We start from the raw sequence: 72,089 nt of genomic DNA on the forward strand, positions 1-72,089 counted from the left end.
CCTCCAGCACCGACCTCCACCCGCAGAGCCGCACTCCATATAGAGAATAATGGAGCCTCCAGCACCGACCTCCACCCGCAGAGCCGCACTCCATATAGAGAATAATGGAGCCTCCAGCACCGACCTCCACCCGCAGAGCCGCACTCCATATAGAGAATAATGGAGCCTCCAGCACCGACCTCCACCCGCAGAGCCGCACTCCACAGAGAGAATAATGGAGCCTCCAGCACTGACCTCCACCTGCAGAGCCACACTCCACATAGATAATAATGGGGCCTCCAGCACCGACCTCCACCCGCACTCCACATAGAGAATAATGGAGCCTCCAGCACCGACCTCCACCCGCAGAGCCGCACTCCACATAGAGAATAATGGAGCCTCCAGCACCGACCTCCACCCGCAGAGCCGCACTCCACATAGAGAATAATGGAGCCTCCAGCACCGACCTCCACCCGCAGAGCCCCACTCCACATAGAGAATAATGGAGCCTCCAGCACCGACCTCCACCCGCAGAGCCGCACTCCACATAGAGAATAATGGAGCCTCCGGCACCGACCTCCACCCGCAGAGCCGCACTCCACATAGAGAATAATGGAGCCTCCAGCACCGACCTCCACCCGCAGAGCCGCACTCCACAGAGAATAATGCGGCCTCCAGCACCGACCTCCACCCGCAGAGCCGCACTCCACATAGAGAATAATGGGGCCTCCAGCACCGACCTCCACCCGCAGAGCCGCACTCCACATAGAGAATAATGGAGCCTCCAGCACCGACCTCCACCTGCAGAGCCGCACTCCACATAGAGAATAATGGAGCCTCCGGCACCGACCTCCACCCGCAGAGCCCCACTCCACATAGAGAATAATGGAGCCTCCAGCACCGACCTCCACCTGCAGAGCCCCACTCCACATAGAGAATAATGGAGCCTCCAGCACCGACCTCCACCCGCAGAGCCGCACTCCATATAGAGAATAATGGAGCCTCCAGCACCGACCTCCACCCGCAGAGCCGCACTCCATATAGAGAATAATGGAGCCTCCAGCACCGACCTCCACCCGCAGAGCCGCACTCCACAGAGAGAATAATGGAGCCTCCAGCACCGACCTCCACCTGCAGAGCCACACTCCACATAGAGAATAATGGGGCCTCCAGCACCGACCTCCACCCGCAGAGCCGCACTCCACATAGAGAATAATGGAGCCTCCAGCACCGACCTCCACCCGCACTCCACATAGAGAATAATGGAGCCTCCGGCACCGACCTCCACCCGCAGAGCCCCACTCCACATAGAGAATAATGGAGCCTCCAGCACCGACCTCCACCCGCAGAGCCGCACTCAACAGAGAATAATGCGGCCTCCAGCACCGACCTCCACCCGCAGAGCCGCACTCCACATAGAGAATAATGGGGCCTCCAGCACCGACCTCCACCCGCAGAGCCACACTCCACATAGAGAATAATGGAGCCTCCAGCACCGACCTCCACCCGCACTCCACATAGAGAATAATGGAGCCTCCAGCACCGACCTCCACCCGCAGAGCCGCACTCCACATAGAGAATAATGGAGCCTCCAGCACCGACCTCCACCCGCAGAGCCGCACTCCACATAGAGAATAATGGAGCCTCCAGCACCGACCTCCACCCGCAGAGCCCCACTCCACATAGAGAATAATGGAGCCTCCAGCACCGACCTCCACCCGCAGAGCCGCACTCCACATAGAGAATAATGGAGCCTCCAGCACCGACCTCCACCCACAGAGCCGCACTCCACATAGAGAATAATGGAGCCTCCAGCACTGACCTCCACCCGCAGAGCCGCACTCCACATAGAGAATAATGGAGCCTCCAGCACCGACCTCCACCGGCAGAGCCGCACTCCACATAGAGAATAATGGAGCCTCCAGCACCGACCTCCACCCGCAGAGCCGCACTCCATATAGAGAATAATGGAGCCTCCAGCACCGACCTCCACCCGCAGAGCCGCACTCCATATAGAGAATAATGGAGCCTCCAGCACCGACCTCCACCCGCAGAGCCGCACTCCATATAGAGAATAATGGAGCCTCCAGCACCGACCTCCACCCGCAGAGCCGCACTCCACATAGAGAATAATGGGGCCTCCAGCACCGACCTCCACCCGCAGAGCCACACTCCACATAGAGAATAATGGAGCCACCAGCACCGACCTCCACCTGCAGAGCCCCACTCCACATAGAGAATAATGGAGCCTCCAGCACCGACCTCCACCCGCACTCCACATAGAGAATAATGGAGCCTCCAGCACCGACCTCCACCCGCAGAGCCGCACTCCATATAGAGAATAATGGAGCCTCCAGCACCGACCTCCACCCGCAGAGCCGCACTCCATATAGAGAATAATGGAGCCTCCAGCACCGACCTCCACCCGCAGAGCCGCAATCCACAGAGAGAATAATGGAGCCTCCAGCACTGACCTCCACCTGCAGAGCCACACTCCACATAGAGAATAATGGGGCCTCCAGCACCGACCTCCACCCGCACTCCACATAGAGAATAATGGAGCCTCCAGCACCGACCTCCACCCGCAGAGCCGCACTCCACATAGAGAATAATGGAGCCTCCAGCACCGACCTCCACCCGCAGAGCCGCACTCCATATAGAGAATAAAGGAGCCTCCAGCACCGACCTCCACCCGCAGAGCCGCACTCCATATAGAGAATAATGGAGCCTCCAGCACCGACCTCCACCCGCAGAGCCGCACTCCATATAGAGAATAATGGAGCCTCCAGCACCGACCTCCACCCGCAGAGCCGCACTCCACAGAGAGAATAATGGAGCCTCCAGCACCGACCTCCACCTGCAGAGCCACACTCCACATAGAGAATAATGGGGCCTCCAGCACCGACCTCCACCCGCACTCCACATAGAGAATAATGGAGCCTCCAGCACCGACCTCCACCCGCAGAGCCGCACTCCACATAGAGAATAATGGAGCCTCCAGCACCGACCTCCACCCGCAGAGCCGCACTCCACATAGAGAATAATGGAGCCTCCAGCACCGACCTCCACCCGCAGAGCCCCACTCCACATAGAGAATAATGGAGCCTCCAGCACCGACCTCCACCCGCAGAGCCGCACTCCACATAGAGAATAATGGAGCCTCCGGCACCGACCTCCACCCGCAGAGCCGCACTCCACATAGAGAATAATGGAGCCTCCAGCACCGACCTCCACCCGCAGAGCCGCACTCCACAGAGAATAATGCGGCCTCCAGCACCGACCTCCACCCGCAGAGCCGCACTCCACATAGAGAAAAATGGGGCCTCCAGCACCGACCTCCACCCGCAGAGCCACACTCCACATAGAGAATAATGGAGCCTCCAGCACCGACCTCCACCTGCAGAGCCCCACTCCACATAGAGAATAATGGAGCCTCCAGCACCGACCTCCACCCGCACTCCACATAGAGAATAATGGAGCCTCCAGCACCGACCTCCACCCGCAGAGCCGCACTCCATATAGAGAATAATGGAGCCTCCAGCACCGACCTCCACCCGCAGAGCCGCACTCCATATAGAGAATAATGGAGCCTCCAGCACCGACCTCCACCCGCAGAGCCGCACTCCACAGAGAGAATAATGGAGCCTCCAGCACCGACCTCCACCTGCAGAGCCACACTCCACATAGAGAATAATGGGGCCTCCAGCACCGACCTCCACCCGCAGAGCCGCACTCCACATAGAGAATAATGGAGCCTCCAGCACCGACCTCCACCCGCACTCCACATAGAGAATAATGGAGCCTCCGGCACCGACCTCCACCCGCAGAGCCCCACTCTACATAGAGAATAATGGAGCCTCCAGCACCGACCTCCACCCGCAGAGCCCCACTCCACATAGAGAATAATGGAGCCTCCAGCACCGACCTCCACCCGCAGAGCCGCACTCCACATAGAGAATAATGGAGCCTCTGGCACCGACCTCCACCCGCAGAGCCGCACTCCACATAGAGAATAATGGAGCCTCCAGCACCGACCTCCACCTGCAGAGCCGCACTCCACATAGAGAATAATGGGGCCTCCAGCACCGACCTCCACCCGCAGAGCCGCACTCCACATAGAGAATAATGGAGCCTCCAGCACCGACCTCCACCCGCAGAGCCGCACTCCACATAGAGAATAATGGAGCCTCCAGCACCGACCTCCACCCGCAGAGCCGCACTCCACATAGAGAATAATGGGGCCTCCAGCACCGACCTCCACCTGCAGAGCCGCACTCCACATAGAGAATAATGGAGCCTCCAGCACCGACCTCCACCCACAGAGCCGCACTCCACATAGAGAATAATGGAGCCTCCAGCACCGACCTCCACCTGCAGAGCCGCACTCCACATAGAGAATAATGGAGCCTCCAGCACCGACCTCCACCCACAGAGCCGCACTCCACATAGAGAATAATGGAGCCTCCAGCACCGACCTCCACCTGCAGAGCCGCACTCCACATAGAGAATAATGGAGCCTCCAGCACCGACCTCCACCCGCAGAGCCGCACTCCACATAGAGAATAATGGAGCCTCCAGCACCGACCTCCACCCGCAGAGCCCCACTCCACATAGAGAATAATGGAGCCTCCAGCACCGACCTCCACCCGCAGAGCCGCACTCCACATAGAGAATAATGGAGCCTCCAGCACCGACCTCCACCCGCAGAGCCCCACTCCACATAGAGAATAATGGAGCCTCCAGCACCGACCTCCACCCACAGAGCCGCACTCCACATAGAGAATAATGGGGCCTCCAGCACCGACCTCCACCCGCAGAGCCGCACTCCACATAGAGAATAATGGGGCCTCCAGCACCGACCTCCACCCGCAGAGCCGCACTCCACATACATGGCTGCTCTCAGTGCTCTGTGCTGTGCGCACAGGACCTGTGATGAGGTCACAGGAGGGGAGGAGACAGGGGTCACATGATCGGGGGCCCTGACACCTTACCTCCTGTGATCTCATCACAAGCCTTTGCACGCTACCAGCAGCATCAGCGTTCACGCTACTTGTAGATGCTGCTGGTAGCAGAGCACATAATGCCGCCCCCACGGTCACTCACTTTTAGGTGGGGAGAAGATGGAGTGCCATTGCAGCAGCCAGCAGGAATGTGGTGGGGACCCCCTTAGAAGCTCTTGTGGTGGGGGCCCCGGGGCTGAAGCCCCGCCTGCCCTGCCTATAATCCGGCCCTGCGCGGTGGCGGATTATAATGGGGCAATTTACTGGCCTGGGCTGTGGGCCCCTTAACCCCACTGGGCCCGGGGCAACTGCCCAAATTGACCTCATTATAATCCGCCACTGTGTATAGTGCGTATAAAATCCATGTCTTTGTCATTAACACACATTACCTTACTGTAGGAGCTGGAAATGACGCGTGCGAATCACCTGTGTATTCCATGCACAGCCCGTCGCGCCTCCCGCCAAGCATGATGATGTCAACTTCTCACTCATGCTCTCCAATGGGGGGGGGGGGGCGCCGGAAGTTACTCATGCGCTCCAACTTAGAGCCGGAAGTGATATGTGCTCTTCAATCATGTGCTCCATCATACCAGGCACCAGAAATAATGTCTTTCAAAGTGTGGGATGGTTATTTAAACTGACGCCGACCGCCATACCAGGTACTACGTACTTTTCCCATCACTTTGGTGTGGGAACTGTATATTTCAGGTATCACGGCTGACTTTGAACCCCCATTTGGTCTCTACCTCCCCTGAAGAATAACATACCACAAAGAACAGAGTACAAGAGCCTGTTTAAAATATCATAAATTATTCAAATTTTATTTAAACATATGTAAATAAAAACTAATTATAATTGTGGACCAAAAAATGTTCAAGTTATAAAAGACACAAACAGTGACAAAGTGGGTGGTATAAATACTTAATATAAAGACTGGGTATATCAAAATTCAATAAGAGGGTAAATAAATATTGCACAAAATATTGCCAACCACAGCTATTAAACGACTGCTGATTGGCTACATGCAAGCCGATCGCTGGTGGTTTAATAGCCTTTAACACAAAAGATCCCAGAGGTCAACTGGATAAGGACAAAAACTCATACATATAGGGAATAGAGATGAGAGAATTTGTTCGTATTTTGACTCCGAATCTGATTTTGACATATTCGAGCCATATTCCTGGTATGCATGGTCCCCTTCACCCCCCTTTCCTGGTATGCATGGTCCCCTCACCCCTCCTTTGCTGGTATGTATGGTCACCCTCACCCCCCTTCCCTGGTATGCATGGTCCCCCTCACCCCCCTTTTCTGGTATGCATGGTCCCGTCACCTCCCTTTCCTGGTATGCATGGTCTCTGTTAAAATGAAAAATAGTTATATACTCCCCTTCCGACGGCCCACGATCTCCACTCCATTCTCCACGCGACCAGCCTCGCGGTTCCAGTAATGCTTTGCGCGAAACACCGCTGATGACGTCGCGCTCTCGCGAGAGTGACGTCATCTCCGGTCTAAGGTGCAAAGCATTACTGGGTCCGCGAGGCCGGGCGCGTGGAAAGGAGATTGGAGTCCGTCGGAAGGTGAGTATAACCATTTTTTATTTTAGTTCTCTTTTTTACAGATTGAGCGCTGCTCCCGACTGCACCTGGCGGCCGCGACCAATCAGCAGCAGGTGCAGCTTACCGTTACAAACAGGCGGGATTTTGGCTACAGACACGATAAGATGATTATTTGTACATATATATATATATATATATATATATATATATATACAGCTCAAAAAATAAAGGGAACACTTAACTAACACAATTTACTAGGATGCGTTCCCTTTATTTTTTTGAGCAGTATATATATATATATGTCATTGGGACATACAGCTGTGGCCAAAAGTATTGACACCCCTGCAATTCTGTCATAATACTCAATTTCTTCCTGAAAATGATTGCAAACACAAATTCTTTGGTATTATTATCTTCATTTAATTTGTCTTAAATGAAAAAACACAAAAGAGAATGAAGCAAAAAGCAAAACATTGATCATTTCACACAAAACTCCAAAAATGGGCCAGACAAAAGTATTGGCACCCTCAGCCTAATACTTGGTTGCACAACCTTTAGCCAAAATAACTGCGACCAACCGCTTCCGGTAACCATCAATGAGTTTCTTACAATGCTCTGCTGGAATTTTAGACCATTCTTCATTGGCAAACTGCTCCAGGTCCCAGATATTTGAAGGGTGCCTTCTCCAAACTGCCATTTTTAGATCTTGCCACAGGTGTTCTATGGGATTCAGGTCTGGACTCATTGCTGGCCACCTTAGAAGTCTCCAGTGCTTTCTAATCAAACCATTTTCTAGTGCTTTTTGAAGTGTGTTTTGGGTCATTGTCCTGCTGGAAGACCCATGACCTCTGAGGGAGACCCAGCTTTCTCACACTGGGCCCTACATTATGCTGCAAAATTTGTTGGTAGTCTTCTGACTTCATAATGCCATGCACACGGTCAAGCAGTCCAGTGCCAGAGGCAGCAAAGCAACCAGAAAACATCAGGGAACCTTCGCCATGTTTGACTGTAGGGACCGTGTTCTTTTCTTTGAATGCCTCTTTTTTTCTCCTGTAAACTCTATGTTGATGCCTTTGCCCAAAAAGCTCTACTTTTGTCTCATTTGACCAGAGAACATTCTTCCAAAACGTTTTAGGCTTTTTCAGGTAAGTTTTGGCAAACTCCAGCCTGGCTTTTTTATGTCTCGGGGTAAGAAGTGGGGTCTTCCTGGGTCTCCTACCATACAGTCCCTTTTCATTCAGACACCGACGGATAGTACGGGTTGACATTGTTGTACCCTCGGACTGCAGGGCAGCTTGAACTTGTTTGGATGTTAGTCGAGGTTCCAACATCCGCACAATCTTGCGTTGAAATCTCTTGTCAATTTTTCTTTTCCGTCCACATCTAGGGAGGTTAGCCACAGTGCAATGGGCTTTAAACGTCTTGATTAGTGTTGAGCATTCCGATACCGCAAGTATCGGGTATCGGCCGATACTTGCTGTATCGGAATTCCGATACCGACTTCCGATATTTTTTCAATATCGGAATTCGGCATCGGAATCGGAAGTTCAGTTGATTGACGGCCTGACGTCATCATGATGCGCGGTGTGTGCGCATCATGATGCGCCGTCATTTCGGGCCTTCCGGGGGTCTCTGCCGGCCTGCCGGGGGGCTGTGCCGGCCTGCCGGGGGGCTGTGTGGACTGCCCGGGGTCTCTGCCGGCCTGCCGGGGGGCTGTGCCGGCCTGCCGGGGGGCTGTGCACCCTGTGGGGGTCTGTACCGGCCTGCCGGGGGGCTGTGCCGGCCTGCCGGGGGGCTGTGCTGATGTCCGGGGGTCTGTGCAAGCATCGTCCGATGGGACTACAAGTCCCATCGGGCGATGCCTGCTACCATGACAGTGATTGACACATTAGCCAATGATGGGACAGTAGTAGTCCCATCATCCGGCTAATGTGTTAAATGTTAAAAAAAAAAAAAAAAAAAAAAAAAAAAAAATACTACATACATACTACATGCTACATACATACTACATATATACTACATACATACTACATACATACTACATACATACTACATGCATGCTACATACATACTACATACATACTACATACATACTGCATGCTACATACATACTACATACATACTACATACATACTACATGCATGCTACATATATACTACATGCTACATACATACCACATACATACTACATGCATGCTACATATATACTACATGCATGCTACATACATACCACATACATACTACATGCATGCTACATATATACTACATGCATGCTACATACATACTACATATATACTACATGCATGCTACATACATACTACATGCTACATACATACTACATACATACTACATATATACTACATGCATGCTACATATATACTACATACATACTACATATATACTACATGCATGCTACATATATACTACATACATGCTACATATATACTACATACATACTACATATATACTACATACATGCTACATACATACTACATACATACTACATATATACTACATGCATGCTACATATATACTACATGCTACATACATACCACATACATACTACATACATGCTACATATATACTACATGCATGCTACATACATACTACATATATACTACATGCATGCTACATACATACTACATGCTACATGCATGCTACATACATACTACACACATACTACATGCTACATACATACCACATATATACTACATACATACAATACATTCATACAATACATACATAGACATACAGTACATATAACATAGAGTAACATACTTACCAATACTTGTCACATTGTTCCCCGAAGCCATTGTCTTTCCGGAATAAATATTAACATAACAAACCACAAAAATACTCACCCACGATCCGAAGCAGTCCACGAGTGTGTCCCACGACGATCTTGGGTAGAGAACGGCAGCATCAGATGATGCTGCCGTTCTCTACGGGCTGCAGGAATCCAATGACGGAAGGTAGGTATCCTTCCGCACTGTATTCCTCCGCCACTTAAAAAAAAAAAAGTCCCTAGTCTCACTTTATGCCATTGCTGTGTGGGAAATTCCCACACAGCAATGGCATAAAGTGAGACTAGGGACTTTTTTTTTTTTTAAGTGGCGGAGGAATACAGTGCGGAAGGATACCTACCTTCCGTCATTGGATTCCTGCAGCCCGTAGAGAACGGCAGCATCAGCTGATGCTGCCGTTCTCTACCCAAGATCGTCGTGGGACACACTCGTGGACTGCTTCGGATCGTGGGTGAGTATTTTTGTGGTTTGTTATGTTAATATTTATTCCGTAGACGACAATGGCTTCGGGGAACAATGTGACAAGTATTGGTAAGTATGTTACTCTATGTTATATGTACTGTATGTCTATGTATGTATTGTATGAATGTATTGTATGTATGTAGTATATATGTGGTATGTATGTAGCATGTAGTATGTATGTAGCATGCATGTAGCATGTAGTATGTATGTAGCATGCATGTAGTATATATGTAGTATGTATGTAGCATGCATGTAGTATATATGTAGCATGCATGTAGTATATATGTGGTATGTATGTAGTATATATGTAGTATGTATGTAGTATATATGTAGCATGTATGTAGTATATATGTAGCATGCATGTAGCATGTAGTATGTATGTAGCATGCATGTAGTATATATGTAGTATGTATGTAGCATGCATGTAGTATATATGTAGCATGCATGTAGTATATATGTAGTATGTATGTAGTATATATGTAGCATGCATGTAGCATGTAGTATGTATGTAGCATGCATGTAGCATGTATGTAGCATGCATGTAGTATATATGTAGTATGTATGTAGCATGCATGTAGTATATATGTAGTATGTATCATGTAGTATGTATGTAGCATGCATGTAGTATATATGTAGCATGCATGTAGTATATATGTAGTATGTATGTTGCATGTAGTATGAATGTAGCATGTATGTAGTATGTAGTATGAATGTAGCATGTATGTAGTATGTAGTATGTATGTAGCATGTAATTTTTTTTTTTTTTTTTTACATTTAACACATTAGCCGGATGATGGGACTACTACTGTCCCATCATTGGCTAATGTGTCAATCACTGTCATGGTAGCAGGCATCGCCAGATGGGACTTGTAGTCCCATCGGACGATGCCTGCACAGACCCCCGGAGCCTGCACAGACCACCGGCAGGCCGGCACAGCCCCCCGGCAGGCCGGCACAGCCCCCCGGCAGGCCGGCACAGCCCCCCGGCAGGCCGGCACAGACCACCGGCAGGCCGGCACAGACCACCGGAGCCTACACAGACCCCCTGGCAGGCCGGCACAGCCCCCCGGCAGGCCGGCACAGCCCCCCGGCAGGCCGGCACAGCCCCCCGGAGCCTGCACAGACCACCGGCAGGCCGGCACAGACCACCGGAGCCTGCACAGACCCCCTGGCAGGCCGGCACAGCCCCCCGAAAGGCCCGTACAGACCCCAGAGAGGCTGTACAAGGGCAGGAAAGGGTTTTTCTTATTCCGATACCGGAAGTCCCATAGACTTGAATGGGACTTCCGGTATCGGAATCGGCGATACCGATACTTTTTTTAAAGATCGGCCGATACCATCCGATACGATACTTTGAAGTATCGGATGGTATCGCTCAACTCTAGTCTTGATGTCACTGCGCACGGTAGACACAGGAACATTCAGGTATTTGGAGATGGACTTGTAGCCTTGAGATTGCTCATGCTTCCACACAATTTGGTTTCTCAAGTCCTCAGACAGCTCTTTGGTCTTCTTTCTTTTCTCCATGCTCAATGTGGTACACACAAGGACACAGGACAGAGGTTGAGTCAACTTTAATCCATGTCAACTGGCTGCAAGTGTGATTTAGTTATTGCCAACACCTATTAGGTGCCACAGGTAAGTTACAGGTGCTGTTAATTACACAAATTAGAGAAGCATCACATGATTTTTCGTACAGTGCTAATACTTTTGTCCACCCTCTTTTTTATGTTTGGTGTGGAATTATATCCAATTTGGCTTTTGGACAATTCTTTGTGTTTTTTCATTTAAGACAAATTAAATGAAGATAATAATACCAAAGAATTTGTGTTTGCAATCATTTTCAGGAAGAAACTGAGTATTATCTGACAGAATTGCCAGGATGTCAATACTTTTGGCCACAACTGTATATATATATATATATATATTTCAGAGAGATATATATACAGTAGAATCGGTTAAAATTCAATTGCCGGCTTCTGTAAAATCTTTGGGACATGTAGGTGTAAAATTAACGGATGCATTCATTGAAAAAAATTGATTATTGGCCCCCCTGGCTACAAACATCGGCCCCAGCCACCCCAGAAAAGGCGGGGACTCCATGCAGCCTCAGTGACGTCAGCAGTAGGAGGCTGAGGTGAACTCTGGAGCGTGGGAAAATGTTCTGAAACTTTCCCACGCTAATCAGTTCATCTCCGGTCAGCTGGGGCGCCTGCGCAGAAAGGTTTCCATTCATTTCTCATAGGTTTACAGCCGGGCCGGTAGCATTAGCACCGCTAATGTTAACCCCGTGCAGGACACGTGGCATTTGCCACAGAACACCAGGATTGGCAAATTCGCCACTGGTGTCCTGTGCTCTTCACAGATGAAAGCAGGTTCACACTGAGCACATATGACAGTCTGGAGATGCCGTGCAGAGCAATATGCTGCCTGCACCATCTTTCAGCATGACCAATTTGGCAGTGGGTCAGTAATGGTGTGGGGTGGCATTTCTTTGGAGGGCCGCACAGTGTTGGGCTGTGAGCACAACCCCCATCTGTGGATGTCGGGCACTCAGGCCATCATGGAGTCGGTTTCTAACTGTTTGTGCAGACACATGCACATTTGTGGCCTGCTGGAGGTCATTTTGCAGGGCTCTGGCAGTGCTCCTCCTGTTCCTCCTTGCACAAAGGCTGAGGTAGCGGTCCTGCTGCTGAGTTGTTGCCCTCCTACGGCCCCCTCCACGTCTCCTGGTGTACTGACCTGTCTCCTGGTAGCGCCGCCAGCCTCTGGACACTACGCTGACAGACACAGCAAACCTTCTTGCCACAGCTCGCATTGATGTGCACTACCTGAGCCACTTGTGTGGGTTGTAGAGTTCGTCTCATGCTACCACGAGTGTGAAAGCACAACCAACATTCAAAAGTGACCAAAACATCAGCCAGAAAACATTGGTACTGAGATGTAGTCTGTGGTCCCCACCTACAGAACCACTCCTTCATTGAGGGTGTCTTGATAATTGCAATAATCTGTTGTCTATTCCATTTGCACAACAGAATGTGATATTGATTGTCAGTGTTGCTTCCTAAGTGGACAGTTTGATTTCACAGAAGCTTGATTTACTTGGAGTTATATTCTGTTGTTTAAGTGTTCCCTTTATTTTTTTGACCAGTATATATATATATATATATATATATTTATATATTCTATGTGTATATATCTATTCTTTCTTTTCTATTTTAACCTGTCATTGGGATCCATTAAAATCTCGCCATACGGATGCCACACGGATGTCACACGGATGCTTAGATGCGAGAAAATCGCATCCTTGCATTGCACACAGATGACATACGGATCACTGCACATGAAATTTTTGTGCGATTCTCGACCGTGAAAAATGGACTGATTTTTTATGCGTTGTGTGTGACTCCAGCCATAAAATGCATAGTGTGAAAAAATATTCAACCCCACAGGTAAGTAAAGCAGTGAAAACATTCATATACAGTATGGACTTGTCAAGCAAGTTGATCAGAGAAAGATAAAATGACATACAGTATAGTAATCAAAAAGAATGAATAGCAAAGACCAGAGTGGCAGTACACTAAGTAAAGTTATATGGACTGCTGGTAAATAGTGCAATGTGCATGCAGGTTGTCCCAAAGGGACAGTGCAGTCAAAGAGGTCAGCAGCAGCTATCAGGATGCCTGGCCACAATACGGGCACAGAGCAGGAGGAATAGACTTACTGTGGTGATTGAAGGTAACAGGAGTGTCCCAGTCGCCCCAACGCACGTTTCGTTTGGACTTCTTCAGGAGGCATGTGTTAGGGGAGGGATTTGATGACTATTTAAAGAAGGCTCATCTAATGAATGAACCAGAATAGAGGAGTTTTTTGCAATAGATGTTATGACTCACCGTGGCTTGCCCGCATATGAACGGATGTGCAAGGAATGTCCCAGCATGACGGCGCATGCATCACCGGCCCTATGTCCAACAAGATCATCTTACATACACACCACAGCCGTCATGGAGACGTAACCCACATCAGATGTTATGTACAAGACATGAAGACAAGCAGTATTATCTGTTTAAGGTAGACGTGTCAGTTAAATAAGAGCAGGTAATTACCCATAGTAACATCCAAAACCGCATAGCACCACTTCCCTAATGCACGTTTTTTATCACTCGCTTCCTAATAGCTTTAAAGTTAATTGAGGAGAGTCACAGAGACTGAATAATTTATATTTATTGGGTGTCAGAGATTATAGTTAATGGGGGCACAGTGCTGCTTATCATTTTATATTTTGATTGGTGTGTGGTTAATAGTATATTAATGGTGAGGTACATATCTGTAGTCAAGGGCGCAGTGCAAATTAGATAAATGTACAGGTGTTTCTCACAAAGTTAGAATATCATCAAAAAGTTAAATTATTTCAGTTTATCAATACAACAGCTAGCCCTGTTATCTAGCCAGCCCTGGACTGACCCTGGGTGCCTCCCGACGCGTTTCTTTAAATAGTTGATTCATCAGGGGATTGGCACCTGTCAGGAAAACTGGGCAGCATGTCCTTCCATTTTTGACAAAACTAACAGGGAAAAGACTGGACCGCAGACTCCATTTTTGTTATAGGAGAAAGAAAGTGAAAGTGAACAGCAACAATGGTGAGATTGTTCCTTTTTCTCCATAACTTTGAATACCTGTCTTTTCCATAAAAAATCTCCCTCTTTTGCAAGAGACTTTGAGCTAATATTTGTTTGTTAAAAAGGCTCAATTTCTTGTTTGTTATTGAAATATGGAATGATTTTCCTGAATAGGGAGTCTATGAAACTGCTTAAAAGCTAGGCTTCCAAAACAGGGAGCTTTTTTCATTGGCTATTTCTTATAAGGTGTTTTGGAATATGCACACATGTCTTTAGAGAGGTGATAGCCTCTTTTTATAGAACAAAACAGTAAAGGTTAAGTTTTAAAACCACTTTTTTGGCTATAAATAATTTTGATTTTGTGGTATTTATGGTGAATGAGGAGTTGAAATAATTTCTTTGGCTAATTTTCTGATAAAGGTATTTGTAAAATCCCTTGGACTGCATTCTCACATTCATGTGATATGTCAATGTGCAGCCAGATTTTTTTTATCTGACGACATATGTACTCTTAGGCCTCTTTCACACATCAGGTTTTCGGCGTCAGGCGCGATCCGGCGTCGTGCCGGAATGCCGGATCCGGCAAATGTTTTGTAAAACCTGATGTGCCGGATCCGGTTTTCTGCCGGATCCGTCTTGTTCTTGACAGACAAAACCGGATCCGTCTCATCCGGTTCATCCGTTTTTCTATCCGTTTTTCGACGGATTACGCCGGATCTGGTTTTTAAAATTGACCCTTGTGGCCTTCCGAACGGGATTGGCTACTGGAAAACTATATATAGCATGTTCCTACAGCCCTTCTTTGACAGGTTGTAGAGGAGAAAGTGCAGGTTGGAGAGAAGAGCAAGTTACTGGCGAAGATGGATGTTGTCATTGGAAATATTACCACTAGAAGTTCTGTGACGGTTTCAGTAATGAGGGACAATTTTGCACTATACTTTATGTCACCTCAAGGCAGAGTACACTGGCAGGATGACAGAGTGTGAAAGATTTGTGCCCTAACCAAACTTGTGTACCTTCTGGACCAACAGTATATACCTTTGCCAACCAAAGTTGGCTATCTTGTCATGGTCTTACTATTTTTAGCTTTAGGCCACAGGTGTGTACCTGGTTGTGTTTTATGCAAAGTATTTCACCTTTTAACAAAAGTTGTGTACATTGTTAGGAAATCACCAACAATAAACACAACTTTTCAGGTGAAATACTTTGCTTCAAACACAACCAGGAACACAACTGTGGCAAAAAGCTAAAATTTACCCACAGTTATATACCTGGTTTTGAATACCTTTTTACCTTTTAAATACCCTGTATTTAACCTTTTTTTTAAACATATTTCGCCGCAGAAAGAAATGACAGACAACCAGTGTAAACAATAATTTAACTTTTATTTAAAATATTTTTTTTTTGTAAACTGTTTTTAAAGTTAAAAAAACTTTTATAATAAAGGTTTGAAACCAACAGGGCATTTTTATTACAAAACACATCATAAATCTGTGTAGTGTGGGGTGGAAATACTGCTGGAGGGGCTGCGGGACACTTCGACAATGGGAGTGTGGAGAGAGGACTGGGATCGTGGTGGGGAAGGAACAGTTAGAGGTGATGGTGTGGAAAAAGCTACAAAATGGGTGGACATGTGGGAGGCAGAAGAGGTGGTGGGCGGTGGAGTGGAGGGTTGGGCAGGGACTGTAGGAGCAGATGATGTTGATGGAAAGTTGTATGGGGAAGGAGTTTGGTACGGGGAAGGAGTTTGGTACGGGGAAGGAGTTTGGTACGGGGCAGGTTGCTGGAAGTGGGGAGATGTCTGGTACTGGGGAGGTTGCTGGTACTGGGAAGGTTGCTGGTACTGGTGAGGTTGCTGGTATGTAATAGGAGGGGGAGTATGGAAAGTGGCTGGAGGGGGTGCAGATGTAATAGGAGGGGGAGGATGGAAAGTGGCTGGAGGGGGTGCAGATGTAATAGGAGGGGGAGGATGGAAAGTGGCTGGAGGGGGTGCAGGTGGAGGAACTACAGTGGTCGGAGGTGGAGGTTGGGAGGTAACCTGCTGTAGAGCACCGTGGCACGAATGCATTACATGCATCTGCTGGGTAGGAGATAGTGTTGCCATGCGCTCCACAACAGACCTGAAAAAGGTGTGGTTTGGCGAAGATCTTGCTTCTGAATGCATGGTTTGCAGAAGTGTCTTCACCTCCAGAATGCTGGAGTTGATCTGCTGAAAGCCTGCGGAGATTTGCTCTGACAAGACTTTTAGACAGTTCTGGAAAGATGCATTCAGATGCAAGAACTCTGGCGCATAACTCTTTTCCTGACCCCTCTGCCGCTGCCGCCCAGTACCCGCAGGTGTACTAGAGGTGGCAGGGGCAGAAGGGTGGGGTAAAGGGAAAGCGATCTCCTCACCAGCAGCTTCATGTAATGTAGGCGGCCACGATGCTCCTGTGCTGGTGGATGGGACAGATGGGTCGAATGTGTGGGAAGGCTGGGAAGGTGCAGATGTACCGGGGCGGTCGAAGTGTCCCTCGGTGCCGGTCTCCTCAGGGATCGCCTCAGAAGGGTCCAATCGTGCAGGCTCCCGAGTGCTGCTCACCGTGCTGTGGAATAAAGAGAAAAAAAAACAATTAAAATACTGACATGGTATGGCCCTGGCTGAAAAAAAAAAGTTACATCTAACATTTTTTTTCACATGTGGTGTGTAATATTTACCTTCTAGTGACCATGATCCGTGGGGACCACGAGGACTGGAGTTCGGGAAACACTGGTTTACATCAAGCAACCGGTACTGTATATACTTACGCTCTTTAATCTGGGCCCGAACATCGAGGTCCTCCCAGCGGCCCACAAGGAGCGAACAGATTTCCTCCCAGAGTCGTCGGGTAACGATAAGGTCAGCGTGGCGGCGGTCAGCCATATTCCAGAGCGGCTCCCTTTCTCTGACGAGATCGATGAGGTGGTCCACATCGTGTCCTCCATCCTCACCGTCAGAGTCGGGAGCACGCTGTGAAGGCTGTTAAAGAAAAAGACAAAAATAACATAATTAGCCTCCACAAAAGAAATGAAATAACAAGTGCAAAAAAACAAAGCAAAAATATTTATACTTACACGCTGGTGACCACCGCGTTGCTGTCGCCGACGACCCTGGGAGGCACTGCGAGGACCTCTTGGCCGAGCACCAGATTGGGAAGACTAGAGAAGAAAACAAAAAATGTTATGTCTTTGGATGTAGGCATTTGTTTGCTGTGTGTGGTCTGCAGAACATTGTTTTCTATGTGTTGTGTGTAGTGTGATGTTGTGTTTCTGCGTTTGATGCAAAAAACTTACCAATTGTGAGCCCACTCCAGGTGTCTGTCCACCCCTTCCTTCTTCTTCTGGGAGCTCCTCTTCATCTTGTGATTCCTGTTTTGAAATAAAAGGCAATGAATAGACATATATTACAGAGATGATGGATTTTGGAAATAAAAACTTACCGTCAAACGCTGACGATGCGAGGGAGGGCTCCCAGAAGATGATGTGCTGTCTTCCTGGTGGCCACACTCCATGCCTGTGGGTGGTGTTCCAGCTGCTGCCATTGCTGCTGCTGCTGCTGCATCTATTGGGCGGCTGTTGAATAAAGAGAAACAAAGGGCCAATGAATATCTTGATATTCAATAGCCCTAGTTTGGAGGAATGGGGGATTTGATAATTACCGTCTCTCATCTGCTGCTGGCCTCCCCTCCTCAGCATGTTCCATTTGCTGCTCCATTTGGGGTGGTGGTGGTGCTGATGGTGCTGCAGTGGTCTCCTGCCTTCTTCTGCTGCGCTTGGTTGCTTTCTTGGGTGGCATGTTGGGTGTGGCTGTGGGTCCCACTGTCTTGCTTTTATATATGTCTTGTGGGCAGAGCTACTGAGCATGCTCAGACCAAAAAAACCGGATCAGGCGCATTGCGGCGCTCATAGGCTTTCATTGTGTGAAAAAGCCGGACGCGCCGGATCCGGCGTGTCCGGCTTTTTCGCCGGAGACAAAAAACGTTACAGTAGCCGTTTTTTCCAGACGCCGGATCGCGACACATTGCCGGATCCGGGGAAAACCGGATGAAACGCATGGCCATCCGGCGCGATCCGGCGCAAATGCAAGTCAATGGGGGGGAAACCGGATCCGGCATTGCATTTCGCCGGATCCGGTTTCTGTCAAAAGCGCCGGATCGCGCCTGACGGCGAAAACCTGATATGTGAAAGAGGCCTTAGGCTAGGTTCACATTAGCGTTTGATTCCGCAGCGTGATGCTGCGGACTTCTTTCCTTAAAGCTCCACCTAGTTTTGCATGGCTTCGCCTACTTCCGCATGCATCCTGCGTACCTATCTTTAACATTGGGTACGCAGGGACATACGTTGTATGAAGATGCATCTGTGTGTGGCGTTTTGACATGCCCGACGAATGCAACAAAATGCAACATGTTACTTTTGCTGCAAACGTCAAAATGCATCCGCATACAATACATGTCCCTGCATACCCAATGTAAAAGATAGGTACGCAGGATGCATGCGGAAGTCGGTGGGGTTTTAAGGAAAGAAGTCCGCAGCACCACGCTGCGGAATCAAATGCTAATGTGAAACCAGGCTTAGGCTACTTTCACACATCAGGTTTTCGGCGTCAGGCGCGATCCGGCGTCGTGCCGGAACACCGGATCCGGCAAATGTTTTGTAAAACCGGATGTGACGGATCCGGTTTTCTGCCGGATCCGTCTTGTTCTTGACAGACAAAACCGGATCCGTCTCATCCGGTTCATCCGTTTTTCTATCCGTTTTTCGACGGATTACGCCGGATCCGGTTTTTAAAAACACCCCTTGTGGCCTTCCGAACGGGATTGGCTACTGGAAAACTATATATAGCGTGTTCCTACAGCCCTTCTTTGACAGGTTGTAGAGGAGAAAGTGCAGGTTGGAGAGAAGAGCAAGTTACTGGCGAAGATGGATGTTGTCATTGGAAATATTTTGAAGAATTTGACGGATTTTACAATGGAGGCGAATCGTTTGAGGGTGATTGTTCTGGAGAAGGAGAGAGCGAGACAGCAGCGCATCAGGCATCGTAGACGACGTTTGTGGATCCACCCCATCACAGCCAAGAGAATGACGCGTGGGGTCTATTCTACACTCTGCATGGACCTTCGACGAAACCCGGATAAATTTTTTGGATATGTTTGGATGAAAATGGAGAATTTTGATTACTTGGTGGAGCGCATTGCACACCTCATAAGAAAAGCGGACACCTATTGCCGCTTCTCTGTTTCACCTGCAGAGCGTCTGATGGTGACTTTAAGGTAAGCCACATTTATTGGATGTGCTCGCATCAGAGCACACTTTCACTGCAATCTTGTTGGTGGTAGTTTGTATCTCCAAGTGTTATAGCTGAGTTTTGGTATGTAATGCTGTGATTTAAAACTAATTGATTGTTTTTTAATTCCCCACAGATTTCTTGCAACTGGAGAATCCCTTTCGTCACTGCATTTCCAGTACAGACTCGGGATTTCCACCATATCTGGAATAGTGAAGTACACCTGCCGTGCATTGTGGGACTCCTTAGCTGAAGAGTTTTTACCAGAGCCCACAACAGAGAGGTGGATTGAAATTTCAGAAAAGTTTCAACAGATATGTCAGTTTCCCAACTGCTTGGGCGCTGTGGACGGGAAACATATCCGCATTGTAAAGCCAGCCGGATCGGGATCGGAATATTTCAATTACAAGAAATATTTTTCAATTGTCCTCATTGCCATCGCTGACGCGGAATACAAATTTATTGCTGTTGATATTGGGGCCTATGGCCGCTCCAATGACTCTCAAGTTTTCAAACTGTCTGCCATGGGGCGTAAACTGTATGGAAACACCTTCCAGTTCCCACCCCCTAGACCGCTGCCGCAAACATCTGGTCCACCTATGCCATTTGTCTGTGTAGGGGATGAAGCCTTCCAGCTGTCAGAACACCTTTTGAAACCGTACTCTAGCAGAGGATTGACAAGAACAAAACGCATTTTTAATTACCGCCTCACAAGAGCAAGAAGAATGGTTGAATGTACCTTTGGTATTCTGACAGCCAAATGGCGGGTCCTATTGACTGCGATCAACCTTAAGACAGAAACTGTGGACGAGGTGATCAAAGCTTGCGTGGTACTCCACAATTTTGTTATCTGCAAGGAACCCATTTCCATTGAGGACACCTCTGAAGAAACCACCTTGCAAGATTACCATGACATTACCACTAGAAGTTCTGTGACGGTTTCAGTAATGAGGGACAATTTTGCACTATACTTTATGTCACCTCAAGGCAGAGTACACTGGCAGGATGACAGAGTGTGAAAGATTTGTGCCCAACCAAACTTGTGTACCTTCTGTACCAACAGTATATACCTTTGCCAACCAAAGTTGGCTATCTTGTCATGGTCTCTATTTTTAGCTTTAGGCCACAGGTGTGTACCTGGTTGTGTTTTATGCAAAGTATTTCATCTTTTAACAAAAGTTGTGTACATTGTTAGGAAATCACCAACAATAAACACAACTTTTTAGGTGAAATACTTTGCTTCAAACACAACCAGGAACACAACTGTGGCAAAAAGCTAAAATTTACCCACAGTTATATACCTGGTTTTGAATACCTTTTTACCTTTTAAATACCCTGTATTTAACCTTATTTTTAAACATAGTTCGCCGCAGAAAGAAATGACAGACAACCAGTGTAAACAATAATTTAACTTTTATTTAAAATATTTTTTTGTAAACTGTTTTTAAAGTTAAAAAAACTTTTTTAATAAAGGTTTGAAACCAACTGGGTATTTTTATTACAAAACACATCATAAATCTGTGTAGTGTGGGGTGGAAATACTGCTGGAGGGGCTGCGGGACACTTCGACACTGAGAGTGTGGAGAGAGGATTGGGATCGTGGTGGGGAAGGAACAGTTAGAGGTGATGGTGTGGAAAAAGCTACAGAATGGGTGGACATGTGGGAGGCAGAAGAGGTGGTGGGCGGTGGAGTGGAGGGTTGGGCAGGGACTGTAGGAGCAGATGATGTTGATGGCAAGTTGTATGGGGAAGGAGTTTGGTACGGGGAAGGAGTTTGGTACGGGGCAGGTTGCTGGAAGTGGGGAGGTTGCTGGTACTGGGGAGGTTGCTGGTACTGGGGAGGTTGCTGGTACTGGGGAGGTGGATGGTATGTAATAGGAGGGGGAGGATGGAAAGTGGCTGGAGGGGGTGCTGATGTAATAGGAGGGGGAGGATGGAAAGTGGCTGGAGGGGGTGCAGGTGGAGGAACTACTGTGGTGGGAGGAGGAGGTTGGGAGGTAGCTTGCTGGAGAGCACCGTGGCATGAATGCATTACATGCATCTGCTGGGTAGGAGATAGCGTTTCCATGCGCTCCACAACAGACCTGAAAAAGGTGTGGTTTGGCGAAGATCTTGCTTCTGAATGCATGGTTTGCAGAAGTGTCTTCACCTCCAGAATTCTGGAGTTGATCTGCTGAAAGCCTGCGGAGATTTGCTCTGACAAGACTTTTAGACAGTTCTGGAAAGATGCATTCAGATGCAAGAACTCTGGCGCATAAGTCTTTTCCTGACCCCTCTGCCGCTGCCGCCCAGTACCCGCAGGTGTACTAGAGGTGGCAGGGGCAGAAGGGTGGGGTAAAGGGAAAGCGATCTCCTCACCAGCAGCTTCATGTAATGTAGGCGGCCACGATGCTCCTGTGCTGGTGGATGGGACAGATGGGTCGAATGTGTGGGAAGGCTGGGAAGGTGCAGATGTACCGGGGCGGTCGAAGTGTCCCTCGGTGCCGGTCTCCTCAGGGATCGCCTCAGAAGGGTCCAATCGTGCAGGCTCCCAAGTGCTGCTCACCGTGCTGTGGAATAAAGAGAAAAAAAAACAATTAAAATAGTGACATGGTATGGCCCTGGCTGAAAAAAAAAAGTTACATCTAACATTTTTTTTTCACATGTGGTGTGTAATATTTACCTTCTAGTGACCATTGTTTCCCGGAGGAACGACAGGGCTTGTGCGTACTTGTACTTGCTCCTGCGTCCTCCAGATCCACTCGGGGCCCGCATCTCTTTATTGAACTCCTTCTTGAAACGATCCCTCACAGACCGCCACCGCTTCACAATTCTGTTCCCTGAAACGAGAAAGGAGTGGTTAGTATACAACATCAGTGTTTCCCAAACTCCAGTCCTCATGGTCAACAGGGGTCATGTTTTCAGGATTTCCATAGTAAATAGAAATCCTGAACACATGATCCGTGGGGACCACGAGGACTGTTGTTCGGGAAACACTGGTTTACATCAAGCAACCGGTACTGTATATACTTACGCTCTTTAATCTGGGCCCGAGCATCGAGGTCCTCCCAGCGGTCCACAAGGAGCGAACAGATTTCCTCCCAGAGTCGCCGGGTAACAATCAGGTCAGCGTGGCGGCGGTCAGCCATATTCCAGAGCGGCTCCCTTTCTCTGACGAGATCGATGAGGTGGTCCACATCGATTCCTCCATCCTCACCGTCAGAGTCGGGAGCACGCTGTGAAGGCTGTTAAAGAAAAAGACAAAAATAACATAATTAGCCTCCACAAAAGAAATGAAATAAAAAGTGCAAAAAAACAAAGCAAAAATATTTATACTTACACGCTGGTGACCGCCGCGTTGCTGTCGCCGACGACCCTGGGAGGCACTGCGAGGACCTCTTGGCCGAGCACCAGATTGGGAAGACTAGAGAAGAAAACAAAAAATGTTATGTCTTTGGATGTAGGCATTTGTTTGCTGTGTGTGGTCTGCAGAACATTGTTTTCTATATGTTGTGTGTAGTGTGATGTTGTGTTTCTGCGTTTGATGCCAAAAACTTACCAATTGTGAGCCCACTCCAGGTGTCTGTCCACCCCTTCCTTCTTCTTCTGGGAGCTCCTCTTCATCTTGTGATTCCTGTTTTGAAATAAAAGGCAATGAATAGACATATATTACAGAGATGATGGATTTTGGAAATAAAAACTTACCGTCAAACGCTGACGATGCGAGGGAGGGCTCCCAGATGTGCTGTCTTCCTGCTGGCCAGACTCCATGCCTGTGGGTGGTGGTACTGCTGCTGCCAGTGCTTCCATTGCTGCTGCTGCTGCTGCTGCTGCATCTATTGGGCGGCTGTTGAATAAAGAGAAACAAAGGGGCAATGAATATCTTGATATTCCATGGCCCTAGTTTGGAGGAATGGGGGATTTGATAATGACCGTCTCTCATCTGCTGCTGGACTCCCCTCCCGTTGTTCAGCATGCTGCTCCATTTGGGGTGGTGGTGGTGCTGATGGTGCTGCTGCAGATGTCTCCTGCCTTGTCCTGCGCCTGGTTGCTGTCTTGGGTGCCATGTTGGGTGTGGCTGAGGGTCCCACTGTCTTGCTTTTATATATGTGTCTTGTGGGCAGAGCTACTGAGCATGCTCAGACCAAAAATACCGGATCCGGCGCATTGCGGCGCTCATAGGCTTTCATTGTGTGAAAAAGCCGGACGCGCCGGATCCGGTGTGTCCGGCTTTTTCGCCGGAGACAAAAAACGTTACAGTAGCCGTTTTTTCCAGACGCCGGATTGAGACACAATGCCGGATCCGGCGAAAAAACCGGATGAAACGCATGGCCATCCGGCGCGATCCGGCGCAAATGCAAGTCAATGGGGGGGAAACCGGATCCGGCATTGCATTTCGCCGGATCCGGTTTTTGTCAAAAGCGCCGGATCGCGCCTGACGGCGAAAACCTGATGTGTGAAAGAGGCCTTAAAGTTTTATACTGTAGATCCATTCACACATTTGTGAAAATGACAGATCTGATAATAATATCTGTGAGGGTCAGAGAATGTCATCTGATCCAATTTTGAGGATCAGAATAGGACATGCTCAATGTGTCTGTAAAAGCAAGCAGCACAGCGACACTGCGCACAGATACAGGAATGTAGCCTTACAATGTATAGCATAGTCCCTTAGTATATAGTGTACTCACTTATTGTGTATAGCGCTTTCCTTAGTTACATAATTAGCTACATAGTTTCCTCTATTACAGTTGTACTCAAAAGTTTACATACCCCGGCAGAATTTTTGCTTTCTTGGCCTTTTTTTCAGAGAATATGAGTGATAACACCAAAACTTTTTCTCCACTCATGGTTAGTGGTTGGGTGAAGCCATTTATTGTCAAACTATTGTGTTTTGTCTTTTTAAATCATAATGACAACCCAAAACATCCAAATGACCCTGATCAAAAGTTTACATACCCCATTTCTGTGTATTGCCCCCCTCTAACATCAATGACAGGTTGAAGTCTTTTGTGGTAGTTGTGGATGAGGTTCTTTATTTTCTCAGATGGTAAAGCTGCCCACTCTTCTTGCCAAAAAGCCTCCAGTTCCTGCAAATTCCTGGGCTGTCTAGCACAAACTGCGTGCTTGAGTTCTCCCCAGAGTGTCCTTTTTTACCATCCTGTCTAGTTATGTATGGGGTGGTCCTTTATTATATAGCTTCCTCTGCTGTTATGTCCAGTGCTGTCCCTTACATAGTGTATTCTTGTTAATAATAATAACCTTTATTTATATAGTGTCAACTTATTCCGTTGCACTTTACAGTTTAACAGTTCATACACAACAGTCATAAATAACAACGTTAAAGATAATACAATTATTAAAGCAAAATAGGACAACCCTGCTCATGAGAGCTTACAATCTACAATGAGGCGGGGGAAACACAAAGTACTGGTGCGTATTTACAATGATGGTCCAGCCATCTTGAGGGAGTGGGGGATAGATAAAGGCTGCATGAGCTGGTCACCAGCCAGTATTTGTGGTGCTGTTGGGTGCAATGGAGTCTGATGAAGGGTTATTCTCAGTTATTCTACACACACTTACACATAAAATCACTTTGATTAGGGAATGTGATAGGCAGCGCTGTGTTTTGAGGGAGCGCCTAAACTGTGCAAGTTGTGAATAGTCCTAATTTCTGGGGGTAGAGCATTCCAGAGGATTTGCGCAATGCAGGAGACATCTTGGAGCTGGAAGTGGGAGGTACGAATTAGTGCAGAGGTTAGTTGAAATTCATTTGCAGAGCATAACGAGCGTGTAGGCCAATAAACAGAAATGAGGGAGGAGATGTAGGGTGGTGCCGCACTGTGGAGAGCTTTGTGGGTGAGAACAAACAGTTTGAATTGGATCCTATAATGAAATCACAGTGCCCTCTTTTATTACATAGTTCCCTCTCTTGCTAGATATAAAATGACTGCTGGTGGAGCAGTCGGTGACTAGAAGATCAGTTCATCAGCCTCCTGCATGGAAAAAGAAGCTTTCCCATGATCCATCTGCCATCATTGCAGTTTATATCTAACAAGAGAGGATGGCATGTTGCTAGGAGTCAGGTTCCTGCGTCTGCTGTGCAGGAATCCAGACCCTTACATTTTGCGGTCTCTTGCTCTTTATCTACTGCAGAGAAGATTGCCTTGCAGCAAATCTCTCCAGGGGCTAAGTCCCTCTGTCCTCCTACTGAGCATGCTCATGAGACTGTTTCCCATTGGAGATCGGGAGTCATGTGCTCAGGTCCTGCTCCAGATCTCATTGGTCCATCTCGGAGAGCTGGAAGCTTCCGGAAGGTCCCGGCTGCTATAAAAAGCGCGCATGGCCGTTCCGCCATGCGCTAGTATAGACTATACTGCTATGTGTGAGTGGTGACGGATGTATGATTCTGGTGACTGACTTATTATGAAACCCCTTCCCTCTGATATTACGCATGTGGTTAGGGAATTAGTTCAGTAGTCTGCGCCAGTCTGTGGCAAGCCTTTGGCCACTGTGCACACCGCACCTCTGCACTAGTGTCCGACATAGCGTCTGCTTTGTAGCTGTGTTGTCCAGCCGCAGTGTCCTGCGCCGCGCCACAGTTGCGGCCCTTCTTGGCGTTTGCAGTAGCGATGCCGCACACATGGTAGGTCTAGACGGACGCAGCCCCTCTGTCTTAGTTCCTGCTCCTGTGACCAGATACCGTGTGTGCATTTACCTGAGGCCTGTGACTCTAACAGGCTCAGCCTTTTTGTATGTTTTTGTTGCGGTGCCTCTGTGTGTGAACAGAGCCCGCTCTGCGCACTTCGGGTGAAGTTGAACCCGTGTGCATTATATCGCCATATTGCTCGTCTGCTGTTACTCAGCAGCAGTTGTAACACCTACTGCACGGTGGACCCCGAGCGGCGAACGCACTTTATTATTATTTTTATTTAGTGTGTTCCGCCATTCCTAACAGCATGTAATAAAGACGTGGCTCTATATAATCCGATATGTAACGGATAGAGCTGTACATAACAAGTGAGGGTACTGTGTAATAAGGGATGGCAATATATATAAAAACGGAGATTATGTAAGATACATATATGTGTGTGTGTAAATAAATAAATATAAATCTAATATATAAAGCTCAATGTGTGTGTGTATGTATGTGTGTATGTTCGGGATTGGCATCTGCACCGTTGCAGCTACAGCCACAAAATTTTGCAAAGTCACACGTCTGGACTCCGAGAGCATCATAGGCTATGTTGTGAGGTGAAATTTTAACCTCGTGCGTTCCAATTCACCAAACAATTTTGCCCCTATCTACATAATGGGGAAAAAGTGAAAGGAAAAGTGTTAGAGGCAAATTGACAGCTGCCAGATGTGAACAAGGGGGACTTAAAGAATGAGAGTGATGGCGCCAAAGAGTATATACCGTACAGTTGCTAAGGTGGGGCCCTGACATGGGAAACTCACCACACACAGGGATATGAACTCACACACAAAATGCGCCACACACTAACACGTGCTTCAGCACACATTTCACCACACATACACCAACCTCGCCATATAAAAGTCGAAACACAAAAGTCGCCACTCAAAACTCACCACGCTGTCCCAGAGCTGTTTAAAAGATGCAAAATTTAGCTGTGATTGGTTGCTATCAGCGACAGTTTTCTTTGTAGACAGTTGTGGTAACTGAAGCCTATTATTCTTATCATTTCTATGGTGTTATTGTCCTTCTGTAAAGCTGGAAATAACACAATTTATTACCGTGCCAACACAGACAACCCTCCGACACAGACTGCAGGGGGAGCCCAGTATCACACAGGAGAGGATTAGATACACAGCTCAGCAGTCAATATCACACAGGAGAGGATTAGACACATGGCTCAGCAGTTAGTATCACACAGGATAGGATTAGATACACAGCTCAGCAGTCAGTATCACACAGGATAGGATTAGATACACAGCTCAGCAATCAGTATCACACAGGATAGGAATAGATACATGGCTCAGCAGACGGTATCACACAGGATATGAATAGATACACGGCTCAGCAGACTGTATCATATAGGATAGGATTAGATACACAGCTCAGCACACAGTATCACACAGAATAGTATTAGATACACGGCTCAGCAGACAGTATCACACAGAATAGGATTAGATACACGGTTAAGCAGTCAGTATCACACAGGATAGCATTAGATACACAGCTCAGCAGTCAGTATCACACAGGATAGGATTAGATACACAGCTCAGCAGACAGTATCACACAGGATAGGGTTAGATACACAGCTCAGCACACAGTATCACACAGAATACTTTTTATTACCGTGCCAACACAGACCACGCTCTGACACAGACTGCAGAGGGAGCCCAGTATCACACAGGATAGGATTAGATACACGGCTCAGCAGTCAGTATCACTCAGGATAGGATTAGATACACAGCTCAGCAGTCAGTATCACACAGGATAGGAATAGATACATGGCTCAGCAGACAGTATCACACAGGATAGGATTAGATACACAGCTCAGCACACAGTATCACACAGAATAGTATTAGATACATGGCTCAGCAGACAGTAGCACACAGAATAGGATTAGATACACGGATCAGCAGTCAGTATCACACAGGATAGGATTAGATACACAGCTCAGCAGTCAGTATCACAGAGGATAGGGTTAGATACAAGGCTCAGCAGACAGTATCACACAGGATAGGATTTGATACACAGCTCAGCAGAAAGTATCACACAGGATAGGGTTAGATACACAGCTCAGAAACAGGATGTGCCAAAGGAGAGGACATTTTCATTCCAAGAATTCCACTCATTTCATCTGATTTGTTTTTTGATTTTAAACGCCTCCAGTTTCCAGTTCAACTGCTATTTGCAATGTCCATTAACAATGCTCAGGAACAGTCCTTGAAAGTAGTAGGGATCGATTTAAGTAGTAGGGATCGATTTGCAATCTCCATGCTTTTCTTATGGTCAACTTTATGTGATCTGTTCATCTTTGCACCGAAAGGAAAAACCAAACATGTTGTTTATCAAAAGGCTCTTGAATGAGTTGAAAATAAAATACTATCAATACTTGGGTAATCGTTTGGTTAATTTGTGTTGCAAATCTGTAGTGTTGAATATATGATGTGAAATGTTTTTATGTGCAATATAATCATTATAATTTGTTATAACTAACCACAGTTGGTTACTATGCCCAGGCAACGCCGGGCTCTTCAGCTAGTATATATATATCTGCAGCTTTGTCACCATAAAAGGAGGGGGCCCAGACACATTTCTTGCACAGGGCCCCCAAACTGTCAGTGTCCGCTCCTGATTCAGAGAACTGGTTGATCTGCACAAATAAAATAGTTATTTTATCAAAACTGCAGCCAGCAGCCCAGTAAGTGGTATTCTCTGGAATCACGGTCTCTATCCCTAGATTATGCTGCTCTCATATGGGGTAGCAAAAACCTGGTGACAGATTCCCTTTAAGCTGCTAATTTACCACAGGTCTGAAAATTATTAGTGTTTGAGAATCCAGATAAGAAGCAAGATTTAGTGAATTTAATTAATTAAATAAAATCATGAAATTCTCCTGTCATGATCCCAGTGCAGGTTTTGACCTGCACGTCAGTGGTTAATGTCTTGAGCTCAGTGCAGGCTTTGACCTGCACACCTGGGGTTTATTATTGTGGCTTCTTTTGGTTCAGGCAGAGCTTTTTATTGCCCTGAGATACTCCAATCCCTGTCAGTTATACTTTCGCCCTTGGCATTGTGTGGTGACCCCTGAGTGTGTTTGTGCTGTGTTCTGGTTGCTTGATTCTCTGTGAACGACTCGGTCTGTTCTCTAGATATTGCTTTGGATTCTGCTTGGTACCTTCTATGTCTGTTTGGTTTTGACTTCTGCTTGGCCCTGACTATCCGTTCTGTCTCATCCCTGGTACTTTACTGATATCTCTGTGTATGGCCTCCATTTTGCCTGACTCTAAGTATTTCTGTATGGTGTCCTGCCATCTCTGAAACCAGGATGCTAAGCCCCGCCCCCCTTGCAGTCACATGACAATAGGTCCTGTGACTGCTTGCTAAACTTCAGCATCCTCAGGTCCTATGTATCTGTACTTTCCGGCTGTACCTGACCCCGGGCCCCTCTCCAGTGCGGGTGAGTCCCTGCTCAGCGGAGGTTGCACGCCGGCGCTGACAGGATCCTGACATTATAACTGACCCTACGATTGTGCCATTGAGTTAGTACCCGGGGCCAAGTTACCTAAGGCTCGATTGTTCAATTTGTCCGGGCCTGAGCGCCAAGCCATGAAGGAGTACATAGCTGAGAGTCTCCGCAAAGGGCATATCAGGCCTTCTGTGTCACCCGTGGCAGCAGGATTCTTCTTTGTGAAGAAGAAAGATGGTGGTTTGCAGCCGTGCCTCGACTTTCAGGTACTTAACAAGATAACGGTTAGGAACACTTATCCACTTCCCCTCATCCCAGACCTATGTAACCAGTTATCTGGGGCCCAATGGTTCTCCAAATTAGATCTCCGGGGGCCTACAACCTGATAAGGGTTCGGGAAGGGGACGAGTGGAAAACTGCGTTCCTCACATCTGAGGGACTCTTTGAAAACCTGGTTATGCCCTTTGGGTTAACTAATGCCCCCGCTATTTTCCAGAACTTTATCAATGTTGTGTTTTCTGACCTGATAGGCCGTTTTGTTGTCATTTATTTGGATGACATTTTGGTGTATTCCCCAGACAGTCAGTCTCACTTACAACATCTACAGACAGTTCTCCAGAGACTCAGGGAGAACCACCTGTGTGCTAAATTGGAAAAATGTTTGTTTTTCGTACAGGAACTGTCTTTTTTGGGGCTGATTGTATCTTGTGAGGGGTTTCGTATGGACCCTAAGAAGGTGCTGGCGATCGCAGACTGGGTTCAGCCTCATAATCTCAAGGGGCTCCAGCGCTTCTTGGGATTTGCAAACTTTTACCGGAGATTCATTAAAGGTTTCTCTCAAGTGGTTAAACCACTCACAGATCTTACCCAGAAGGGGGCTGATGTAAAAAATTGGTCGGAACTCACTAAGGAGTCCTTCTCAGCTCTTAAGAAATGTTTCATGTCCGCCCCGGTGTTGGTCCAGCCAGACCCGTCCAAACCATTTATTGTGGAGGTGGATGCTTCTGAAGTAGGGGTGGGGGCAGTGTTGTCCCAAGGTCCGGCCACCCTTACTAATCTCAAACCCTGTGCCTTCTCCAAGAAGTTCTCATCCGCTGAGAGAAAATATGATGTAGGCAATAGAGAACTTCTTGCGGTCAAGCTGGCATTCGAAGAATGGAGGCACTTTTTGGAAGGGGCGGCTCACCCTATCACTGTTATCATGGATCACAAAAATTTGGCATACCTTGAATCTGCTAAGAGGCTTACTCCTAGACAAGCTCGTTGGTCACTTTTTTTTTCACGATTTCAATTCTCCATTACTTTTCGACCAGGGTCCAAAAATGTTAAAGCGGAGATGCCCTGTCCAGAAGTTTTGACCCGGTGTTTCCCCCTGAGCCGCCGTCCTCCATTCTTCCCCCAGGGGTGGTAGTGGCAGGGGTCTCATCAGAGTTGGAACAAGAAATTTTGAGGGCTCAGTTCCTAGCTCCGACGACCAGGCCAGGGGATAAATTGTTTGTTCCGGATTTATTGCGGCCTAGACTTCTGCAGGAGTTTCATGAGTCTAGGCTGAATGCTCATCCAGGTATCACGGCCACTAAAGAGGCAGCAGCCAGGATTTTTTTGTGGCCTTCACTGGGGTCCGATGTCAAGAAATTCATTGCTACTTGTGGAGTTTGTGCCCGTTCCAAAAGCTCGCATAACCGGCCGGCTGGGGAACTCATACCTTTACCGGTTCCTGATAGGCCATGGACTCATCTCTCCGTGGATTTTATTCTGGTCTTCCACCTTCCAGGGGCAATACCGTGATCTGGGTGGTGGTGGATAGGTTTTCAAAACAGGCCCATTTCATTCCCTTGGCAGCACTACCCTCAGCAGAAACATTGTCAAGGTTGTTCGTGCAGCATGTGGTCCGATTGCATGGGTACCCCTGAATGTGGTGTCTGACAGAGGTGTGCAGTTTGTGGCCAAATTTTGGAGGGCATTCTGTATGAAATTGGGCATCTCGCTCTCCTTCTCGTCGGCATATCACCCGGAGAGTAATGGTCAGACGGAACGCACCAATCAATCCCTGGAACAAATTCTCAGGTGTCTGACCTCCGCCAGACAGGAGGATTGGTGTGATGCGTTACCGTTGGCGGAATTCGCTTTTAACAACCGGGTGAGTCAGTCCACCAACATGTCCCCATTGCTAATCAATTATGGGTTTAATCCTCATTTTGGGGAGTTTTCACGGGTGGATTCCGGTTGTCCAGGGGCAGAGGGGTCCGTCCAACGGTTAAAAAACCTTTGGGCTGAAGTCCAGCGTAATATCTCTCGGGCCCAGGGGAGGTACAAATATTTTGCTGACAAAAAGAGGGCCCCGGGACACATGTTTCAGGTGGGGAGAAGGTTTGGCTTTCCACACGTAGCATCAACTTGAAGGTACCATCAGCTAAATTGGGACCAAAGTTCATTGGTCCATACGAGATTGTGGAGATAGTCAACACGGTGGCATATAGGTTGCGTCTCCCCACCTCCTTAAAGATATCCAATGTGTTCCATAAATCTCTGTTGAAACCCGTGGTGTCTGTCAAGGACTCCGAGTCTATTGTTCCTCCAGTGTTGGTGGAGGGTCACTTGAAGTATGAGGTTGGACATATTGTGGACTCTCGGCGGGCGTGCCGCTCTTTGCAGTACCTGGTCCACTGAAAGGGATATGGACCGGAGGATCGCTCATGGGTCCCTGTTCACTCTGTACATGCAGATCGCCTGGTTCGGGCTTTCCATGCCAAGTACCCGGGGAAGCCTGGGGGTCCAGAGGCCCCCCGTTGAGAGCAGGGTGCTGTCATAATCCTAGTGCAGGTTTTGACCTGCACGTCAGGGGTTAATGTCTTGAGCTCAGTTCAGGCTTTGACCTGCACACCTGGGGTTAATTATTGTGGCCTCTCTTTGGTTCAGGCAGAGCTTTTTATTGCCCTGAGATACTCCAATCCCTCTCAGTTATACTTTCGCCCTTGGCATTGTGTGGTGACCCCTGAGTGTGTTTGTGCTGTGTTCTGGTTGCTTGATTCTCTGCGTACGAATCGGTCTGTACTCTGGATATTGCTTTGGATTCTGCTTGGTACCTTCTATGTCTGTTTGGTTTTGACTTCTGCTTGGCCCTGACTATCCGTTCTGTCTCATCCCTGGTACTTTACTGATATCTCTGTGTTTGGCCTCCATTTTGACTGACTCTGAGTATTTCTGTATAGTGTCCTGCCATCTCTGAAAGCAGGACGCTAAGCCCTGCCCCCTTGCAGTCACATGACCGTAGGTCCTGTGACTGCTTGCTAAACTTCAGCGTCCTCAGGTCCTGTGTATCTGTTCTTTCCAGCTGTACCTGACCCCGGGCCCCCCTCCAGTGCTGGTGAGTCCCTGCTCAGCGGAGGCTGCACGCCGGCGCTGACAGGATCCTGACATCTCCATTATCTATAAAACATGGCATTCATACCTACTCTAGTGCAAAAAGCTGTGGTTTTATTCAGGAGCCAAGAAACTATGTTACAATGAAAAAAGGCTTCAGAATTTACCATTGTAGAAATGGAGAGCGTGTTGTAATCCCCAGCAATACTTTCTGGCTTAAGTCCATTACTGACTGGGCTGACTCATTGCTGATATATTCCTTTTTGGCAAAGCAATATAAGATTAATTGTGGAATTTCAATGTGTAAGCTGACAAGTTTCCCCCTCTGGAGCCAGGAAAATGTGGAAAGATAATAAGGGAAGGAAGTTGAAATAGTGAACTGTAATCCAAGCAGTTGTTATTATTCTGAGATGATTGCTCTGCAGATGAAGCCTGGCATTGAGGTGAAAGAAGTTCATGTTGTACATAGAGATGGCACAGAGTAGAATCTGTTCCATTTTGTCTTAAACATCCTTCTCTCCTGAGAAATGGGAAAGTGAATACTCCAAGATTCTCCAAGGCTCATATGTCCTATGTGCTTACTGACAATACTCACATATGAGAAAATGATACATGTCACAATGGCTTATAATTAGTGATGAGCAAACATGCTCGGATAAGGTGTTATCCGAGTATCTTGGGTGTGCTCAGATAATATGTTCGAGTCTCTGAGGATGCATGTTTTGCAGCTGTTAGACAGCCCGACACATACGGGGATTGCCTAACAAACAGCATCATTTGTCATTGCCGTCAAAGTCCCTGCTTCTGTCGCCATGGCCTCATTTCATGACATGAGTCATCATCAGGGGGCTATGATAGAAGCAGGGTGAGTGACAACTGCCCTCAAAAAAATAGTCATCAGAGGTTGGCGATAGAAGCAGGGTGAGTAGCACCACGGAGCCCCCGGATGAAGCTTTGCTTGATGCACAGATGAACTGTAGCAGCGGCCACTGAAGATACGGTTACTTCTCCATGAAACTCACCTGAAACAGGACAAAATCAGAAGACAGCAGTGATAGTCACGGTCGTAGTGACCACAGCGCTGCCACCAGATGACTTCATGTCTCCCTCAAATGTAACATCATAGGAAGTTAAAAAAAGACAGACATAGGGATTATTTGTGTAGCGACAATGGTAGGGAATTCTATTAAAAAAAAACAAATTAAAGTGGTTAGGGCTTAAAGATAAATATTTATGAAGGCATTATACAGTGGGGAAAAAAAGTATTTAGTCAGTCAGCAATAGTGCAAGTTCCACCACTTAAAAAGATGAGAGGCGTCTGTAATTTACATCATAGGTAGACCTCAACTATGTTAGACAAACTGAGAAAAAAAAATCCAGAAAATCACATTGTCTGTTTTTTTTTCATTTTATTTGCATATTATGGTGGAAAATAAGTATTTGGTCAGAAACAAGCAATCAAGATTTCTGGCTCTCACATACCTGTAACTTCTTCTTTAAGAGTCTCCTCTTTCCTCCACTCATTACCTGTAGTAATGGCACCTGTTTAAACTTGTTATCAGTATAAAAAGACACCTGTGCACACCCTCAAACAGTCTGACTCCAAACTCCACTATGGTGAAGACCAAAGAGCTGTCAAAGGACACCAGAAACAAAATTGTTGCCCTGCACCAGGCTGGGAAGACTGAATCTGCAATAGCCAACCAGCTTGGAGTGAAGAAATCAACTGTGGGAGCAATAATTAGAAAATGGAAGACATACAAGACCACTGATAATCTCCCTCGATCTGGTGCTCCACGCAAAATCCCACCCCGTGGGGTCAGAATGATCACAAGAACGGTGAGCCAAAATCCCAGAACCACGCGGGGGGACCTAGTGAATGAACTGCAGAGAGCTGGGACCAATGTAACAAGGCCTACCATAAGTAACACACTACGCCACCATGGACTCAGATCCTGCAGTGCCAGACGTGTCCCACTGCTTAAGCCTGTACATGTCCGGGCCTGTCTGAAGTTTGCTAGAGAGCATTTGGATGATCCAGAGGAGTTTTGGGAGAATGTCCTATGGTCTGATGAAACCAAACTGGAACTGTTTGGTAGAAACACAACTTGTCGTGTTTGGAGGAAAAAGAATACTGAGTTGCATCCATCAAACACCATACCTACTGTAAAGCATGGTGGTGGAAACATCATGCTTTGGGGCTGTTTCTCTGCAAAGGGGCCAGGACGACTGATCCGGGTACATGAAAGAATGAATGGGGCCATGTATCGTGAGATTTTGAGTGCAAACCTCCTTCCATCAGCAAGGGCATTGAAGATGAAACGTGGCAGGGTCTTTCAACATGACAATGATCCAAAGCACACCGCCAGGGCAACGAAGGAGTGGCTTCGTAAGAAGCATTTCAAGGTCCTGGAGTGGCCTAGCCAGTCTCCAGATCTCAACCCTATAGAAAACCTTTGGAGGGAGTTGAAAGTCCGTGTTGCCAAGCGAAAAGCCCAAAACATCACTGCTCTAGAGGAGATCTGCATGGAGGAATGGGCCAACATACCAACAACAGTGTGTGGCAACCTTGTGAAGACTTACAGAAAACGTTTGACCTCTGTCATTGCCAACAAAGGATATATCACAAAGTATTGAGATGAAATTTTGTTTCTGACCAAATACTTATTTTCCACCATAATATGCAAATAAAATGAAAAAAAAAACAGACAATGTGATTTTCTGGATTTTTTTTTTCTCAGTTTGTCTCCCATAGTTGAGGTCTACCTATGATGTAAATTACAGACGCCTCGCATCTTTTTAAGTGGTGGAACTTGCACTATTGCTGACTGACTAAATACTTTTTTTCCCCACTGTAGCTATCAGAACATCCCTCAAAGAGGCATAATTATATTCTAGAGGCTCTCAGGGCATTAAAAGCATCAAAGAGGCACATAGGGGGAGTTTTGACTTACTAAAGGGCAAAATGTGGGCACTATTACATTCCATCGCACTCACAGAGGGCATTAATATTTTGTAGGGGGCAATTTTATCATCTAAAATTTACAAAGGAGGCATTTTACTATATTAGGGGCACAGTGGTGGGCATTATAACTATGTGAGGCTTTGAGTGCTGCTACTGTGCCACACATTAGGTGCAGTAATAGAGACTAATACGGCAGAAGCAGGCTAAGCATTGGGGTATCAGTAAGATGGGGATCTTGTGTAGACTGGAAATAGATGGTCGTGATGGAAATGTGAGAAATCGAATATGTCTTGTTAGTAAACTCTACAGAAAAATTGTGGCTGGAAGAAGCCTTCATTGTGGTCTGGGCCAGATTAGAAATATGGGAAGTGAATTACTGCATCAGAAATATTGTCACATGTCGCTATATATAAGTGTACTGTAATCAGTGCAGGACTGGTATCTACCTTTACCTCTGTATGGTCACTGTATGGTGATAATATTGGTCTTGTTCTTTGTAAAGTAAAAAAAATTCAGTAGCATCATTGTCATCTGCTGAGGTGACCATAATAATATACCCACTGTAATTAGCCTGTGCCAGCATAGTTGTAAACACAGTTACCTAGGTAGGGGCCCACTCAGAAGTATTTTGCCACCCCCTTTGCAGGACCACTGGTCACACCTCTGCTGCTGGGGTTTACAGTTCTAAAGCCTGGCTTCTCAAAACTGTCCTTTTTAAAATGTTTCCTAAAAAGAAGCTCTATAATGGTGCAGGCTATATGTAAATGACTGGAGAAGAGCCAGGCAGCATGTACATGCACAGTGAAGTGAGGTGTACTAACCCAGTGTGAGGAGTCAGCTTTAGCTGAGTCGACTTTTCTGTAGAGTGGACCCTCTGGGTCGTGGCACCCAGCGAGGGCGAGCTGACCTTGTGAGGAACCACCCCCTATACAGGGAGTGTCAGGGGCAAGACAAAGGGGGTGAGCCACCACGACTGCTGGAACCAGACGACCGGCTCAAGGAAGACACAATGTGAGTGTCTGATGACCAGGGACGGGCAGGAAACAAGACAAGATAAGACATAAGTTCAAGGTATCTTCATTAAGGAAAACTTCAGGGTAACATCAGGTACAGGACGTGAAAACACAGGGAAAACACAGCAAGGTGCGTGCGGGGGCACGACAAGGTCCATGGCATGATACGTGCTAGATGGTATGCCTGGGTACAGGCAAAGGCACGATGACGGCGGACTCCGGACAGCAGGCAACGATCGACAGGATCAGGGCATCAGGCTGCGGACATCAGCTCCAGACGTCAGGCCGCAGTCATCAGGCTTAGGATCTCTAGCAGCTATCGGCAGGATCCGGGCATCCAGCAGGCAAACCAAGGTTCAGACAAGGAGACACGACAAAGTTCAAGACATGATGCGTGTTAAGAAACACGCCAGGTTTCAAGGCAAAGTTCAAGGCAGGGTGCGTGTGTAGGGGACACGCCAGGGTTCAAAGCACAAGACAGGGTGCGTGTGTAGGGACACACCAGGGTTCAAGGTCCAAGGTCCTCGGCGCGCTAAGGAAGCCGCCAGGATTCAAGATTCAAGGTCCTGCACGTGCTAGGGCACGCCAGGGGCATGGTACAAAGAATGGTCCTGGCCGTGCTAGGGGGCACGCCAGGGTACAAGGTTAGCAGCGGATCCCACACGTGCTAGAGAACACGTTGGGGTTTGAAGGTCAGGACTGGTGTCCTGCGCGTGCAGAGGGGCACGCCAAGGTCAGGGTTCAAGGCAAAGAGCAAAGCACAGAGCAAGGTACTAGCAAGACAAGGATACAAGACAGGTCATAGAACTCAGAACACGACAGAGAGACAAGGTTCAGGACAGAGCAAGGAAAGCAAAAGACTTGTGCAAGAGTAGCACGAAAACGCACAGTGCGAGAAACAGCATGAGTGCAAGGGAGCACGGAAACCACGACTGGGGCACCGGCAGGCGGTACTGGCTGGAGGCACAGGCAGGCAGGCACGACTAGAGGTGGCACGACTGAGGCACAGACAGGCGGAAACCACAATAGCACTGGACGGCGAGCACGCCTGAGGCACACAGGCGGGCACGACTAGGGGCGGCATGGCTGAGGCACAACAGGCGGGCACGGAGCGACCAGGCGCGTGCCAGAGGGCACGCAGCCACAAGGCAGGGCTAGGCAAAGGTACAGGACAGAGACGCGAGCGATACAGCAATGCAAAGCCTGGTACGAGAGGTGCAGGAGTGCACGAAAAACGGAGGCAAGACACAGAGTTCAAGACAAGGTGCAGAGGGCACGCCAGGGTCAGGGTTCAGGACAGAGAGTGGAACTAGCAGCGGAGTGTAGGCCGAAGCCCGATTAAATTGCCCGCAGGCCCCGTTTCCCTGCGGGTGGTATGGCGTGGTCCGGGATTTGTCAATACCTTAGAGACGGTGTAGTTCCTCCATTATTTTCCCCAAAAAACATGCTCCTTGATCAGAATGTATCCGTTGAGGGCAGCCGTAAACTTGTATAAAGTTTCTACAAATTGCGGAGGCGGCCGACTCCGCGGTCTGGTCTCGAGTGGAGGTGACCACAGCGAACTTAGTGAAACGGTCTACCATGACGAGGCAGTGTTTATGCCCCTGGAATGCGGGACCAATGGTCAGGTAATCCACCATCAGAAGCTCGAGGGGCGCTGAGGTCACGACTGTTTGTACTGGGGCTCGCTGTGCGGGCGGTTTAGCTAATTTGCATAGGCGACAGGTCCGGCAAGTCTCGTCCTCAACAGCATGCAAGCGTGGATGGTAAATTTTCTGTTGTAACCATTGCAAGGTCTTTTGAGCTCCGAAATGAGCCCCTTTTTCGTGAGCTTCTCGAGCCAGTTCGTTAAGTTGGGCTCCGAGCGCAAGTACCTGCCAATTCGTCATAGATGTTGTTCGTGATGTCATTTTACGATACAATAGTCCCTTTCGGATAACCGGTCTCTCCCATTGTCGTAACATCAGCGACATGTCCTGAGTCAAAGTCTGTCTTTGGGAGTCAGTGGGCAGTTTGCCAGCGGTTACACATTTCCGGAGAAGCCCAATTTCTTCGTCTTCTTGCTGCTGTTGGATCCACTTATCCCGAGATTGTTCCAGCATGCCCCTTAGGGTCTCCGTGGGAGGTACTTCCTGGGTGGCAGCTGTAAGCACGGCAGCGGTGAGGGCGAACGGTATCTCTTCCCCTTCTAATTCGTCGTCTCGACTATTCCCTGGGGTTGTATGTCGAATCCTGAAGAGAGCATCAGTGTGTACATTCTCGGCCCCTCTTTTATAGATGATTTTATAGTTGAATTTCGCCATCCAGGCCACCCATCTTTGTTCCAGAGCTCCCAGTTTGGCGTTTTCCAAATGGGCCAGCGTGTTATTGTCTGTCCGCACCACTACTTCGGAGCCCGCCAGGTACTCTGCAAACCGCTCCGTCATGGCCCACACTACTGCGAGGAGCTCTTAAAGGAGCTGTAATTGTCAGGGTTGCGCTCGGAATCATGGAGTGAGCGGCTTCCATACGCGATCACGCTCTCCCGGCCGTCTTGAACTTGTGACCACACAGCCCCCAGCCCGTGAAGACTCCCGTCAGTGTGCAGGATGAACTGTTGCGAGAAATCCGCATAAGCTAACACCGGAGCATCCGAAAGCGCAGCCTTAAGGTCTTGGAAGGCCTCTTCTTGAGGTTGTCCCCACTGGATTTTTCGCCCATTTCTCCCAGCGGGAGCCCCCTTCAGCAGGTCGTGCAGGGCTTGAGCCCGGCATTACAAAATTCTTTACGAAACAACGGTAGTATCCGGCCAACCCCAGGAAGACCCGCACGTCTTTTATCATCTCGGGGGTAGGCCATCCCTGAATGACAGCAACCTTTTCCCGGGACGGCCTTACTTCTTCCGCTGAGATGACGTGACCCAGATATTCGATCTGGGTGCGAAATAGATGGCATTTTTGGGGTTTTACCTTCAACCCATACTTTTGCAGCCGTCCGAGTACCTGCCCCAACCGCTTCAGGTGGTCTTCAAAAGTGGCAGCATAGATGATGATATCATCCAGGTATATCAACGTGGCCTCAAAATTGAGATCTCCCAGACACCTCTCCATTAACCGCTGAAAGGTCCCCGGGGCGTTGGCCAGTCCGAACGGCATTCGATTAAACTCAAATAGCCCCATAGGAAGTATGAACGCCATCTTTGCCCTGTCTTCTTCTGACATGGGTACCTGCCAGTACCCACTGGCCAGGTCCAAAGTAGAAAAGTACGTCGCCTTCCCCAAGGCGGACAAGGATTCTTCTATTCGGGGTAGTGGGTACGAGTCTTTGATAGTGCAAGCATTCAGCTTTCGATAGTCCACGCAGAATTGTAAGATGCCATCCTTTTTGCAGACCAACACAATAGGAGCCGCCCAGGGGCTTTGGCTTTCTCGAATCACTCCATTTCGTAGCATTTGGGCCAGCAAAGTTTTCGCCTCTTGATAGAGTTGTGGGGGAATCTGTCGATATCGTTCAAGGATGGGGGCTGCTCCTGCCGTGGGAACTCTATGGGTGATGGCGGTGGTACATCCAAAATCTTCCTCATGACTAGCAAATACCTCGTGGTACTGTCCGAGCAGTGTTTTTAACTGAGAGAGCTGGGCTGCAGTTAGTCCGGAGAGTTCGGCCTGCATTTGTTCCAGGACGATTCGACCTTTTTCCTGAGTTGAAATTTCGGTAGCCTGTAGAGTACAGATAGTTACTGCCCAGGGGTCCTCGGATTGCACTCTCAATTGAACTGCAGGGCCCGGTAGTACTTCTTCAAAAGGCCTTACTAGCTTGACCAATTCTGTCCGGGGCTTCAGGGTGATGTCTTGGACAGTCCCATTCTGCACTGTGGTCAAGGAACGAGCCACCAGTATGCCAGGGGGTAAGCGCTCCAAGTAGCATGGCTCCACCTGCAACTCCACGCCTTCCAATGGTATCGGGGCTCGGATGGGGATGGCCACCACTGTCTGTCCAGGGGGCAGTACAAGCAGGGGAGCCGCTGGCGCGATGACTTTGCCCAGGGCCTCGCCCTCCTGGCAGTCCAGGAGGACTCATGCTTCCCGCACCAACTGCTGGAATACCTGTCCTTGGGCCATGCGGGAACCCCACTGTTTCAAGGTCTCATGCGTGGAATCATTGAGGAGTAGGTTGCCGAACTCCCACAGTATTTTCATGCCCAGAATGACTGGGTGCTGTTTATCAGTTTCTCCGTGGGTCAGAACCACTCCTCTGCGGCTGAGGAATTTACCGCACAGCATCACCTGTACCCACACCACCTCGGCAACAGGGACCGGTAGTTGATTGGTGGCTACCAGTCTCATCATGGGCCCCCACTGTGGTCTCGCTGCCTCAGGGAAATTCTGCCGGAAATAAGTAGCAGGCATAGTTGTTACTTGTGACCCCATATCCACCAGGCACCGGACGGCACGGGCCTCAACTTCTGCTCATACCACCGGACACTTCGCGACCAAATCTTCGGGACTTCCACCACCCCTAATCGTGGTTTCTGGCTCCGAGTGGCATCCCCCCAGCCCGGAGCCCTTTAGTTTAATGGCCGCCGGGGTGGGTATCTCCCACGTCGCGGACACTCTCGGGCGAAGTGGTCCGGCTCCCCGCACTCATAGCACCGGGTCTGCGAGGTCTGTCCGCCCCGGGTGGTGCGGGGTCCCCAGGAGCCAGGGTTGAAACTAGGCCATCCAGTCCCAGACTCAGTCCTTCTTTTCACTTCAGCCAACTCGCCCTGGAAGTTCTTCAACTCCTGCTTCATTTCCTCTACCCATTGAGGCTCCGCAACTGCGTTCAGGGAAGCCTCCACACTCCGGACCTTCCCCACGGGGACCGCCATTCCCTGCTCCTGTTCTCGAGCGTGTGCTTGACTTCCCACCTCAGAAAAGTCTATACGTGGATTCATTCTAATCTGCTCCCGTAATGCCTGCTTTATTAACGGGTCCCACAGTCCAGTCACCAACTGGTCGCGTAGTGTAATGTCAACCGGTCCTATCCCTACGCCGTCTTTTCTTTCGATGGCCGTGTGTAACTCTTGGAGGACATTAATATACTGGGTGATGGTCTCCCCCTCCCCCTGCATCCGACAGTCCCCATGGGTCTGTTCTAAAATCTGCAAAATCTTATCAAAGGTATTGCGGTGTCCCGAGGGTTTTAACATCACTGAATTCCGAGCCTCCTCATCTAATGCCATGAGAGCTACTTCTGCTTCCAGGTCAGGAGTCATCGGGTGCATTCGAAAGAGCCCCCGCATTCGCTCTGTCCAGCTCCATAGCATGGTATTGGAGCCGGAAAATCTAGGCAAGTTGCTCAGCATAGCCCCCAACGAAATGCTGGAACGAGGGCCCTCATCAACTGTTGAGTTCACAGCCCTGCCCTGGTCTGGGGCATCATTGTCCGCGCTCGAAGACTGCATCCTGCCGACTACGCCAAGTGTAGGTAACAGCAGGTTCACAGGATGCAGTGACGAGACGCGAGACTGGTTGAACTTTGAAAAGCAAACTTTTACAATTTGAAGCCGCTAGGGCTATACTAAGCAACCAAAAAGGGATAACAACAGTTGTCCTCGAAGGGACTCAGTACAACCAAACACTATTTGAAAAGAACATGACTAACCCGGCCGAGGCCGGTTACTATGGGGCCACGGTATGGCCGTCTACGGGTCCTTATACTCTATAATATCACTTATCCGTCCTGACATCCCTCGGCGTCTCTGTGGAAGCTAAGTTGCTGATGAAGCTGCTTTGGTGTCTTTGATAAGGCTGCTTTGGCGTCTTTGATGAGGCTGCTGTGGCGTCTTTGATGAGGCTGCCTTGGCGTCGCAGCCGCTGGGCCCAGCTGCTGAAGATTTGGAGTAGTCTTTGGGCATTCCAGCGCCCAGGAGGAGTTGGGGCACAGCAGGCCCTGATGGAGTCCTAAGATGAAGTAAACCCCTGTTGCAACCCCGCTGTTACGCTTGTTAGCGAGTTCAATGGGACTCCTGTCCCCAAGCAGGGTTGTGTCACAGTGCTCAAGAGTGGCGGTTTACTGGCCAAGCGCACAGCCTGGGGCTGTGTGCAGAGTGTCTCTGTTGATGAGGAACAGGCCCCAACTGCCGACTGCAGCGGGGTGAAGGCGGCTGTGAGCTGTGATAGACAGGCCGCAACCACGGGCTGAAGTGAAACGGCAGCGTCCGCGGGTGGCAGCAGGCAGGCCGCAACCGCGGGCAGAAGGGGGATGGCAGCAGCCGGGAAAGGGAGCGGACAGGCTGCGGTGGGCTCCAGCTAAGCGGTAACGGCCAAGGATGACCGGGGCAGATCGTAACCCGGGATTGGGGTGAAGAGGCAGTCCCCTGTCGGTAAGCTCGGCGCCTCTTTCCTGAGGGCCACTGCGTATCTAACCTCTGCTGCTGGTCTCTTCTCGCAACTTTCAGTGTCCTTCCCGTTCTCTCATGCCCCCTCCGTCTCCTGCTCCGTGTCTGACGTATCACCAACTGACTCCTCTGCACGCTCCCTGTCCCTTTTATACTCGCCCCTCCCTTGCTGTCCTGTCACTCTCAACAGTCCACTCTCCTCCTCTGTTCCCTGGGTAATGTTTCCTTAGGAACTCAGATGGCGGTCCCCTTGGTTCCAGCCTGGACACTCTGTGGGGGTCCTCCTCCCTACATCCGGATGGTATATTTCAGAGGCAAAGATTGCCAGGAGAGTAAGTGACTGCACAGCTGGAAGGAACTGTGTACAGTGAGAATTACTGTGCGCAGTGACTGAACTAAAGTTGTTGAGTAAAGTTGATATGATAAAAATGGACTCGGAGTCTCATTCAATGTGTGGTGGCATCTGGAACTGGAACCGTGTAACCCGAGGAGATCTACAGTCAAAAAGTGAGTGATGTGCACTACACACAAACCACACAACAGACAGGACATTATATTTTCTTTGTGGGGTGTCAGGGTGTGCCGGAACAGCAGCCCCTCACCATGACTATCACCCTGGCCACCTTACACGACAAATTGCCCTAGAACCAGGGGTGGACATATCACCAGTGCAACTGCACCTGGGCCTGCAGGTGGAGGGGATCCTGCCGTCACCAGCAGGTATTTCAGCTGGATATGCATTCTCAGATGCACATTTAGCTAAAATATATTGTGACTGTGATGGTGTGATAGGCTATGTGGATATCATTTTGTGTATATTTCTATTTCACTGATTTTCATAATGTTTTCTTGTTGCCTTGTATCATTTTGTGTATTCCCCATATTGTCTGGAGTCTCAATTACTTTCCAAAAGGCTGATAATTGAATTAGCTCACTTACTGTCTGCAGCCTGACTGTACATAGTGTGTGTTTATCTTTGTCTATTGATGTGTACTGATATGCTAATTGTGCATTGTATTATGAAACTAGTTTGTTGACTTCTAAAGAGGGAACAGAATGTGAGGGTGTACTGAAGAACACTGGTTAATTCTAAAAATAGCTTACCTTTCTGGGGTATAAAAGACCCAGAGACCGAGAGACCACATCTCATCTCATCTCATCACACAGCATGTCAGAGAGAAAGGGAAGCGTATGGACCCATTTTATCCTCTGGCTGCTGGTTATTGGACTCTCATCTCCCTGGACATTTTATCCTGTTACTGAACTTCATTCGTGTTCTGGACTATTGTATCCTCAGTGTGGTGGATTGTTTATGGACCTTCTAATTTTGCCTATAATAAAGGTCTTGGGATTGTTCACACTTCCCTCGCTCTGTTGATTGTGTGATACCGGAGAAGGACCCCATGACAACTGGTGGCAGCGGTGGGATCAATAGAGTGTAACCCAATGGAGAACCACCCACAGAGTGAATACAGAAATTGGACTGTATCCAGTTTACAGGAGAGAGCCAGAGACCTGGGCCTGAACTACAAGGGACTGACTAAATAAGCTTTAATTGACCTACTGGTGGGTGCTAGCCCGGCCACCTTCTCCCAGATGTCTGAAGGACGAGCACTGGAGACAGGGATCCCCATCCAAAAAAGCCAGTGGTTGGTGTGGTACGAAGAAGAGATGGCGGTTCTGGGCCCAGGTGTGTCTCAGGAGTACAAGGAGGAGGCTGCCCTCTGGGCACAGCGGAGACAAGAAGCAATGGAGCTTGAAAGAGGGAGTAACGCAATGTGGAGTGTAACCCCCAATGATCCGGGAACCTGTACGGATCACCCGGACAGAGTTTAAGCCATTTGATGAGGCTTCCGGAGATGTGGAGGGGTTCTTCAAGGACTTTGAGCAGCAGTGGGATGTGATGGAGGTGTCCCACTCTAGCTGGATGCGTTTGTTAGTGGGACTCCTGAACGGTAGCATGGCGGAGGCTTACCGAACCATTGACGCACAGCGGAATCGGGATTATAACATTGTAAAGCGGACTATCCTGGATTACCATGCTATCACCCCAGACTCATATAGGGCCAAATTCCAAGACCTCCCATGCACCACAAGGGGATCGTTTAGGATGTATGCACATAAGATGTCCCAGGCATGTCGGAGATGGCTGGAAGCAGAAAACACCTTTACTGTGGAAGATGTTATACAGGCGTTCCTTATAGAACAATTTCTTGCCAAGTGCCCCGCAGAGGTACGGGAATGGGTCCGGGAGCGCACGCCGTGTACCATGGATAGAGCTGCAGCCCTGGCAGATGAAGCCACAATGGAAGAAGCTTCTGGACAATGAACCACGGCCTGCTCCCGCGCCCTGTCCCCCTCCGATTATATCTGCCCTTCCACCTAGTCGCAAACCGATGACAATCATGCCTCACAATCCTAGGCCCCAACAGTTCCGACCACAACCTGGGGGTATCACAGGAAGGAGATGTTATGGGTGTGGGCAACCTGGACATTTGCAGTCTGGCTGTCCCTCAAGGATTCGGAGGGAACCTCACGCAGCTCCACCCGTCCAGCGCATCTTGTACACTCCATCCCGCCTGAGGAAGAGCTACCACCACCCCCACCAGAGTGGACCACCGACCACGGCACCATAGATACCCCTCCTGGAGTGTACAGACCCAGAGCAAAGGCAATGCCACCTGCAGGACGTCTTAATTGATGGATACAAAGTGTCAGGATTTAGAGACACGGGGGCATTCCTGACTATCGCTGACCCCTGTGTGGTTCGACCCGAGGCAATTTACCAGGGTCTGGGGATTCCCATTGTCTTGACAGGGGGTGCCCGCAAATATATACATCGAGCTTCTGTGCATTTGGATTATGGTTGTGGAGGAAAACTTTGTTGGATTGGAGTTCTTTGAGGACTTTCTGCAGATATCCTCCTTGGGAACGACATTGGGGAGTTACAGTGCCAATTTGTGGGAGCAGTCACCCGACTACAGGCCCTTCAAGTACTACGTCATCCAGACCTCACCGGGGAGCAACCACCACGAACCGCATCAGAGGTGGTAAGCAATACGTTCGCTGCTACTACATTGGGAGAGTCTTGGGACAGAGAGGAGTTTCGGAGAGAAATAGAGGGTGACACTACCTTAGCAGCCCTTAGGCGAAAGGCAGAAACTGGGCACATGGGAGATAATGGGGATGGCTTCACTCGAGAAAACAGACTGTATTATTGTGTAGCAAAGGTCAGTGACCAGGGCAACCCTGACGCAACGACCAGGCAACAAGAAAACATTATGAAAATCAGTGAAATAGAAATATACACAAAATGATATCCACATAGCCTATCACACCATCACAGTGACACAGGGGACTCACCGGCTACCTGCGTTGCAACACACACCGTCAGCAAATCAGAGGCCAGCAGCTCACTTTGGTGTGTCCATGACTAGAGGTGCATGGCAAGAACGCCGAAGTTAGCTGCCGGCTACTGCTCCTGCTGTAGAAGAGAACGCCATGCTTTTTCCTATTACAAAATAGGGCACATTATCCCAGGACGGGACTCAGGATGGGGAACATTATACCTGGAAATAGAACAGGATGGGGCACATTGTACAAAGAAAAGGACTAGAATTTGGCACATTATACAAGGAAATGGACTAGGATGTAGCACATTACACCTGAAATGGACCAGGATGGGGCACATTATACCTAGAAACAAACCAGGATGTGGCACATTATACCTGGAAGGGGCTCCTGATGGGGCACATTACACCTGGAAATGGACCAGGATGAGGCACATAATACCTGGAAATGGAACAGGATGGGGCACATTATACTAGGAAATAGACCAGGATGAAGCACATTATATTTGGAAATGGACCAGGATGAGGCACATTATCTCTGAAAATGGACCAGGATTTGGCACATAATACCTGGAAATGGATCAGGATGGGGCACATTGTACATGGAAAAGGACCTGGATCGGGCACATTATACCTAGAAATGGACCAAGATGGGGCACATTATATAAAGAAGAGGACCAGGATGGGACACATTATCAAAGGAACGGGAACAGGATGGGTCACATTACACCAGGATGAGGCACTTTATACCAGGAAGAGGACAAAGATGGGGCACATTATCCCAGGAAGGGGACCAGGATGAGGCACATCATCCCAGAATGGGTAACATTATTCCAGAAAGGGGACCAAAATGGTGCACATTATACATGGAAAAGGTCCTGGATGGGGCACATTATACCTGGAAATGGACCAAGATAGGGAACATTATACCAGGAAGGGGACCAGGATAGGGCACATTATAACTGGAAATGGACCAGGATGGGGTACATTATACGTGGAAATGAACAAGAATGAGGCACATTATACCTGGTCCAGCATGCTGCAAATTTTTTAGTCACGCCGAATACAGCTGAGAAAAAATATGCAGATCTGCACTGCCACATGAAATAACATTGGTCTGAATACCTTTTTTATCATATCACACTTGCCCAATTTATACGATCATGTGAGTGAGCCTTCATAATCACACACAGCTCTGCGTGTGCACGCAGCCTAAAGCCACCATACATATTAGACAAGCGTCAGCCAATCCTTCCAATATTGATAAGTTTGTCTGACAGTTTAATGAGTATGGAGTCCTTGACAGATGATTGTTGCGGAAGATAAAGATCGGGCATGTCTAAAACTGGAGTCACACATAGCGACTTACCAGCGATCCCAACAACGATATCAACGTGTCAGGATCGCTGGTAAGTCGCTATGTGATCGCTGGTGAGCTGTCAAACATGGATCCATGTCAAAAATAGAATTAAAATAAAAAATTTTGTTATTCTCACCTTCCGACGTCCCGCGCAGCATTCCCGCCTCTCTCCACGCTCCGGTCCCAGTAATCCTTTGCGAGAATTACCGCGATGACGTCCGTTCTCGCGGGATCGTGAAGTCTCGCGGTCATTCTTGCAAAGGATTACTGGGACCGGAGCGTGGAGAGAGGCGGGAATGCTGCGCGGGACGTCGGAAGGTGAGAATAACAATATTTTTTATTTTTTTTAAATTATTTTACAGGTGATCGCTGGGCTCCCGCCTGTCACACGCAGAAATGCGTGCTGGCCAGCGGGAGATCAGCGACGAAAAAAATGTCCAGAGGTTTCTTGCAGCGATCAGCGATACCGGCAGGGGGGCCGGTCGCTGATCGCTGTCACACACAGCGATCTCGCTGGTGAGATCGCTGTTGTGTCACAAAACTTGTGACTCAGCAGCGATCTCGCTAGCGAGATCGCTATGTGTGACTGGGCCTTAATTCTGACTATTCATTTGTTCTCTGAGAGATAAACCATTGCAGAGATGTCTGGCAGTAGCTATCTTGTAAGGGAAGCCAGGACCGTGGCTGACAAAGACTGCTCAATCACACCCTGGTCTCCCAACACATGCATACAATGTCCCCTTTTCAGCATAGCTTCTGCTTCACCTTCTGCACCGTCAGGGTCCCATCTGGGCTGTTGAAGTTCTGCTGCTAGCGTTGTTACACATAAAGAGACAGAGGCCAGTTGCAACTCAACAATAAAGAATTTACTTGCTTCAGTACACAGTATGTCCATTTCAGTTACAGCCACATCATAAGGTTCCACACAGTATGCATCCTTTGCTTTCACTGTGTCTTCCCTCTTTCCTCCCAGGGTGTCCCCGGTATGTACTGACCTGTTCGGTACTGCAGCATCTCTCTTGTGCAGCTTCACTAACTTTAGGAGTTCCCCTGTCTGTTTCACCCCAGACATAAGGGCATCTGCCCATGTAGTAGGCTGCCACATCCTGGTGCTGCCCTACATCGTCTTCCTGCTGCAATCTTCGTCCACTATCTGGCCCTGGATAAACTGGGCTCTCAACTTGAACGTTGCACGATCACTGACTGTCCCAGGCTCTAAGACCTACAGGACTCTTTGGGCTCCCTGGCCCTACTGACTACTATCAGGAAATGTTTCTAGCTTACCCACAGCAGACTGCTCCTATGTTAACTATTTATAATACTAATGTGTTCCCATCTAGAGGACTACCTTAGGTACTGCACTTTCCCTGAACAATACTGTACATATAGCAGCAATCAGGTATAAAATATTATATGCACCATAAAACATTAACCAACTGTTTACCGGGATGAGTGTGGGGGAATAATACCGTCCTTGTAACCCCCTTACACTCTCATAGAAAAAACAGGACTCAGTGCTCAGTACAGTGAGCACTCCTGTGTAGAGCCAGGGGAGATAGTTGCTATCTAAGGCTAGGTTCACATTTGTGGTTGAGTCCGCAGCATATCATCTGCAACCACAAATGCATGCAAAAACGCATGCAAACACATGCTAACGCAGCGTTTTTTTATCCGCATCCCTTACGCATGACGTAAAAAAAAACGCTGCATTTGCATGCATTTTTGCATGAATTTGCATTTTTTTATGCGCATGCGTTCCATAGGGAAATAAATTTCCATTAGAATTTCCTTGATACAAGCCATGCCCAATGGCGCGTCTCATGGGATTTCTGTATATAGACCCTTGTACAAATGAAATCCTCAGATTTTGCTCCTGTATCCTGCGTCAAGATCGATCTTCACATGGAGAGTTTCTGTCGGAATATGGATTTGGATGTCAACTTGTTTCTTGCCTTTGCTTAAGAACAAGAACGGAAAAGACTAACATGGAGAAGACGGCGTCGGCGCTTTTGGCAACACCCCATTGTTGAACTCCGGGATAGCTGTGAAGCCTATGACTCCTTATTCAGAGAGCTCCGTGAAAACCCAGATAAATATTTTGAGTACACGAGGATGTCTCAAGAGAGCTTCTGGGATTTGCTGCTTTGTGTACAAGGAGCCATCAGCAGGCAGGACACCCAGCTCGTAGAGAGATTACTGCTGAGGAACGTCTGCTGATGACACTAAGGTACGTAATATTTAAAAATAAACGCCTGTCATAATTATTATTGTTCTGTAATCTATTATTTTTTATTCCTTTTTCTGTTTTGCAAAACCCCTGTTATAAATATTATTGTTCTGAATTTTTTTCTCTCTGTTCGGCAGATTCCTGGCTACCGGAGAGAGCCTATCATCGCTCCATTTCCAGTTCCGGATTGGCGTTTCCACCCTTTCTGGAATTGTTGCAAACACCTGCCGGGCTTTGTGGGACGTTCTGCGTGAGGAATTTTTCCCCCTACCCACCATGGAAATCTGGCAGGAAACTGCAGAAAAATTCTTGGAACTTTGTAATTTCCCCAACTGTTTGGGAGCAGTGGATGGAAAACACATTCGGATTACCAAACCGGCTCGAACTGGACCCGAGTACTTTAATTATAAAAAATATTTTTCCATAGTGCTCATGGCCATTGCAGCTATGGACTGTAGCTTTGTCGCCATGGACATTGGATCTTTTGGCCGTGGTAATGACTCCCAGACATTTAAAAACACGGACATCGGCTTACGGTTCTATGGGAAAAATTTTAATTTCCCCTTGCCACGACCTCTTCCCAACACTAAAGGCCCAACAATGCCATTTGATGTGGTTGGGGATGAGGCCTTTCAGATGTGTGGAAACCTACTGAAACCATACTCCAGTCGTGACTTGAACCACACCAAAAGGATTTTTAATTACCGACTGACCAGGGCAGGAAGAACTGTTGAGTGTGCCTTTGGTATGCTTGTCTCGAAATTGCACATTTTAGGGACAGCAATTGATCTCATAATTGAGACAGCTGATGAGGTGGTCAAGGTATGTGTGGTTCTCCTCAACTACATAATGACTAAAGAGCGACCAATCTTCGAACTTGATGAACCTGTTGCCAGATTACCATCATCACCCTCTGAGGACAACAAGGGAAGTTGCCCAAATGAAGGATACATTTGCAGCCTACTTTTTTTCTGATATTGGACGTGTGGCATGGCAAGATGAGATGCTTTAGTAAAATGTTCTTGTAATTTTATGTAATGTTATGTACTGTACCTGGAATGTTAAAATGTACATTTAATGTTTGCTGACAATAAAACAACTCTAGTGAAACACCTCTCCACTCCCTGTCTCATGCAGATTAGGTTATGTCACCCATGCTTTACACTACACCTGTTTTCTCTGTCAGTGCTATGGTAGGTGACTTCTCATTAGCTCCATCATCTCTTCAGTCTGCATTAATCCAATAGATTAATGCAGACTGAAGAGATGATGGCGGTAATCCACCTCATATCTTTACTCACCTGCATGTGTGTCAGAACTAGTGCACTCAGGATGCAGAAAACCCAGCATCCTGAGTGCACTAGTGCTGACACCTGGGCAGGTGGGCATTGCTGACCCCTGACCCTTAGTGCTGTATTAATTAATTTGTTTTATTTTGGGAGAATTTTCAGTCGTCTTTTTGTTTTCCCCACCACATAGCTCCATGTCAGACACAAGAAGCAAAGCTGCAGTGGAAATCAAAGAAAGAAAAGGAGGCGCAGATTGTGTGTCATGAAGCTATGAGGTGGCAAAAACACAGTGTGTGTAGACATCGATGTGTGTGTTGACAGCGCACAGTGTGTGTTGACGGAGATGAAAGAGACAAAGAACAAGCAGTGATAGGGGAAAAACAACACAATTTAATTAAAAAAAACATTTATTTTTTACAAAATAATGAGGGGGAAATGTTGTGAACATGGGGGGTGTGGAGATGGGAGAATTGGCTCCGTGTGGACGATTGAATGGGTTCCAGGAGAAGGGCCAACAAAATGTGTGGGGTCTGGGAGGTCAAGGATGGAAGTAGAAACATTAGGAGTGGAAGCATGGGACGGGAGAGACACATTAGAAGGGATAGACAAATTGGACAACACACACATTGGGAGGTGAGGATGGAGGTAGAACGACAGTTCTTTTTTCACATCTCGTTTCCTGTCTCTTCTTCTTGTGTTTTCCATGGGTTGGTTGCTGGCTTCTTCGTCTCCTTGGAAGGGTGGGAGTGGTGAGTTCCGTAACCGACATGGTGGTGGCGGTGAATGGGCGTGTAGTTTCCGTAACAGGCATGTGGTGGCAGTGGACGGCTGTGTAGTTTCCGTACCCAGCATGATGATGGCGGTGGACGGCCGTGCAGGAGCAGGACTCGGCATGGTGGTGGAGTGGCTTTCAGCAACACCCGGCATGGTGGTGGCGCTGTAGGGGTGTACGGCAGGACTGGGCATGGTGGTGGCCGTACAGTGGTATGAAGTAAAGCGTGTTAATGGTGGTACAGTTGGAAAAACCACCTGTGGCTGCTGGAAGTACCGAGTCTGCTGCATAGACTGAACGTAAGCAACATTGCAGGAGTGCATCATATGCAGCTGGAGATCAGGCGTAAGGTGTTTTGACATGCCCCGCTCGATCGCAGTAAAAAAATGGTGTGTTGGTCTCTGGAGGTCGACTTCCAGATGGTCAAGACATTGGTTGACAGCCTGGAAAAGTGTGCTAATATGGGTCAAACCACTTTAACCGGATTAATAATCTCCAAAATCTTGTAAGGTCCAATAAATCTAGGCTTAAACTTAGGAGAAGCCACCTTCATAGCAATATTTTTGATGATAACCACACCATATCACCAACCTTAAACTGGGGACCAATGGTCCTATGTCGGTTGGAAAACCGCTGGGCCTTTTCCTGGGAGAGAGATAACTTATCCACCACTTGGTCCCAGATCTGGTGCATTCGCTCCACCACAGTGTCAACACCTGGGCAGGCAGAGGGCTCCACCTGCCCTGAAGAAAATCGAGGATGAAACCCAAAGTTACAAAGAAAAGGTGACATCAAAGTGGCAGAACTAGCTCTATTATTTAAAGCAAATTCGGCCAAGGGCAAAAATGAAACCCAATCATCCTGATCAGCAGAAATAAAACATCTCAAATATGACTCCAAGGTCTGGTTTGTTCTCTCTGTCTGCCCATTGGTCTGAGGGTGAAAAGCAGAGGAGAAGGACAACTGAATTCCCAACTTGGAACAGAAAGTTCTCCAAAATCTAGACACAAACTGGACTCCTCTGTCAGATACAATGTTCTCAGGAATCCTGTGCAAGCGAACCACCTGTTGTAAAAACAGGGGCACCAACTCAGAGGAAGACGGCAACTTAGGGAGTGGTACAAGATGAACCATCTTAGAGAACCTATCACAAATCACCCAAATAACAGTCATCCTTTGAGAGACAGGCATATCAGAGATGAAATCCATTGAAATATGGGTCCATGGCCTCTTGGGGACAGGCAAAGGCATCAACAACCCACTAGAGCGAGAACACAATTTAGACCGGGAGCACGTCCCACAGGACTGCACAAAATTCCTGACATCACGAGACAAGGAGGGCCACCGAAAAGACCGACTCACCAGATCTCTAGTACCAAAAATACCTGGATGACCAGCCAAAGCAGAGCAATGAACTTCAGACATCACTCTCTTCTTCCACTGGTCAGGAACATACAACTTTCCACTGGGACAACGCTCAGGTTTGTCCTCCTGGAACTCTTCCAGAGCACGTCTCAAATCGGGCGAGATGGCAGAAAGAACTACCCCATTTGCCTAAGATGGTAGCAGGCTTGGTCACCACAGGAGAATCAGCAAAGGAGCTCCTAGAGAGGCTGTCTGCCTTGACATTCTTAGTTCCAGGAAGAAAAGAAACCACAAAATCAAAACGTGTAAAAAACAAGGCCCACCTAGCCTGTCTAGGGTTCAAACGCTTAGCCGACTCTAGGTAAATCAAATTCTTGTGGTCAGTGAGGACCACGACTTGATGCTTAGCTCCCTCCAACCAATGTCTCCACTCCTCAAATGCCCATTTCATGGCCAACAAATCCCTATTCCCCACATCATAGTTACGTTCAGATGGAGAGAACTTTCGGGAAAAGAAAGCACAGGGATTCATTTTAGATGTTACAGGATCCTTTTGGGACAAAACAGCTCCTGCACCAATCTCAGAAGCATCCACCTCTACCTGGAACGGAAGTGAGACATCAGGTTGCCGCAAAACCGGGGCGGAGGTGAATCTTCGCTTCAGCTCCTGAAAGGAAGAAACAGCCTCCGGAGACCAATTTGACACATCAGCACCCTTCTTAGTCAAATCAGTCAATGGCTTGGCAATACTAGAAAATTTTGCTATAAATTTCCGATAAAAATTAGCAAAACCCAAAAACTTCTGGAGGGCCTTCAAAGACGTGGGCTGAACCCAATCATAAATGGCCTGTACCTTGGCCGGGTCCATTTCAATAGTTGACGGAGACAAAATAAATCCCAAAAATGAAATTCTCTGTACCCCAAAAAGGCATTTCGATCCCTTGACATACAGGGAATTCTCCCTCAAAATCCGGAACACAGTCCGAACATGTACCACATGAGAGTCCCAATTCTTGGAGAAGATCAAAATATCATCCAGATAGATAATCAAAAATTTATCCACAAGGTCTCAGAAAATATCGTTCATGAAGCACTGGAAGACAGAAGGGGCATTAGTGAGCCCAAAAGGCATCCCCAGGTACTCAAAATGTCCCTCCGGAGTATTAAACGCCGTCTTCCATTCATCCCCATGCTTAATGCGAATAAGATTATACGCCCCACCTGAGGTCAAGCTTGGTAAACCAGCAAGCACCTTTAACTCTGGAAAATAGATCAGAAATCAGGGGTAACGGATACTGATATTTAACAGTAATTTTGTTGAGGGCACGATAATCAATACAAGGTCTTAATGATCCATCCTTTTTGGCTACAAAAAAAAACCCGGCACCTAAGGGTGACGAGGATGGTCTAATATGACCCTTCTCCAACGCCTCCTTAATATAGGATCGCATAGCCTCGTGCTCGGGTACAGATAAATTGAAGAGCCGACCCTTCGGAAATTTACACCCCGGGCTCAGTTCAATTGCACAGTCATAACTCCTATGAGGAGGCAGAGACGCAGACTCATTCTCACTAAATGCATCATAAAAGTCCGCCAAATAATCAGGAACATCATGCGACTGAGGAGAGGTGGAAAACACCGGAGCCTCACTAAAGGCACACCGACAACCCCAACTCATCACAGACACAGATTTCCAATCCAAAACTGGATTATGAATTTGTAACCAGGGAAACCCCAGAACAATAGTATCATGCAGATTATGCAACACCAAAAATCTGCAATTTTCTTGATGGTCTGGGGCGACCCGCATTACCACCTGGGTCCAAAACTGAGGTTTATTTTTAGCCAAAGGAGTAGCATCAATCCCCCTCAAAGGGATAGGCGTCTGCAGAGGTGTCAGCGGAAATCCACAACGTTTAGCAAAATCCAAGTCCATTAGGTTTAGGGCTGCTCCCGAATCCACAAAAGCCTTGGCGGAAAATGTGGACAGGGAGCAGATCAGAGTAATAGCCAGAAGAAACTTAGGTTGAACACCACCAACAGAAAACTTGTGTGCAAAGCGTTTCTCGCGTTTAGGACAGACAGAAATAATATGCGAGGCATCTCCACAGAAAAAACACAACTTATTACGCCTTCTGAACGCCTGACGCTGCTCTCTGGAAAAAACTCTATCACATTGCATAGGTTCAGACATTTGTTCAACAGGTGGCAACACCTCTCGTGCAGCTTTGCGTTCGCGCAAAGGCCAATCAACCTGAATGGCTAATGACATAGAATCGTCAAGACCAGAGGGAACAGGAAATCCCACCATAGTATCTTTTACGGCTTCTGACAACCCCTTCCGAAAGAGAGCAGCCAAGGCATTATCATTCCAGGTAGTAAGTACTGCCCACTTTCGGAATTTTTGGCAGTACAATTCTGCAGAATCACGACCCTGGTTCAATGCCAGCAGGGTCTTTTCAGCCTGATCAATGGCATTAGGTTCGTCATACAACAACCCCAAGGCCTGAAAAAATGCGTTCACATTAGTCAGAATAGGATCATCTGGTTTCAAAGAAAACGGCCAATCCTGGGGATCGCCACGCAGCAAAGAGATGACAATTTTAACCTGCTGCGCGGAGCTCCCTGACAAGTTAGGCTTCAAGGCAAAAAATAATTTACAATTATTTTTGAAATTCAATAATTTAGACCGATCCCCAAAAAATACATCAGGTGTAGGAATCTTTGGTTCAGCAGCATGTGAATGAGCAAAGTAGGCGGAAATTCCCCGCACTTCCGCAGCGAGCTGCTCCACACGATCAGACAATTGCTTTATCTCCATTGAGAGAAAAAAAAATTCCCCCTACGGCCTCAGAGATATAGAGGAAAAAATATACACACTTTTTTTTTTTTTTTTTTTTACAATTCTTTCCTGCTATTGAGTACCCTAGGATCTGCGGTATGGCGGGTGATTCTGTTATGATGAGTCACCGTAGGAGGCATACACAAAAATAGAAGCTACGTCCAGAAAACCAGAGAAGTTGGCAACTATCAGATAGCAGACCCCTGAACCTATCAACACAACTAGCAGTAGCCGTGGGGGGTTCCTACGATGCAATATACCCCTCGATCACAGCCGGAGAGCTAAATAGCCTAAAGACAGAAAAGGAAATCTAAACTGCCCCAGAGCAGACCCCAAAGTAAAAGGCAGCCCCCAACATATAATGACGGTGAAGCAAGATGAAAAAACACTCACACAGATAGAAAGATAGGCTGAGCAAACGATGGGGCCCAAGCTAACTAAACAGAAAAGGAAAGGAAGGTTGCTGTCTGCAATCTGCCAAAACCCTATCAAAGACATAAGCCAACAAGCTGATATGAAAAAGTCCCTGAAGCAGCTAGGCTTCAAAAACGAAATCAGCACTCAGGTATTTTCAGAAGACAGAGCTAAAGGAATTCAGCACACCCCAGCAGGGAATGGCAGAAATCCAGAAAAACAAAGCAAAACAAAGTCAAAGCACCAATGCAAAAAGCCGAGCAGAAAACTTAGCTTTAGAGGAGCAGGAATTCAGACTGGTCTCCAAGGATCCCACAAAGAAATCACCCGCAGGGCAGAAGGGCGTCGGCAGCCTTATATCCAGTCAGTAACTCCACTCAGCCAGTCATCATCATCAGGCTCAGGTGTTTGATAATCAGGCTCACTACCTTTCTTTACCAGAAGAGGGAGTTCCTCGGGCCTCAGTAGTGAAGGGGAAAATGAACTCACAACAGCTGCCCCTTTATGAGATCCTGGAGGTGTAATAGAGGCTGCAGATAGTGAGCCCCAGCTTCCTCTGACATCCCGTTTGAAATTCTATTCTCCTAAATACTGTCCCCTCACACTTTTTGCCCTTATACCTCTCCCTCCATGATGTCCCCTCACACTTTGACCCCTCCTGTTCCCTCATACTTGGTCCACAAACTGTCCCCTCACACATTTCTCCACCATACTGTCTCCTCACACATTTCTCCACTATACTGTATGCTCTTACATTTCTATCCCATACTGTCTTCTCACACATTTCTCCAACATATACTGTACCCTCTCACTTCTTGCCCCATACTGTTACTTCATACTTTTATCCCCCAATGCTTTTCCCTCAAACTTTTCTCACCTCATACTGTCCCCTCACACATTTGCACACTATCACCTCAGATATCCTCCCCACCCCACACATACACTGTTCCCTCACAAATTTTCTTCCCTACTGTAATTTATTCCACCATACTATGACACCTCCACCAATAACACTCCTGTTTCTTTAGCTCCATAGGAGCACTTACCTTGCCACCATCAACCTCCTCTGTGGCATGACTTGATCATGCTGCTGACATTGCCTTGACCTGGAAGTCCTGGCAGTCAGAGCTTCTGAAGGACGCGAGTACAATTGAAAGCTGGAAGCCGGTGTCTTACATGTTTTCTGAGCTGGCTATCAGTCTGACAACTGGCTTAGAATCCCACTCCCAGGAGAGGCTAAATGTTATCACTTGGGAGACACTTCAGATTACCCTACTAGGTGGCATGACAGGCAGCTCCCTGCTTGCTGTGCTGGGGTAAATGTTCGCCAACCCCTCCTACATACGCCTCTGTGTGTCTCTGCATACATGGTTTCCAGTCTGTAGTCTTGCAAAATGGATTATTGTACATACATTTGTATTCCCTTTATTTTTTCAGTACTCTGAATATTTTTGTTTACCTTTTGGGCATGCCTGCCCTTTTTCAAGATGGCGTCTTTTGTTTCATGTGCCCCTTGTCTTCCTGCCTTATGACTTCCCCCCATACTCTACTCTGTGCTAGAGTATTTTGCCTGTGTTCTGCTCCTGGTGGTGTCCTGTCTTTCCAGCAGCTCCTGCAAACCTGTGTGAATAACCTGCTCCTCACTCTCTGAGTTCTGCTGTATTCAACTGTGCCAGTGTTCCTCCTGCTGCTGACTACTCGTGCTGCTTCCTCGGTGCCGCTGATCTTCACCTGCAACACGTAAGCTGGCTGCTGCTCTGTTTCTGCCTTCGTTTTTAGTTAGCTGCAAAGCTCTGGACTGCTCTACTTAAAGGGAATCTGTCACCCCTTTTTTGAGATATCATGTAATGATATCATTCAATTGTGTGTCACATAAGGATTCTCTTAGTACTTTTGCTTCCCCCTGACCCCGCACCTTTCATGCATAAATACCTTTTTATATCGGTTCAGATGTATGTAAATTGCCATGGTCCGGTCTGATGGGCGGGGCTTATTTGCCTGCTCCCCCCTCCCTGTCTTGCTCTACGCATTTCTTCTTTCTTCTTCCTGCATTCACATAGTGGTCAGTGCTTGCGCATTGCAAAGGCCTCCGGCACTTGCGAAGTATGCTTTGCCCAAATGTGGGCAAAGCATATAATCGGAACTGAGCATGCGCCGGTATTTTTCAGCGCGGCCTATGCCCCGGAAGTATGTTCTGCATATACTGAAGGTACAGTCCAGGATTCAGATTACAGATGGTATAGGAATTGGTCAGCCTGGAAGCAACTTGGGAATCTCTCTATGCAGATGGGTTGTGCAGTCTCCTTTCTGGCGCTACTCTGAAGTACTTGTAGTTATGAATTACACTCAAGTTCCTCTTGCTTGCTCTCTCTTAGAACTCCACTTGCATGGCAGGCAGCTGTAGCCCTCTCTCTCTGGCTCACACACGTTGCTGCTGTGACTTTGAGTCTTAGGTGGAAACAGAGCATTTACAGCCTCTTGCTCCTTCGGTTTCTGCTGTGGGACCTTTAGTAACCACCCAGCCTCGGATGCCGGGGTCCAGTCAATGCGCTTCAGCTAGGGGTGAGCCTGACTTCAGCTCAGTCCTCTCCAGCTCGTCTCCCCACATCTACACTCTCCCCTCTCTCTGCACAAACTAACTAACTTCCTTCCTCCCGACAACAGAGAGCAGCTCCTCAGCAGTTAGGTTCAGAGCTCCCTCTGCTGGCCCGGAGCAGGAACTGTGCTGTGTGCTGGATTTACCTGATCGAGAGACCCTTTCATTGCTTCCAAACATGACATCACGCTCCCTAGGAGGGAGGTAATGCCACTGTGGCAACCGTACTCCTGGGGGAGCCACATTCCTCCCTAGTACAATTCAGTGCTCCCAGACTGAAGAAACATTAGTAAACATATGAACATTTGTAACTGTTACAAGATTTCAAAAATGAAAAATTACAAAAACCACAGCTCAAAAATAGTCCTTGTGACGATTAATCCAGGCATCATTGTCCATGGTCCATTTCCTGAGCAGTTGGTAACTATATACAAGGAGAGTCCTGGCCACACAGAGTCCTGTGGCCCAATTGTCCATCAAAAACAAAATAAGATGTTCAAAAGTTCTTACAGAGTCTCTGTAGGCACATATTCTTGAAAAGTTGCATATTAAATTTCATATTTACATTTATATAACTTATTTATATACGGAACCTTATGGGTGGTATACCTTGGGTACTACGGACAGACCTACGTAGCACTGGTGTTGTTGGGGACCTTACTGGATTTCTTAGGTTAACTACCACTGGTGTAGTGCATTCTTTACTGGCTACACTACTGGTGGTTCTGCGTAGCACAGGGATACTAGATTACATAGGAGCACTTCTACTCACTGTGGGCATGACAGATTCACCACTGGCAGGGCGAGGATTCTCTTGATCCACTGCTGGTGTGGCATCCACTGCCTGTACTTACTGATTTTCTGGGTGGTCTTGAGTCACTTCTACTTCTTGCACTACCAGTTGGGGAAATGTCAATACTGGCACTACTATAGCCTGATTCACTCTAGTCCAATTTGCAGGGAATTCTCCGAGTACAGTGCTGACCTTTTTCTCCTCTTCCTCTATGGGCTGAAGGTTGTTTTGCTTTTCCTTCCTTTCCTTTAGTTGGTCAGGGCACAGCTTCAGATGATCCCTCGACACTGCTGATGAGGTTTCTCCTCCATCCTTACTGATAAGGCACACCTTGGTGTTGTCAAAGTTTGAAAGTAGTACGGTATAGGGTTCAGCCTCCCATTGGTCATCCAATTTATGCATCCTCCTTTTCCTTTTTAGGACCTGTTCTCCTGGCAACAAGGGCACTGCAGGTGCATGTTGATTGTAATTCTTTTCCTGCTTTTGTCTTGCCTGAGCCAGACTATTTTCAGCGCATTCTTGCACTCTGCGGTACTGCTGCTGCCGCTCTGTATTCCAGTCAGCATCTAGTGATGTTACCTCGGGTGTCAGGACTCCATATCCAAATCAATAGGCAACTTGCTAGGCCTCGCTCTCATTAGGTAGGCTGGAGTGCAGTTGGTGGAATTCACAGGAATGTGATTGTAGAGGTCTGCCAGATCTGGCAACTTCTCTGGCCACAGATTCCTCTATTCCAAAGGCAAGGTCTTCAGTAGATCGATCACCACTTGATTAGTCTTTTCACACATGCCATTGGTCTGTGGATGATACGGTGCTGTCCTGATCTTCTTGCAACCGTAAAAGTTACAGAATTCCTGGTACACTTCTGCCTCAAAGGCTGGGCCTTGGTCAGTAAGCACTCACTCGGGGTACCCGTGTGGCCGACAAAATTGCTGTTGGAATGCTCTGGCTGCTGTCCTGGCTGTTTGATCCTTGACAGGCACGACTACCAGGAATCTTGAGTAGTGGCCAACGATGGTAAGAGCATAAACATAGCGTGATCGGCTTGGGACCAGCTTCACATGGTCCAGGGCGACCAACTCAAGTCGCTGTTTGGTTATTATTGGCTGCAAGGGAGCTCACTGGCTGTTACGGTCCTTCCTGCGCAGATTACATTGTCCACACTCCCGGCACCAGTTTTCAATGGCCTTCCTCATACCAGCCCAGTAAAATCTCTCTCGTAGCAAGGCCTCCAACTTCTTCCATCTGAAGTGTCGTCCTGCTCCATTGTGGTACACTTCTAAGACGATTGATGCCTCCCTCTTTGGGACTACCACCTGCCAGACCAGTTCATGAGTGCGGGCATTGATACTCCTCCGACACAGCTTCCCTCATAGATGAACAGCCTGCCTCTTTCCTTCCACCACTGCTGGGTTTCCTCAGGAGCATCTGGACCTGGGTGTGAGTCAGCTTGTGTCAGCAGCTCATTTACCAGCCAGACTGCGGGGTCGCTATCCTGCGTTTCTGCCCACTCATGATGAGACAATGAGGCAATGAGGCCTCTTTCACGATATAACGTTTGCTTCTCACTCTTTGGGCGTGTGTGGCCACAATTGGCAGGTGAAAGGCAGGTAACTCAATTTCTTCGAGTGCTTCAGTGTTCGAGTGTTTCCTCTCCCCCATCTGGCAGACTGGGCATTCTGGACAGCGCATCAGCATTGGCATTCTTGTGCCCCGCTTGGTACTTGATGGTAAATTCATAGTTAGACAGCCGGGCCATCCATCACTGTTCCAGTGCACCTAGTTTTGCAGTTTCCAGGTGAGTCAGCGGGTTGTTGTCTGTGAAGATGGTAAACTTGGCTGCAGCTAGGTAATGTTTGAATCGTTCAGTCACAGCCCAGACTATGGCAAGGAACTCCTGTTTGAAGGAACTGTAGTTGTCAGGGTTCCTTTCAGTGGGACGAAGCTTCCTGCTGGCATAGGAGATCACCCTTTCTTTTTGCATTCTGTACCTGTGACAGTACCACTCCCAGTGCTACGTTGCTGGCATCAGTATAAAGAACACATGGTTGGTCATAATCTGGGTAGGCCAGAACTTCATCTCCTGTGAGAGCCATCTTCAATCGAGTGAAGGACCTTTCTGGTTCCTCATTCCATTCAAATGTAGGACTCTTCTTTCTGGCTTTCTTGGGCTGGCCCACTAGAAGATTTTGCATGGGGGTGGCTATCTCAGTGAAGCCTTTGATGAACCTTCGGTAGTAACCTACCAACCCGAGAAATTTACGTACCTCATGGAGGTTGCTGGGCTTCTGCCAGTCCTGGATGACAGTAACTTTGTCAGGATCCGGTGCCACACCTTCTGCGCTCACTACATGACCGTGGTACTGCACCTTGGGCTTCAGGAAGTGGCATTTGGATGGCTTCACTTTCAGGCCAAAGTTAGACAAAGCTTCAAACACCTCAGCCAGGTGCTCCAAATGATCTTCATAAGTTTTGGAGAAAACAATAACATAATCAAGGTACAACAGAACTGTCTCGAAGTTCTTGTGTCCAAGACATCACTCCATTAACCGTTGAAACATCCCGGGGGCTGTGCTGAGCCCAAATGGCATGTAGTTAAACTCACAGAGACCCATTGGTGTAGTAAACGCTGTTTTCTCCTTGTCTGTCTTTGCCAAGGGAACCTGTGGGTCCCACTAGTGAGATCTAAGGTAGAAAAATAGTTAGCAGTTTTCAGTGCAGCTAATGACTCTTCAATTCTGGGTAATGGGTGGGCATCCTTATGTGTAATGCTGTTAATTTTCCTGTAATCAACACACATTCTCATGGTACCATTTTTCTTTTTCGCAAAGACTATTGGGGCTGCCCAGGGGCTACAACTATCTCTGATCACCCCAGCTTCCTTCATTTCCCCCAACATACTTTTGGCACATTGATATTGTGTTGGGGGTATAGGCCGGTACATTTCTTTAATGGGTGGATGATCTCCAGTGGGAATATGGTGTTGGACCCCTTTTGCCTTCCCAAAGTCTAGAGGGTGTTTGCTGAATACTCGCTAATACTCCTGAGCCACTTGGTACACCCCATTCTTTTGGTGTGAAGGGGTGGAGTCAGTTCCCACATGCAGCTGCTGACACCACTGCTCCAGCTGCTTTACAGAGCCATTGTGCTCCGCCTGGTCGGATGAGACCAAGAGCTCTGCTGCCTGTATGGTTTTGTTACTGACAGTAAACAGCTTAGCAACTGTGGCATACCGAGATATTGTGGCTTCCTCCTCCCCACAATTCAAGAGGCATACAGGTCCTCTCCCTTTGTGGATATCAACTACCCCTCTGGCTGTCAGGACAGTGGGCCGGCTATCAGAGTACACTGGCTCTACCAGGGCTTGGTAATCTTCCCTCTGAGGCCTATGGCTGCCCGACACCATATTAACATTTCACCCCTGGGTGGTATTGCAATGGAGGAAGGAATCACTCACTCTGATGCTGCCAATTTCTCTGCCAGAAAGTTCTACCTGCTGTCTTTGCATCAGGACCTTGATCTTCTTCTGCAGGACTCATTGTTCACTGGAACCAGCAGTCTAAGCTACCTGTTGCAACAAAACAATAACCTCGGCAAGACAATTTTCTTTTACATTAGTACCTAAGGTCATTATTGGGTTACATTCTTGTCGATCAATGTCTACATCTATCAGACCTTGTTTTCTAACTCTACTCGCCCTACTTTAATGGTAATCTCTTTACATCTCACTTGTGGCAAAGACTGACCATTGTTGGCAACTGCTGTCAGCTCATCACTTGGGCAGCGAGTAAGTTCAGAGTCAGCCCAATACCTTTTGTAAAGAATATATGGCATAGTTGTCACCTGAGAGCCGGTGTCCAGCAAAGCATTCATGGGAATGCCGTCAATCACCACTGGGAGGACCGGTCGCCCTCCAGCATACTTGGTTCGCCAGTTCTTTGGGCGTTGTTACTCCTGGGGGCCCAGGGTGGCCAAATCTTGCGATGTGGCCTGCTTTGCTGCAGTGGCGGCAGATGGGTCGTCCATTCTCGTCATAGCGATCGTTTCCTCCCCCTCTGATCAGTGGAATCCTCTTCTTCCATAGCCACGGGACATCCTCTGGACTGGAGGCCAGCTGGATCTTCTCCTTTGAGGACACTTGCAGGGACTGCACAGTTTTGGCAAGTGCAGCCATATTTTTGGTCAGCCCTTGGACCTGAAGGCGTAGTTCTGCAGATGGATCACTATCTAGAGTCTGTGCGTCAGCATCCACAGGGCTCCGAGGGAAAGATGCTGCCTCTTGGTGGTATATAATTGCTGGGTGCCTAGGAGGCGCTGGACGGCTGACATTTGGTTCATGCAGCACCCGAATAGCCCTGTCGTTAAAGTCTGCAAAGCCCATATCAGGCTTTTGTAGGGCCATGATACGCAGCTGTGCCCTGTGGGTGCTAGATAGAAGCCACTCAATAAATTGTTCCTTTAACAGTCTGTGGCGCCCCTGAGGATTCAGTTGCCACAGAGGTACTGCACCTCCTCCTGAGGTGTGGTGCCCCACCATCCAGGTAGGTTGGAGGCTCCCGACCGCGCTCCAACACCTGCATCCCACACAAGACAGTAGTTCAGCAAAGCCACATTGCGGCTCCCTGCTTGAAGTGTAGCAGAGCACCTTTGGTGGCTCCCTGCTTGGAACACGAAACGTGCTGGGAGGCGGGTGGAGTTAGAATACATAAAAGAGCGGGAAGGTTTAGGATTTCAGGTCAGTCAGTCGGTGAGTGGAGAGGGGTGAGGAGAGAAGATCCCTGGGAGAGGGATGGAGGAAGGAGGTGCTGCAGCAAACCTCAGTGACCTGGGTCTGCTGGCACGGGAAAGGAAAGAAGGAGAAAGACATTGAACAGAAACCTGATCTTCCATAAGAAGGAGAGACTAGTACGGAACAAAGGAGTAAAAGGGAACAGAGGACGTGGGTTAGGAGAGAACCCTGCCTAGAAGTTCTAAGCGCAAGGCCGGGGCCCGGCCCCCGAGGTTGTATGGATACTAATGGTCCTACAGCAGACACCGGTGGAGTAGTGAGCTGTAAATGCACTACTCCCATCTAAGACTTGGGGGCACAACAGCAACTTGGATAGTGAGCCGGGACTCAGGAGTAAGGAGTCCCCGAAGCAGGCTACAGCTGTCTGCCGTACAAGTATAGTTCTTTGGAACATCTGTCAGGAGGAACTCCAGTGTAACTCAGTACTAGGAGTACTTCACACCAAAGGCCCTATAAGAGGAGACGTTCAGAAAGGCACATGTTGGCGGAGTGTTGGAAGGGAGTATTCCATCTGACCTGGAGGTTGACTGAGTCCCTGACCCGGAGGACATGGCACGGAGGCAGGCACCTGTGTGTACTACAGACTGTGAGTAAAGCTTTGGAGCTACATGCCCTGGTGTCCTCCAATTATTCCTGCGCTAACATACCCTGTTCCACTACATCGGGGTACCAGCTTCTACACCGCCTGTGCCTCTCCTCTACCCCTACATCTACACTGCCCTGGGACTACAGCTCCTCCTGTGGGGAGCTACACCATCTTGGCTGCAACACACCACCAGTCCCAGAGGATCTGCATGCAGCATCAGGTTAACACCTCACTTGCCGAACACCACAGGTGGCGTCACGAACTATTCATTTAATCAACTACATTCCACCATTCAAATCCCCCCCCATTACTTGGGCACCCAGGGCCACGGACCGGGTCACCGCTGCTGTGACACATCCCGCTGATACCGGCCCGGTACCGAGTACCCCACAGCCCTGGGAGGGCGACCCAAGTCCGTCTCCATCTTTCACACTGTCTGGGTCAATCTGCTTTATGGCTCGCAGTGCCTCCTGCAGGTTAAGAGCATAGTCCCATATACTGTCCTGCGCACTTTGTTTGCACCCAAAGAATCTCATTTTTATTTCTGCTGCAGTGCTGGTGTCAAAAGTGCTCCTCAGTCTAGCCAGAACTTGCTTAACAGTCTCTTTTTCAGTGTCCTGCCAGGACTTTAATTCTCTTTGCACTGTACCAGTTAGCTGTCCAATAAGGATGTTTACCTTTTGGCTTTCAGACAGAGGTTATACGTCAAACAAACTGCACAGTCTCTCTTTAAAATCGCTCAGGGTATGTGACTCCCCTGAGTACTGCGGCAGCCAGGTCGCTGCTAGTATATATGGCATGGATAGCGGTATTATGGGGACCGCTGCGGCGATCGCTTGATCTTGTCGCGCTCTGGAGGTGGCCCTAGCCGCTGGATTCTGCGGCGCTATTTAAGCCGCAGCTGCACTTGCCCCTGCATCTTGCGGCGCTGTGGGGGGTACGCTGGCTTCCACCGCTGCATCTTCTGCCTCAGACATTCTCTTCCCCCGTCGTTAACGCTAGCCAGGCTCCGTGTTCCACTGGCTTACCAGGTCGCAGCTCCGCAGGCTGATCGGGGCACGCCGGGACTGCAGGCCTCAGCTTCACACTTCCCGCCCGCTGATATCTTCGCGCAGCACTCCACTTTTCGCGTTCTCTCGCAGGCTCCGCCCATTGACTGCATGCCTCTTCGGCTTCCCGCGCACGCCGAGTGGCGAGGTAATAGCGGCAATTACACAATCAGTCTATAGTATACAGTACAGTCTCTGGCACACAGGACCCGGTGGCACCGAGCTTCAGAATCCTGTTTGTGACGCCAAAATGGATCACCCCAAGGGCTGTGGGGGTTACTCGGTACCGGGCCGGTGTCTTAAAGGAATGTGTCGCGGTGGCAGTGACCCGGTCCGTGGCCCTGGGTGTCCATGTAAAATAGGTGGAATGAAGCTGAATAAAGTTTATAGGTAGATAATTTGTGACGCCACCTGTGAGTACTCGGCAATGAAGGTGTTAAGCCGACGCTGTGGTGCAGATCCTCTGGGACAGATGGTATAAGGCAGCAAAGATGAAATAGCTCTCCACAGGTAGAGCTATAGCCCAAGGGCAGTGATAGTAGGTGTTGAGGGGGATGGTGTAGTTAAGGGTATGTGCACACACTGCGGATTCTGCTGCGGATCCGCAGCGGTTTTGGCTCTGCGGATTTGAAGCAGATTTTGCTGCGTTGTACAGTACCTTTATTTCCTATGTACGCGGTTTCCACATGGTTTTTCTGCGGTTTACAATCCGCAGCATGTCAATTCTTTTGTGCAGAACCGCTGCGGTTTCACACCTCATCCATTATGAGGTGTAAAACCGAAGGGCAAAATCCGCAGATCCAAAAAACTCCGTGTGCACATACCCTTAGGCACAGAGATGTAGCAGTGCTGAAGGAGTTGCAGGAAGGATTCAAAGAACATGACAGAGTGCAGTTTCTTTTACCTTTACTGAAGGTACAGTCCAGGATTCAGATCACAGGCGGTACAGGAATTGGTCAGCCTGGAAGCAACTTGGGAATCTCTCTATGCTAATGGGTTGTGTAGTCTCCTTTCTGGCGCTACTCTGAAGTACTTGTAGTTATGAACTACACTCAAGTTCCTCTTGCTTGCTGTCTCTTAGAACTCCACTCGCATGGCAGGCAGCTGTAGCCCTCTCTCTCTGGCTCACGCACATTGCTGCTGTGACTTCGAGTCTTAGGTGGGAACAGAGCATTTACAGTCTCTTGCTCCTCCCGTTTCTGCTGTGGGAACTTTAGTATCCACCCAGCCTCGGACGCCGGGGTCCGGACAATGAACATCAAATAGGGGTGAGCCTGACTTCAGCTCAGTCCTCTCCAGCTCATCTCCCCACGTCTACACTCTCCCCTCTCTCTACACGAACTAATTTCCTTCCTCCCGACAACAGAGAGCAGCTCCTCAGCAGTTAGGTTCAGAGCTCCCTCTGCTGACCTGGAGCAGGAACTGTGCTGTGTGCTGGATTTACCTGATCAAGAGACCCTTTCATTGCTTCCAAGCATGACATCACGCTCCCTAGGAGGGAGGTAATGCCACTGTGGCGACCGTACTCCTGGGGTGCCACAGACTAACCTCAGCAGAGAAGAACTGCGACATGGGAGACAAGGAACTGCTGGCTATTATTGCAACTTTCAAGTAATGGAGGCATCATCTGCAAGGAGCCGCACAACAGTTCGTCGTGCTGACTGACCATCGCAATTTAAAGTTCCTTAGATCCGCTAGATGTCTTTCTCCTCTTCAGGCTCGTTGGAATTTATTTTTAAATCAATTTAATTTTGTTATCTCGTACCGTCCAGGTTCTTGTAATGGGAAGGCTGATGCTTTACTTCAAATCCATACTGCGGATTCCATATCTGTTCCGCCCCGGCAGGTAAGTCCCCCAAAACTTCCAGAGACTTACCCCTCAAATGGGGGGGTCAGGTACTTGGCCCACTGATCCGAGGCCAGATGGTACTGTTGGCAGGTCCGCTCAAAGGCACGCAGAAAGGAGTCCAGGTCTCCATCCTTCTCCAGCAAGGGGAAGTCCTCGGCTCGGACCTGGGCTGTCCGCAGGTGCTGTGGTGGGCGGTAGGAAACCCTGCCAGGCCAACTCCACCCCACAACCCACACCACCCATACCACCCCACAACCCACACCACCTGACAGCATTCACTATGGGTAAGCACACTTAGTATTGGGTTGATCTAGTACGTATTTGATTGATGTGCGCACTTATTGAACATATTTTGAATGTATTGATCGTTACCCCACTACTGCCCATAGGACGTCCAGCACTTAGCACTTTATTATATCTATTACCAATTTTTCTACCCGATCCTGTTTATGTGACATTTGTCTATAATATCAATGTTATGTATGTAATCTATTACATGTTGCGACTTTTTTGACATTTTGTGAGCTCAATAAATTTATATCTTTTTATTGACATTTGGACTTTGTACTCCAAGTTTTTGGTCTAAGAACTTTCAAGCATTTTAGAACATACAAACAACGTTGCTCAGGCACCTCCATGCTGGAGGCGGTGCCTAAAATAGTAGGTGTTCTTCAGCTATTAACTGGGGACATTTTAGGGAAATGGACATGGCCCCTTTAAGAGGAGGAAAGCTTGCCCGCACCCTAAGCACAGTGCCCGGGGATCTGTGCACACCCCAGGTAGCCACCAAGCTGGAAGGAGACAGAGCTGGATGGGAGTCGCGGTGGTGAGCAAGCCAACATCTCTGCCAGGGTAGGAAGGCAGAGACGCTGGTGCTACAATGCCCTTAGGAATTCCGATATTAGACTCAGTGCCCAATTTTACATTTCCCTGTTTAAAATGTAACTTGTTTACTCTGAACTTGCTGCAGAATGTCTGTTCGCCTCTAGCTCTTCCCTCCCCTTCCTCTTCAATGGACTACTTATTGTAAAAAGAAAAAAAATTTGTGAAAAATATCTTAAAATTTAGTTTCTCTGTAAATGAATGTCCCCATAAAACTGTTGATTTAATTGGGACTACCCCACCACTTGATGTGCCTAGGGGTGTTCCAACTCCTGTGTGACAGATGTTGCTATGAATAAGGAATGGACATTTTGGGATCTTCCTTCCTCCATGCCTGGGGCTTGTAGTTGGGTGCTATTCTGCCTTCAGGCACGCTGACACGATATGCAATCCAGCATACAGCATAAACCACAGCTCTGTCTTCCAAAATAAGCAGACTGTTCTCTGTAGTCTAACTTGTTTATTTGTGAATAGTATAGAACATGCGGTAAAACTGTAAAGAATACAATGACATACATAAGTATTAGGCAGATGATCACACAGTTAACACAGATACAGGAAGCATTTAGTGTGATGCAATTTACATAGAAAGAAGATACAGGTGTCCAATTACGTCTACTGAGCACTGACTACTATTCAGATAATAAACTCTCTGCACACACTGCATTGTAAGAAAGATTAAGCTTACCAGATATGCATTAACCGGATAATGAATTCAAGTTGGAGAATTAAGATGGAGGACAGGTAAACACGTGCATCCTATGATATACACAGAAGCAAAATGGCCCTTCTTCATCCCAGAATACATTGCTTCCTTCCCACAAGCACTGCTTCAAACCCATACTGCATTGCTTCTGTTAAAGGCACAGACTATATAATCCTATCAAAGACACTGCTATAAATTCAGCCACCACTAGATGGTGCTATAATTAACCCAGCACATAATACAAACAGACTGCCCTATTCGGAGCACATAACACAAACCAGACTGCCCTATATCAGAGGGCAGAACAGGTGCCTAATGTAAAAGTTGCTAAATTCTTGGAAATGTTGCTATAAGCTTCAGTTACATTTACCGATTCTGCTGCCAATTACACTAATACACAGACACAATGAATTAAAAGCAGTGTTGAGGATTACAGAGACAATGCTGTTTTCCAAAAACAGTGTCACACTTCTACTTTGCTTAATTGTAGTTTTGCGGCTCAGCCCTCTTTTGCAGCACAGAACCCAACCTATCAACTGATGTGGCACTGTTTTTGCAAAAAAAGGATTGATGTTTTCTAATCATGGACAATCCCTTCAAAATCAATATTGAATTAGCGATTTAAAGTTTATTGTACAAACATCATTCATACCAGCCAATCATCATCAACACGGGTCAAATTATACCAATAATTGGCCTGTATGAATTTTCAGAATTGTATTCCTTTAATGCCTGTGACACTGATACACAATAGCTACCCACAAACGAACGGAAACAATACTTTATTTGGTTGATTTACTTATCCAAAGCTATGTTGTGCATTCACTGACCTTGCATTTTTGTTTGTGAAACAAATTTGGTTTCCTTGAACTTTGGTATGTAGAATACTGTCAGGCTGTTTGCTGTTCTTATCGTTTCTGAAATTTGTGTTTGAAAAATCAAAAACTGGGTATTAACAGTGTGATTTAGACAAAGTCCTAACAAGTATTACTACAGTAATTTTCCTGTGCATTGCTTGGATTATATGAAATTCCTTGCATGCAAATGAAAAACAGACTTTGTAATGATACTAGAAAACCAACACAATGGCAGAGTCAAGTTATGAGGGTCAGTATTTTGCATATCAGAAACAAAATATAACATTCCAGCAGAAGTCTGAGATCATCAGTCATCAAAGACTGTAGGGGTGGGTGTAAAAACAGTGGAAAAATGTACCATAAATCCACTGTAAAACCATTGTGAATCTGTAGTCCAACCATGAATTTCATTGCTGGTTGGCAATGGAATTCATCAGGAATTTTGCCCTACTGCATTGCAAGCAATAAACTCCGCATTGAAAATTTGCAAGAAAAATTGTCATGCATGTAGATGATGTTTGTTAAGATGTCACTATTATTGCTTGGTTACAGTGAAGCGATGGCCGGGGGGGACCACCACAATGCAGGGAGACTACGGTACACAAGATGAGGTGCAAACAACAAAGGGTTAATTTATTTACAGGCAAGGAATGCAGTGTTTAGGAAAATGCAGAAACAGGGGTATGCAATGAAAACAATTTACAAGGATAATATTCTCTAGCTGGGCCGTCAAACAGCATGGAGCACCAACTATCACAGTCACAGCTCAGTGTATTTATCCAACTGGCAAGACAGCACAG

The sequence above is a fragment of the Dendrobates tinctorius genome, unplaced genomic scaffold, assembly GCF_039654945.1.
Source record: "Dendrobates tinctorius isolate UK_male_01 unplaced genomic scaffold, ASM3965494v1 ptg000112l, whole genome shotgun sequence".
NCBI lineage: Eukaryota > Metazoa > Chordata > Amphibia > Anura > Dendrobatidae > Dendrobates > Dendrobates tinctorius.